Genomic DNA, 72,089 nt, shown 5'->3' with positions numbered 1-72,089 from the left:
CTAATGCTATAGAAGAGAGATCTTTTTTGTGAGGCAATTGGGGTTAAGTGACTTGCCCAGAGTCACACAGCTAGTGAGTGTTATGTGTCTGAGGCTGGTTTTGAATTCATGTCCTCCTGACTCCAGCGGAGTGCTCTATCCACTGTGCTACCTAGATGCCCTGAAGGGAGATTCTTCAAGAATTGCTGGAAGTTTCAAGACTGGTGGCTAGGGGAATAGTGGTGCCACTAAGAGAAATGGAGACATCAGATGGAGGAGGAACAGGATTTCCATATAATATGACTTCACTTTTAAATATGTTGAGTTTCAAGGGCTGGAAGAGTGAATTTCCATAAAGAGGTTTGGAATGGAAATATGCACTTAAGAATTATTATTATTGAAGCTGTTAAAGTGGGTGAAGAAAAGGAGGAAAGGGTCAGTGAAAGAGAGAAAGGAGAGACAGAAATAGAGAACACAAAGACAAGAGGGCCAAGGACACAACCTTGCTAAACATATAACTTTAGAGAGGTGGAAAAGAACAAAGAATCAGTTCAGGAGATAGAGAAGATGAGTCAGGGAGGCAGGAAAATAATTTAGTGTCATAGTAGCCAAAGGAGGAGAATTTTAGAAAGGAAGATTATCAAATTATGAAAGAGGTCAAGGAGGGTGAGGAGGGGGAAAAAAGGATACTGTATTATCTACAGAGGCCCAGGTAAAGTACACGTATATTTTTTGGGGAAGTGGGAAAATATTATACTTGGACTTGAATAAGATCCAGGTTTAACAATAACAACAACAACAACAACACAACAAAGTTAAATTTTATTTTACCTTCTAAATTTACAAAGTATTTTACACACAAATACGTATACATGAGAAATAGGCTTAAAACTACACTAAGACTTTTAAGACACTGTATTGTATACATACATACACATATATAGGTACACAAATGTATTAGATCCTCAAAACAATACTGTGTGTTAGGTATTGCATGTATTAATATCTTCATTTTACAGATGATGAAATCGAGTAGTTAATAATAATTACTAGTGTGAATGTTAGATGTGATAAAACCCAGGTCTTTGATGACTCCAAGTCCACAACTTTTTACACTGTGCTATGCTTCCTTCTAACACCTAGATATTAAATGGATCTACTGACAAAAATCAGTTGATACAGGAAGGTCCAAGTTCTAGGCTCCAGGATGAAGTCTGGGAGATAATGAGTCATAAATAATAGTTGATATCTATGTAGTCTAAAAGTAGGCACAGAAAGTTTCCTGGAAGGTGGATAAATTCTAGATAATCATGTGGGAATCCTGGTTGATCTCTTCATCAAAATCCAAGTGGTGGATGTGCTCTTTATCACCTTGTCCTAGTGCCTCCTCAGCTACAAAACCACCACTTATATATGGGTTTTTTTTGTATATACGTCATTGTTTTTTTTTCTAACAAAGACCTTCAATTTATGTCCCTTTTCTAAAGAACCCATTTAGTATACCCACATTAGCAAATCAGTAGACTACTGTTTTTTTTTTTAACAAATTGACACATGAAGAGAATAAGCTCAACATCATAGCATACTAACAGGTTTACTGGTTTCCTATCTTGCCATAAATGAGGTAGCAATGCACCTCATCTATAGAAAAAAATGGAAAGAAAGAAAGAAATCTATGGAAAGAAATCTATGGACTATTGGGATGTGTTTCAGTAAGGGTATAAAAAAATAAGGACTTCTGGACAAAACCATGATTTTGGTACAAATAAAATTAAGGGTTTCAGTTATGAGGCTAAGAGATGATGAGCCATGGTTGTGAGCCAGGTCAGAGATAGGATTAACATGTACGTTGGGATGAAGATTCTTTGAGGAGCTAATATCTGGGCTTCTATAGCAGATAAGGAAGACTGAGAGGCAGTACCAAGGATAGCTCCTATGTAGCCATCCTTGATAGGAGTTTACAACTGTTGTCCTTTCATCCTGAACAATTCAAGTCTCTTCCAGACTGCTTTATCTCAGAGCCATTCATTTATATTTATCATTTGAACATTTTTTCATCATTTAACATTCAATGAACATTTATTGTGTCTTCTATGTGCAAATCTCTATGCTTTCTGTGTGACTTCCTCCAAGGTCCTGAGAATCTATAAAGATGAAGAAGAAATAGAAAGGATTAAGAGCCAGGTCTTCTGTCAGTCATTCAATAAAATAAGCATTTGTTTAGAGCCTACACTGTTCCAGGCACTATGCTAAATAACGAGAATACAAGGAACAGTAAAAGACAGTCTCCTGCTCTCAAGGAGCTCACAATACAATAATAAGATGAACACATAAACATGTAAAAACAAGTGCTCTCTCTCTCTCCCTCTCTGTATATGTGTGTGTATATATATATATATATATATGTATGTATGTATGTGTGTGTGTACATACATACTTCTAAAATATACTATAAAAGATTACATATATATACATATACAGAGAGATAAAAAGAAAATAGGGAAAAATTAACAGAGAAAAGTAACTGGAGATAAGAAGGATTAGCAAAAGCTTCCTATAGAAGGTGGGGTTTTGACTTGAGTTTAAAGAAAGCCAGAGAATACAGGACTGAGAGATTAGGAGGGAGAACATTCCAGGCATGAGGAACAGGCTGTGAAATACCCAGTCAGAAATGGAGTGTCTTGTTTGAGTAACAGAAAGGAGGCAATTATCACTAGATTAAAGAGCGTAAGGTGCTGTGTAAGTTGTAAAAGACTGAAAAAATAGGGCTGGAGCTAGATTTTGAAAGGTTTTAAACAGTAAATAGGGGATATTTTATTTAATCCTGGAATTGATAAGGAGCCAGTGGAGTTTATTGAATAGAAGGATGATGTGGTTAGACCTGTACATTAGGAAAAACACTTTGGCAGTTGAATGGTGGATGGATGAGAATGGAGAGACTAGTGACAGGGAGACAAAGCAGAAGGCTATGACAATAGTTCAAATGTGAGGGCCTGTACCAGCATGGCAGTTATATCATAGGAAAGAAGGACATATACATGAGAGATATCACAAAGGTTAAATTGGCAGACCTTGGTAAAGACATAGGGGGTGAGAAATAGTGAGGAGTTGAGAACCTAGATTGTGAACCTAGGAAATTGGGGTGATGGTGGTGCCCTCAACAATAACAAAGAAGTTTAGGAGTGGGAAGGGTCTTGTGGAGAAAAATAATGAATTCTTCTGCCCCAAATACAGTCCTCTTTCATTTCCAGAGGTGTTAAATCTGCCTCCTTTGGGAGATGGTATGGAAGAAGGTAGGGTTTTGACTTGAGTTTAAAGAAAGTCGGAGAATACAGGATTAAGAGATTAGGAGGGAGAACATTCCAGGCATGAGGAACAGGCTGTGAAATACCCAGTCATGGCATGGTAAACTCAGAAATGCTATCACCAGATAATTGGGAAATGTGTAACAAAATAAGTAAAAGTACAATACAATAGAACACAGATAATGTTATTTTATCATTTTCTAACTATTCTGAAGTGATATTTTAAAAGGTTTCAAAAGATGAGAGAATTTGAATAGGTAGATTTGGGTGGAGCTCAGATTTTAATCATGCAAAAGCCTTAGCAAAGCACAGAGGAGAGACACGGATTTTTTTTATGAAATTACATATTAAACTATTTCATATGTTGTGAAGTACTATAAAATAAATCTTCACTTAAAGACTAGAGCTAGATTGTAGAGGGTTTCCAAAACCTGGTCAAGGATTTTGGACTTATACCCTATAATTGATAGGAAACTCTAAAAGTATTTTGTACAGAGAAGTGATATGATTAGATCCATGCATTAGAACTATTAATCTGTCAATGTTTAGAAGAATGAACTAAAGGGAGAAACACTGAAGATAAATAAACTGATTGGAAGACAACTATAATAGTGCAGGTAATAAGGACTTGGACAAAAATGGGAATGGAAATTTGTGCATTGATGCTAGATATTATATGGAAATAGAATCCACAGACCTTGGGAATCAATTACACAGAAAGTATGGGAGGAAAAGATTTACTGAGGATTTGAGACTGGACTATTGGGAGAAGGTTAATACCCTTACTACAAATAGAGACATCAGATAAGAAAGGAAAATTATGAGTTTGTGTTTGGTGCTAGCAGCAAATACAAAAGACATTCAGTTGACCATTGGAAATTTGACTATCCAGTTGAACACATATTTAATAAGCATGGGGTCTGACTCTTAAAAAAGTAGCCAGGGCCATAGATATAAATATGTAAGTCATCTTTATCATAGACACTTGATCCCCAATGAAAAGCTTGTATCTTTATTTAGCCAAGTATCCCTATTGTCCATGTCACATTATAGAGCTATAGCCTTTGAGAACATATGGGTCTTATCTAGAAGGTTTGGGTTTTCTATGAGTGGGATACAGGCTGCTTTTCCAAGGTCCTCAGGATCTTCTTCATGGAGATATCTTTCTTGTGTAACCTAGTCTACATCCTCCCTGGGGATAAACACTGACCTTGATGAATAAATATGTGACAGTATTCTGTTCCCTTTCATGAAATATATTTATCATGTCTGTATCCATCAATTGCAATGTAAGCTCCTTGAAATAGGGATTATTTTATTCTTTGTGGTTGTATCCTCATTGTGGAACTCAGTGCCCAGACCTTCTCAGTGTATTATGGAGGGGAGGAATATACCATGAAAACATATAAAAAATTAAATTTACTAATATGATCTTTTTTGAATGTTGTCTATTATCCTAAGCATGGTACAAATAATGGGAGTAATTGACTAAGTGCAGTGCATTTTCATTATTGGATATGGAATATAACGTGCAGATGAGACTGTGGATTTACTGCTTATTAATCTTGGACAATCCTGGGAAAGAAGACAGCTGCCCAAAGAGTAGAATTAATAAATGTGATCCCAATTTTTAAGAGGGAGAAAAACTGAATTTGGGGATGCTTGGCAAAAATCTTGTGAGTGGTTTATTAAACAGATGGATTAATAAACAACTCATTGGAAAATGATCAAACAAAGAAACTCTGGTTTGATGAAAGTAAAGTACATTGGTAGCTTATTTAACAACTCAAACTAAAGAATGATTGGTCACTGAGGTTTCCATTTTAGGAATCATAGGAGTTATCTTAGATTCTTGACTTTTCCTTAACTGTACATATCTTATCAGTTACCAGGTATTGGGAATTCTAGTACAACAACTCCTCTTAAATTAATCCCGTTTTCATCAATCATATTAAAATCTTCTTGATCCAAGTATTTATCAATTCTTGCCTGGATAATTACAAGAGTTTTCTAATTGATTTACCTGCACACAGCCTCCTTTCTTTCTAGTTCATCCACCCATAAAATCACCAAATTGCTTAGAACATGTTGCTTCCCTGTTTCAGTGGCTCCCTATTGCCTCTAAAATAAAGTATGATCTCTTTTGTCTTGCATTTGAAGCCCTCCACAATCTGGTTCCAGCCTATCTTTCCAGGTTGATTGTACTTTATTCTTCCACATGCAATCTATATTTTAGCCAATATGACCTCCTATCTGCCTCCCACACTCCAACTCCTCCACCACACCTTTGTATAGGCTAACCTTCATATTGGAATGGCTCTCACTTCTCATTACTGTCTGTTGAAAGAAAACTTTAGCCTTCTTCAATGCTCAGTTCACCTACAGCTCCTTCAAAATACTTTTTTCTTGTTCTTCCCATTGCCCATGTACCCATTCTCAATCACTTTTTATTTAATATGTTAATATTTTGGTTTTAGCTGTTTGTGGATGTGTCACATTCACTCTATAGAATATAAGCTCCTTTAGAACACAGACAAATTCATTTTTATATATGGGCCCACAGTATAGCATAGTGCCTGACATATAGGCACTTAATAAGTGCTTATGGGATTGAAAAAAATCTATGTATTGATGTCAACCTGAAGGTAGATGACCAGTGGTATGCTCTAAGGTTCTGACATCCCTGTTCTGTTCAATATTTGGATCAATGACTTATGAAGACACAAAGGGCATTTAAAAATGCAAATTATACCAATCACAGATGGATAACTAATATGCTGGAAAGCTGAATCAGGATTTGAAAGAGTCCCAAAAGGCTGAAACAATGAATGCAAATGAAGAAGAAGAAATTTTGAAGAGATAAATTCAAAGTCCTATACTTGGGTTAAAAACAAATTCTTTGTGTGTGTGTGTATATATATATATAGGTGAGATCTTTGAAATACAAGCACAAGAGTCCAGGAAACAGGAAAGTAATTTATTTGAACAATTACAAAGGGCTCTAGGTGACAGAAGTCTAATTCTAATGAAAGAGAAGAAACAAGTGTCCTTACAGAATCCTAAAATCTTCAAACTGCACTGAGGTTATAAACAATAAATACAAAGGTTCTGAATGTAGACTGGGTCTATTCTGAGGGTTACAAGGGTGGTCTAGGGGAAATAAAAGAGATAGGTTAAAAGAGAAATAATAGATTGGTGCTTGCTATTTAATCTATCTAAAGTATGTAAATAGAATTCCTTCATAAAGTAATGGAATGAACATGGTGGAGTGACATCAGCCTTTTGCCAAACTCTCTCAACATGTGCCTCTAAAAATATGTCAAACAAAATTCTGAGTGGAAAAGAAAAGAAAATGTCATTGTGAGTATTTTTTCCAGACCAGCGCAGTTTAAGATGAAGAAGTCTAGTGACATTGGGGTGGGGACTAGCCAAGAATAGGGTGTGGTATACAGAAGTGATGATAGCCATAGGCTGTAGGGTGACAGCAGCAGCAGCAACCAAGCACCTGGAGTTGGTAAGGGTATTGAATGCCTGATCAGAAAGATATACCAAGGGATATCTGTACTAACACTGTTCATAGGATTGGTTGCCATTTGGCAGCTAGGTTGCCCATTATTTAGTTCTGGGTCAAAATTTGAGGGAGGAAAGAAGTAGTTGCAGTTAAAAGGGAGGAGGCACATTAACTGTGAAAGGACCAAAAAGAGTAGTGACTGGACCTCTCCCCATATCACATCTGAAAATGAACAGGCATCCAATGGTATTTAAAAGTTGTAGAAGCTAATAAAAGACAGAAGCTCATGTCAAACATCCCCCAAGCTCCAGAAATGAGCAGAGCCCAATCGTCACATAAAATCCAAAATCAAGAGATAGGCTGGAAAAAATAAACTAACAGCCAAAATAGAAACTCACCATAAAAATCTACTATGGGAAAAGACAAGATCAAGACACAAACTCAGAAGGAAACAAAATTTGAAAACATCTACAAGCAAATACTCAAGGAAAATGCAGGTTGGACATGAACCTAAAGAGAATTGCTAGAAGAGCTAAAGAAAGATTTTTTTAACAGCAAAAAAAAGTCTTTTAAAAATCATAACAAAGAGGGGGAAATGGGAAAATAAATGTGTGATGCAAGAAAATATTGATAAAAGAATTAACAGTTTCATAAGAGAAGCATAAAAACATTTAAAAAAATAACCTCTCAAAAAGTAGAATTGTCCAAATGGTGAAAGAGGTACAAAATCTTGCCAAAGAAAATAACTCCTAAAATTAGAATTTGTCAAGTTAAAGCTAAGATGCTGTGAGACATCAAGAAATAATAGAACAAACATAGAAGAAAATGTGAAATATCTCATAAAAAAGACAACTAAACTGGAAAATAGATTGAGGAGAGATAATTTAAAAACAATTTGAACAACCTGAAAGCCATGATAAAAAAAGAGCCTATTCATCATATTTAAAGATATTATAAAGGAAAATTGCCCAGATTTTTTAGAACCAGAGAGCAAAACAGAAATTGAAGAAATCAAGCAATCACTTCCTGATAGAGATCTCAAAATGAAAACTCGCAAGAATATTATAGGGAAATTCCAGAGCTTTCAGGTCAAGGAAAAATACTGCAAGCATCCAGACAAAAGTAATTCCAATATTGTGGAACTACAGTCAGGATCATGCAAAATTTAGGAGTATAATCCTACAGAGGATAAAATAGACACTTAATGGAACAGTGGATTTTCAACTATTCATAATAAAAAGAGCAGAGATGAATAAAAGTGACATTCAAACACAAGACTCAAGAGAACCATAAAAAGGTAAATGTGAAAGAGAAATCATATGGGACCTAAGGTTATACTGTTTACATTCCTATATGGGAAGATGATTTTTGTAATACCTTAGAACTTTATCATCATTAGTGTAGTTACAATGAGTTTATTAGATAGATGGTTTTGTGTGAATTTATTATGTTGAGATGATCTTAAAATAAGAATGGAATGGTGAGAAAGAGGAATGCATTGGGAGAAGAGGGAAGGAAGAGGAACAGCAGGGCAAAGTTCCTCACATGAAAGAGGTATATAGGAAAGAGTTTATAAGATAGAGGGGAGAAATGGGTATAGAAAATGGGCAATGCTTAAACTTCACTCTTATAATAACTGGTTTAAGGAGGGAAGACTTTTTGAGAAGGCAGGAGAGAAAAAAAGAGAAGGATAAATAGAAAAGTATAAGATGGTGGAGAATATACAATTAACATCAAAACTGAATGTAAATAAGATGAACTCACTCATACAATGGAATAGGATAGCAAAGAGACTTGTTTACAACAAAGAGACACAGAGTTAAAATAAAATCCCAGGGCAAAATCTATTATGCTTCAACTGATGTAGAAAAAAAAAGCAGGGGTAGCAATCATTAATTTAGAAAAACACAAAAGAAATATAGCCCCAATTAAGATGCAAGCATGGAAACTACATTTTCCTAAAAAGATGCAATAGATAATAAATTAATATCATACTGTATATACATATATAAACACAATACACACACACACATACACACCAAGTGGAATAGTATCCAAATTCATGAAGGAAAAGGAAAAGTTAAATGAATTGAAGGAAGCAAAACTCTACAAGTGAGGGATGTCAATTTACTCCTCTCAGACCTATATACATATAACTAGAAAACAAGCAAATGAAATTTAAGGAGATACATAGAATTTTAGGAAAGGTGATAGACCACTAGAGAATATTCAATGGAAGTAGAAAGGAGTAGACATTTTTCTTAGCTCACAATTGAGCATATGTTACAGAATAAAAACATCACAAACAAATACAGGAAAAGCAGAAATATTAAATGTACATTTTCAGATCATAATGCAATAAAATTACATTAAAGTGCCTTTGAAACATAGATTAAAAATTAATTGGAAACTGAATAATCTAATCCTAAATGATAAGTGTGCTAAAGAACAAATCATAGAAAGAATTAATAATTTCATTAAAGATAATGGCAAAAAGGATACAATATATTAAAATATGGAGAATGCACATAAAACAGCACATAGGGCAAATTCTATATCTTTAAATACTTACATAAATAAAAGAGACAAGGTCAGCTAGGTGGTACAGTGGATAGAACACCAGCCCTGGAGTCAGGAGAACCTGAGGCCAAATCTGGTCTCAGACCAGACACTTAACACTTAGTAGGTGACCCTGGGCAAGTCACTTAACCCCAATTGTCTTGCAAAAAAAAAAGACAAAAAAATAGTATTTTTTAAAAATTGGGCTTACAACAAAAAAAATACTTAAAAAATTAAAAATTCTTAATTAAAAAAACAATAAAAACCCTCAAAATCAAAGGACATATTTATAAAATCAAAAATTTTTTAAACTGATTAACTAAAAATGGAGTCAATTTTATGAAAAAAATAAAATAGATAAAACAAAGGTTAATTTTATTTATGAAAGAAAGAAGAAATTCAAATGACCAGCATCAAAAATGAAACAAATGAAGCCATAACCAATGAAGATGAAATTAAAGAACTTATAAGGAGCTATTTTGACAGATTATATGCCAATAAAACTGGCAGTCTAAGTGAAAAGGATAAATATTTCAAAAATACAAATTGCTCAGATTAACAAAAAATGAATTCGAATACTTTCAATCAAATTAGAATACTTTCAAATCAAATACTCCCCTTTATTGGGGGGGAGAGAATTTAACAGGCCATAAATGAGCTCCCTAAGGGAAAAAATAGAAATAGGAACATATGGATTTTTAAACAAATTCAACAAAACATTTAAAGAGTTATTAATTTTAATACTATATAAATTTTTTGAAAAATAAAGTCCTACCATACCTTCTATTACACACTTATTATTTGAATACCTAAATGAAGAGAAGAAAAAAAACAAGAAAGAAGTTTTGCTAATCAATATTAATGCAAAACTTTTAAATAAAATAATATCAAAGAGATTACAGTAATATATCACAAATACCATCCACTATGACCAGGTGAGATTTGTATCAGCAATGTAGGGCTGCTTCAGTATTAGGCAAATGAAGTATGACTGACCATTTCAATAGCAAAAATGACAAAATTCATATGGTTACATCAGTAGATGCATAAAAAGCTTTCAACAAAAAACAACATCCATTTCTATTAAAAACATTAGAAAACTCAGGGATGAATGGAGTTTTTCTCAAAATAACAAGTAATATTTGTCTAAAATGAAGAGTAAACATTATATCTAATGGAGATAAGCTAGACACCTTCTCAATAAAATGAGAGGTGAAGTAATGTCCATAATCATCATTATTTTTCAATACTGTACTTGAAATACTAGCTACAGCAATAAGGCAAGAAAACAAAATTGAAGGAACAAGCATAGGCAATGAGGAAACAAAACTAACAATTTTGCAGGTGATCTGATAGTATCGTTAGAGAACCCTAGAGAATCAACTAAAAAACTAGCCAAAACAATGAACAACTTTGGCAAAGTTGCAGGATGCAAAATAAACTAGAACAGATCATCAGAATTGCTGTATATTAGAAACCAATCCCAGCAGGAGGAGATAGAAAAAGAAATTCCATTGAAAATAACTACAGTCAGTATAAAATACTTTGGAGTTAACTTGCCAACACATATATAAGTATTATATGAATACAAAATTACAAAATATTCTTCCCACAAATATATATTTAAATAATTGGAGAAATACTAACTTTTCGTGGGTAAGCAGAGTCAAATAATAAAAAAAATTATATAAATGAATTTATTTATTTAATGATATACCAATCAAAATATCAAAGAATTACTTTATGAAGCTAGGAAATAACAATAACAAAATTCATCTGGAAGAAAAAAATCAAGAATATCAAGAGAATCAATGATAAATAATGTGAAGGAATGCAGTCTATCATTATCAGATTTCAAACTGTATTATAAAGTGGTAATCATGAATAAAATTGGGTACTTGCTAAGGAATAGGATGGCATATCAATGGAATAGATTAAATACACAATATACAGCAGTAAAAGAGCATAATAATATAATGTTTGGTAAACTCAAAGATCTAAGCTTTTGAGGCAAGAACTATCTGTTAAAAAAATAAAAACTGCTAGGAAAACTGGAAAGCAGTCTGCCAGAAATTAGGCATAGAAGACTATCTCATGCTATATACCAAGTTAAGTTCAAAATGGATACGTGATTTAGACATAAGGGTGTATTTTAAGTAAATTAGGGGAGCATGGAATAAATCACTTTCAGATCCATGGATAGTGGATGAGTTCATGACCAAGTGAGAGATAAAGAGGTTCAAAGGAAGTAAACTGGATAATTTTGATTACAAAAATTTAAAAGTTTTCGGACAAAAAAAAATCAGTGCAGCCAAAATTACAAGAAAAATAGGAAAGTGAAAAAAAATTGGAAAAGGAGACATTTCCCAATTACTATATGGTCAAAGGATATAAAAAGGAAGTTTTCAGAGGAAGAAATCAAAACTGTCAATAGTCATGTGAAAAAAAAAGTTCTAAATCATAATTAGAAAAAAAAAACAAATTGAAACAGCTCCAAGTTACCTCCTTGGCTAAGATTGGTTAAGATGACAAAAATATAAAATAAAAAATACTAGTAGAGTAAGCTAGGTACTCTAATCCATTGTTGGTGGAAATGTTAATTAGTCTACCCATTTTTGGTGAACATTTTAGAAGTACATCTAAACAGCTATAAAACTGTACATACCCTTTGACCGAGAAATACGGCTACTAGGTTTCTAACCCAAGGTCAATAAACAAAAGGGAAAGTATACCATATGCATGTATGTGTGTGTGTGTGTGTGTGTGTGTGTGTGTGTGTGTGTAGAAAGAGAGAAAGAAAGAGAGAGAGAGGGGAAGAGAGAGAGAGAGAGATGGAGAGAAGCCCTTTTGTGACAAAAATTGGAGTGGAAACTGGGGAGATGTCTATCAATGGGGAATGACTGAACAAGTCATGATATGTGAATGTGATGGAATACTATTGTACTGATTAAGAGGGTTTTAGAAAAAAAAAACCTTTGGAAGTTTTAAATGAAATGATGCAAAGTGAACAGAGCAGAACTAAGACAATCTACCTAGTAACTGCAATATTCTATAGATAATCAACAATAAGAGATGTTTATTCTCATCCACGCAATGATCCACTACAACTCCAAAGCAATAGTGTTATAATGTTATCCACCTCATGAGAAAGAACTGATGGATTCAGAGTAAGATTGAGGCAGTTTTTTTCCTTTGTTTTTCTTGTCATTTTTTAACATGGCTAATGTGGAAATATGTTTTGCATGACTTCATATATATATGTATATATATATATATATATATATGATTATAATATTTCTTTCTTTGCCAATGAATGAGGGAGGGCTGGAAGGAAAGAAACAATTTGCAACTAGAAGTAGAAATACATTTTTAAAAATAATCATGGAATTCAGAAGCTCTTCTCTGTGGAGATTTTAACAAGCATTTTAAATAAACTTTGGGGTACAAATAAAACTATTCAAGCAAAATTTAGATGTCCAACTATCAGAAATGCTGAATTGTGTGGTAGGTTAGGATGTTTGATTTTTTTAGGCTCCTTACATGTATTTATTGGTGCTTTAGGCAATACTGAAACTGCATTTTCAGTCATCTTTCCTGCACTTGCATTACCAATTCAGAATTGTGTAACCAGTGTCTTCATGCTACTTCGAGTCCTATGTAAAAAAAAAAAAAAAGAAATGGTATGAGAAAGTCACTCATAGTAACTTGTTAGGGCCTTAATATATGACCTTTCTCAAAAATTTTGAGTGACTCTTATTTCTGAAGTATATGTAGCAAGCTCTTCCTTCACAATCCATTTCAGGTTAACTGACACTGGGCAACATTTTTGAAAATTTGCAAGTTAAACCTAAAGGAAAATGCTAGTAGAGAGCAGTATTAAACCAAAAGCAGTGAGTTTCTAATGGGTAAATACAGGGTCAGTGTAAAGGTGGAGGAAAGGATCTTTTGAAATAGGAAGTGGCTTATCAGCAGCCTTAAAAATCACCCATTCTGTCTGTATCAACAAAAATATGAAATGGGATGCATAGTGGGCTAGAGAAGGTTGACTTTAGAGTTAAAAAGACTTTGACGTTAAGTCCTGTCTTTGATACATACCAGTTGTATGGGTATGGACTAGTTATTTAATCTCCCAGTGCCTTTGGCAATTCTCTAAGACTATAAGATGTACATAATTTATAGGTCTTCATTAGTAGATGGTATTTACACATCAAGAGTTTTTCTGGAGAGAAGACATCACAGGTTAAGATGAAATAATAAAATTGTTTATGTCACTGTCATGTGATGTCATTGATAATAATAACTCTCTCCCATGGTGTCAATTATAACCCATCCATGTCTTTTCCTATTCCAATGTAATTATTCTCCATAAACTTCTTTAGGACATCTGCCCAATAGACTGAAAACCTTCCTCAGGCTCTTTTAATCACAATGTTATTTTCTCACCTCTTTTTTCAATCATATTTCACCTTAATGATGTCTTTCATTCCATTTCACAGATGGAAGTAACCTTCAGGGCATAACAAATAGGATGTTGGGCATAGAATCACACCACAGACAGTAGCTGTGTGAACCCAGGCAAGGTACTTAACATACATGTACCTCATCTGTAAAATTAAGCAATTATATTTTAAGACAGAAGTAGTGGCAGTAGTGATGGTAATAGTAGTCATTATCATCATTGTAGTAGTACTAATTGTAGTTGTAGTAATAATAATAATAATAACTAACATTTACATAGGGTATCCCAAAAGGTTTAATACAGTTTTAAACTATTAAAATGTAAAGCTTAAAATGATATTAAGACTTTGAGACTTTTGGAATACCAGGCTAAATAGGCCTTTCAAGGTTTTCAAAACATTTTACATGTTATCTTTCATTTAATCCTCAAAACAGCCCTGTGAAGTAGGAGCTATTATAAATTACCTCAATTTTACAGAGTGATCCTTTCTACCCCTAAATCTATGATGCCGTGATTATGTCACTTAACTGCCATTCATCTTTCTGTTGTCCTATGAGGTACCTACAATATCCCCATTTTTATTATTTTAAAGGACTCCTTCAGGAGTGACCTTAGATATAACAGAAATCCACTTTAGCAAACTACTATTATTGTCATTGTTACTATTATGAGCAACAGTACTTCAAAACTTTATTAAATATTAAATATTAAAATAATGATAATATGATCATATCATAGTAGATTTGGAGTGAAAGTATACTCTAGAGGTAATCTACTCTAATGCTCTCATTTTACAAATAAGTAACTTGGGATTACATAAAGATTAAGTGAATTTCCCAAGGTCATAATATATAGCAAAGCTGGGCCTGGAACCCAATTCCTCTGATCCCAAACCCAGTATTATTTCTGCTGAAATATACCGAGCATGAGATTTTGGACCTGGCAGTAAACAAAAGTGGTTCATCCCCCAAAAGAGTTGCAGCATAAGTAGCCTATGATTGATGTGTGAATAAGGCAGTTCCTTCAGTTTTGTTGCAACCTAACTGTTACTCAAAGGGAAATGTCTTTATCCCTGGTCCCAAAGCATCCACCTGTCCTTTTGACAGAGTCTCTACTGGTATTCACATGTGCATTAGCAAATAGTTGAATGATCTATGTGAAAAAATAAAACTCATTTCCATTTCTTATCTCATGGAGAAAACTTTGGGAATGTGACACCCAAGATAATTTGTACCTTGTTTGAATCACAATTTACAAAGAGCAGCTTTGGGGCCACTATTGTTTAGTGCATAGTGTTGATACCTGCTTGACAGCTCCAAGATAGGTCATTCCTTTAAATTAAAATGGATTTTTGAAAACAACATTCACTGAATACCTCTCTAATTCTCTTCAGACACTCATATCACCTGGACTCTGGACCATACCCTCTCTAACATTTGATAATGATTTCTTTTCATTGTTGATATATGTGCCTGATCTTTCCATCTTGACTACAGGTTCCTCAAGAACAGTGGTTATGTAGTCTTATTGTGTGTCATTCACAGGGCTCAGCTTATTTTCAGCACCTAATAAATATTTGTTGATTGATAATTTAAAGAGGGAAACAAAAGCCTGCCCATCATTTCATTTCCCTCCCCCCTTTGCCAACTCCCACATAACACTAGGTATCCAAGGACCTAAACAAATAGAATTGGATATCATTAACAGAGCAACACTTTAGGAGGGAATTTGTTTTTAATTTTTAGAGTCATGCTCTGTATATATGTATGTCATTATCTACATGTAAGATTTAACCTCAGTCATAACCAAACCTCATTGCTATTCAAAAATATAATCTCACTAATTTTCTACACAAACTGTTTTATTTTTACCTTGGCCCACCTGGGACCCCCAGGCTAGTGTCTCTTCTCTAATATACAATTTCACTTCTCCTAATACCTAGATTCAAGATTTGTTCATATTCTGCATTTGAATTCTCCCTCATTGGGAGTATAATCCCTACATTACTCCCTCATTATTAATCTAAATCTACTTCCATTTCAAGGTCCAAAATTCATCCCAAATTTCCTCATGAGGCCTCCCTAACCTTAATCCTGCAATGATTTCTCCCTTTCATAAACTCCTGTAGCGTTATTTTTATGTACTATTCACTCTAACACCTAAATATATAAAATCTGGTAGTGTTACTTCACTGTTTCTGTGTATTTGATTTGCCTTCTCTCTGACTAAACAGTAGCTCCTTGATTAAAGTTGTCATGTTGTTATCAATTAATCAACCAACAAGCCTGTATTTAGAACTTACCCTTTTTCTGGACTGTGTTAGGCACTGAGGTACAATACCTGAAATAGTCCTTGTCCCCAAGGAGCTTACATTCTACAAGGGAACATAGCATATACAGGTACGAGCAGATACAGAATATATCTAAAGTAAATACAAAATTGGGGGGCAGAAAAGGAGGTTGTAGGAAGCAACCTTGGAGCTTATTAAATGAGTCCAAAAGAGACAATATAGCTGAGAACCATGGTTTTAGTTTAAGAAGAGTGCTGGACTTGAAATCAGGGGCTAAGCGTTTGCACTGATTATTTCCCATACCTGAAATGTTCTCCTTTTTGCCACTGCATTTTAGATCTCTAGTTTGCTTGAATACTCAAGTTAAGTTCTACCTTTTTCAGGAAGCCTTTTCTGAGTCTCCCAGTTTCTAATACCTTCCCATCCAAGGTTACTTTTTAAAGTATATGATGATGTGGAAAGAGGCTGGTGTCATACAACTGGTGTCTAATGTAAGATTAAAATTCAGGTCTTCCTGATTCCAGATTAGAAACTCTATCCATTGTACCACCTACCTACCTAAGTCTCCTTTCTTTCATTCATAGGGGATGCTTAGGAACACACACAATAAAAATATCTGCTTTTGGATGTGAACAAACATGAAGGCTAGGAGTAGAAGAGACAAAGATACCAAACTGCACATGCACTGCATGCATCCCCTTCAGGGAACTGCATTGCTTTGGAAGGTGTTGCCAGAATGAGACTGAATATTTGACACAGGTAGAGAGGGGGCACATCACAGGCACCCGGCTGCAGCTGCAGACTAGACAGAAAGGGGATGGCCTACAGACTACTGAATGAAAGGCTTGAGAGTGGTAAGGCAGAAAAAGAACTGTCTCTAGAGAGAGAGAGAGACAGAGAGACAAAGAGTAGAGGAGAGAGGAGGAAGGAGGGGAGCACAAGGAAACCAGAACAACATGGAACTTCACAGTCACTGAGGAACAGCAAAATCCAGAGCTGTGATGTTAAAATGCATTGTAAATCTGTAACTTACCTTCCATTGGTGTTGTGAATCTTGTGGATTTTGAAATGGTGGAGTTGAAGCTAAACTCTAATAACTATTAATCTTTCTCTGTGGAAAATATAGTCCCCTACCCAAGGAAAGGGATTGATTGACTTCTTAAGAATCCTAAGCCACATTAAGTATTGTAAAATGGAAGAAGTATGTAGGTACCTTCGGGAAAGTGGGGAGTTTTATTTTTTTAATGTAGGCTAGGGTTTGGATTTTGAAATACTAAATAAAGCCTAACCTATATTGATGAGGGTAAGTGAGTAGATTGGTTCAGATATAAAATTTTAGACTTTTTCCAATTCAAAGTTTTATAATCCTACCACTTGAAGATGGGGAGGTAAGGGCAAAATCCCATATTATCTGGGAAAAGGCCAGGGAATATTCCAAACAAGCTAAGCAGGCACTCAAAACCATGTGAGTAAAGTCCAATGAGGCAGATAGAGGGAACCAACAAGACAGACAAATAGCAATTCTTAGGACAGATCAGTGATTGACTTAGAAGGAAATCAATACCAAAAAAGGAAAAGATGGGTATTCAAGTGGCCAATGACAAAATCAGATGAGGCAAATTAGAGAATAGGTTAAAAATATATGGAGCTATATATACATATATATGTATATATATACATATATATGTATAGATGGAGAAATATATAGGAATATCACAGTGGTCCAAAACTGTGTGTATCAGTTCTGAGCCACTATTCTTAAAGGGGAAACTGAACAAGATGCTGTGTTTTATGCTTGTTTGTCTCTGTTTAAATGTCTACCAGTGTAAGATTATACACAAAATATGCCTTCAATAAATATTTGTGAAATAATTGAGTGAATGAATGGATGGAGATGAATAGATGAATGACATGGGGATTAATTGTTCAGAAATAGGAAGATCCTTTAAAAGAGGGATTTCTGAACAATTAGATCATATTCCAACATTTCTACAGTACTTTATGTATATTGTACATTATATATATGCCATATATTTGTATGTATATATATATGTATATATGCAAATGCACTCAAAAAAATGTCTTTTTCATCTATTGAGTAAAACATCTGTTGTTGATTCCTAGGAAAGGACAAATATGTTAGGAAATATTTCCCCAGCTGGAGGAAGCGTTTGTGTAAATGTTTGGTCAATGGAGACAACACACACATTTTTAAGAAAACACATGTTAAGTAAAAACTAAGAGTTTCAGTGCAACCATAGTTTTGCAAGTATTTCTGTGGTCTCCCCATATTCCACTGATCCTTGTGAACAATAAGTTCACAAGGCCTAGAGTTGTGCTAGGTGACATAAGGGACAGAGGAGAAACAAGTGTTTATTGAGTTCCTATTGAGAATGAACAAATAATTTTAAGTGATTATTGTGCATAAGGCAGTGTGTTCAGTACTAGGGACACAACTACACAAACAAAAGAGGAGTGCCTGTCCCCAAGAAACTTATTTTAAATAGTAAAAGGGGAAGGAAGGAGCACCATGTTCACAGATAAATATATGCAAAATAAATACAAAATAAATGCAAAGTGATTTGATAAGGCATTATCAACTGAAGTAATCAGAAAAAAGGTCTCTTAAAAGAGATAGCATTTTAGTTGAGTTATGAGGGGAGCTAGGGGTTGTAAGATTCAGAAATGAGAAGGAGCAGCATTCTAGGCATTGGCAAAGTCATGAGAGTGGAAGGTGAAATGGCATATACTGGGGACATTAGGTAGGCCAATTTGACTGGAATGTAGAGTGCTTGAGAGAAAGTAATGTGTAAACATTACAGAAAGATAGATTAGAGCCAGGCTATGAAGTGTTCTGAGCTCCAAACAGAAGAGTTTGCATTTTATACTGATTTAATAGGAAGCCAGTGAAGCTTCTAGAGCAGGAGTGTGGCATAGTCAGACCTATGCTTTAGAAATAACAATGCAGCTTGTGTGGAAGATGATAAGAGGAATAAGAGTGGATAAGAGAAAGGTTGGAATCAGGAAGATCAATTAGGAAGTAATTGTAATAATCTGAGCAAGAGGTGATGAAAGCCTAAATTTGGATGGTTGTGGTATGAATGGAAATAACATAATATGAGATGTTGAGCAGCTTTTAAAATCAGCAAGAGTTGGCAACTGGTGAGAATTGAGAAAACTTCATCCAAAGATATAAAGATTGTGGTAGCCCTCAGAAGAAAAGAGACTGGTAACTCTTGGAAGGGATGAATTTCCTGATCTGCTTAGTTATCCTAATCATTAACATCATCAGCACTATCATCACAATCCTCCTAATTACCATGAACATCAGCATCATTATCATCATTGCTATCATTCTCACCACTGAAAACATCTGAATGAGTATTGCTATGTGCAAAGTAGCTTAAACAGGGATGATCTCTGACTATAACCTAAGGCACAGAATAATGCTGCAGAAACCAATATTCAGAGCATATGTTAACCTAAAGTATCAATTAAATAAGGTAAGTCTTTAAACTAGGATGGGTGCCAAGAGACATATTGTGGTTTGTGGTCCAAATTAAAGATGCTATTTTAGCTTTTGTTGACTCCTCATGCTTAAAAAAATGCACCACAGTGCTTCTTATCTACCTGAAACCTCCCCACCTACTGTATGTGCTTCGCAAATCTAGCCTAGATATTCACATCTTTAGTATAAGAAACCTATCTTTGCTGTTATTGTAATACTTATTTTTTTTTAAATCAAACTCTTATGAGAATTATTTTTGCTTGATAATAGGATGCAAAATATATGTGAAAATGTCAAAGGAATCAGGATTTAATGCTTGGCACTTAATAATGCAATGTTGTGACATGGAAAGGACATTGAACTGGGTAATCAGAAGACTAGCATTCTAATCTAGACAGTGGTGCTAAAAGATTTGTTGACTTTTTCCTTGACTAGAACCCCAAATCAATATTTCAGTTGTAATAATGGAAAGAAATGGGCTATGATCCTTGTTCCTGAGACCTCAAACATTTGGATTCCCCAATGGGTTTCTGCATCTGTCTGTAAAATAAACCCATGCCAAAGGATATAGACAGGGAGTGACAGTGAGAGCCCTTTAAATCTATAGGACATGGCTAAGCAGGTAGTCCTAAATTGCTTCAGCTTAAAAGATAGTAGAACTAATATGGTAATATTGTAGCTGGAGTTAGGAAGACCTGAATTCAAATCTGGCCTCAGATACTTACTAGCTGTATGACCCTGGGCAGTTCACTTAACCATTTTTGCCTCATTTCCTCATCTGTAAAATGAGTTGGAGAAGGAAAGGACAAACTTCTCCAGTATCTTCGCCAATAAAACCCCAAAAGGGGTCACAAAGAGTTAGACACAACTGAAAATCACTGAGCAACAAAAAGTATTATAGTAAATAGTTCCAAGGACCTTTCTTGGCTTTTCCATCTACTCATAGGCCTCATAGAGGACCTGTTGCATTAAGCAACTTATCCCAAAGCACTGTTATAGCCGCCTCAGATACCACTTCCACCTTTTCTTCAACCTTGCCCTCCTACCTAGCTTTTCCATGGCCAACTGTACTAGCTTAATGATGCCAGCTAGTTCACTTGTGATTTCATCTATCTAGTCGTAAATTTCCTCATTTATAAAATGACAAGGTTGGTTTAGAAATAACTATGGTTACATTCATCTCTAAAAAATTCAATGTGAAAACTTCCTAGAAGTATTAATTTTTTGCATGTATATTAATCACAAGCAAGTTGCACTCGTAGCTTTCTATCTTCTGTCTCTGTCTCCATATCTCTCTCTCTCTCCCTCTCCCTGTCGTTCTCTGTGTCTGTCTGTCTCTCTCTCTCTCTCTCTACACACACACACACACACACACACACACACACACACACACACACACATAATCAGATAGATATCCCACAGAGCAGACAATATAAAATAGAGGGAAATGGGCATTTAAAATAATTATTTACTAATTTTTAGGATTCCTTTTTGAATTTTTTTTGAGTTCTGAATTTTTTCCCTCCTTGCCACCACTCTTCCACCAATTGAGAAGGCAAGAAATGTGATATCAATTATACATATGAAATCATGCAAAACTTATTTCCATATTAGCCATGTTACAAAAATAAGAAGTTAAACAGGGTGAAAAAATATGCCTTAATTTGCATTCAGACTCCATCACTTCATTTTCTAGAGATGGATAACATTTTACATCTTGAATCTTCCAGAATTATCTTAAATTATTGTATTTATCAGAATAGCTAAGTCATTCACAGTTGATCATCGTTATAATGTCACTGTTAGTGTGATTGACATTCTCTTTGTTCTGCTAACTTCACTTTGTATAAGTTCATATATGTTTTTCCCAGGTTTTTCTGAAACCATCCTGTTCATCATTTCTTATAGCATAATAGTATTCCATCACAATCATATACCACACCTCATTTAGTCATTCCCCAATTAATGGGAACCCCCTAAATATCCAATTCTTTGCCACCATAAAAAGAGCTGCTATAAATATTTTTGTACACATAAGTCTTTTTTTTTTTTCTTTTATCTCCCCTTGGGACAAAGACCTAATATTGACATTGCTGAGTGGAACAGTAGGCACATATTGATACACCTTTGGACATTGTTCCAAATTGTTTTATAGAATGGATGAATCAATTTACAACTCCACAAACACTGCATTAGTATCTGAATTTTTCCACATCCCCTCAAACATTTGTCATTTTGCAATTTTGTCATGTTAGCCAACCTGATAGGTATGAGGTGATACCTCCGACTTGTTTTAATTGGCATTTCTCTAATCAAAAGTCATCTAGAGCACTTTATGTGACTATATATAGTTTTGATTCCTTCTTCTGAAAACTGCCTGTTCATATCCTTTGAATACGTATCAATTGGGGGATAGCTTATATTCTTATAAATTTGAATCAATTTTCTATATATTGAAAAAATGAGGCCTTTATCAGAGAAATTTTTAATCCTCCCCATTTCCTTTTTCCTCTTAATCTTGGCTGCATTGGTTTTGTTTGTGCAAAATTTTTTAATTTAATGTAATCAAAATTATCCATTTTATTTCCCATCATTCCCCCTATCTTTTATTTGGTCATAAATTCTTCCCTTACCCATACAGCTGACAGTTATATTTTTCCATGCCCCACTGATATATTTATATCATCCTTTATACCTAAACCAGGTACCAATCTTGACCTTATCTTGTTGTATGGAGTGAGATATAGTCTCTGTCAAACTGATTTCCAATTCTCCCAGCAAATTTTTGTCAAATAGTGAGTTCTTGTCCCCAAAGCTTGGATTTTTGCATTTATCAAACATTAGATTACTATGGTCATTTTCTACTGTGTATTGTATAGCCTAATGTATTCCACTGATGCACCACTGTATTCCTTAACCAAGTATTATGTCATTATCATGATTATTTCTTTATAATACTGTTTGAGTTCTGATATGGATAGGTCACTTTCCTTCACACTTTTTTTTGGTTGATTCCCTTTTGATATTCTTGACTTTTTGTTCTTCCAAATGAATTTTGATATTATTTTTTCCAACTCTATGAAATAATTTGGTAGTTTGATAGTTTGTTATCCCTGAATAAGTAAATTAATTTGGTAGAATTGTCATTTTTAGGCTCAGATTCTTAAAATCTAGCCAAAGGCTTAGATTCTTAAAATCTAGCTAAAGGCTCAGATTCTTAAAATCTAGCCACTGCTCAGGTTCTTAAAACCTGGCCTGCTTGCATTAGTAATACAAATGCTTAGATCCCTTAAGAGTCTGCCCAATATGATGGATGTTCAGATAAACCTTGTCTTTGGCTGAAAGAAGGCTTGGGTCAAATTCTTTTGGGCAGGACCCATGTGTTGTGATTTCAGGTTCCCAACACCCCTAAACCTCTAACATCTAAACCTCAATATTTTGGTGGCCTGTATGAGGAAAACTACCTAATCCCAAGTTCTTCTCCAGCCAAGACTGGAAGGTATGTAAGCTTCCCCTCTCTCTCTCTTGCTCTGCAGTTGAGGTCACTTTCCAAGCACCTAGGAAGGCTTGGAAGTTCTTTTCAAGTAGACAGTTATGAGGCTGTCTCACACTCAGCCTGATGCTCTCAGGCTCTTGGTCCACTAGTTCCATTTCAGGCCATGGACCTGGGTACACCTTCCACAAGATAGAGGACAAGGATGTATGCCCTATCCAGAAGTGTATGCCCAATTCTGTCAATTCTCTCAGTGCTAGGAAATTGGGAAAACTGCAGGAGATTCTTGGTTCCCTGAGGCTTATTTACTTCCTCTACACCCCTGAATCCTCCTTCATAGGTTACAGGGAAAAGTTAGAACAGGTAAAAACATCTTAGCAGATTGTAGAGGTTTTGTGATCTATCATTAAAAAGTTTTGAAACACTTGTTTACAACCCTGGACACTCCCTTCTCCCACTCCTTTCCCTTCAGTCAAGAGGGTATCTGTTAATCCTTTTCATAGGAGAAGAGAGTTTCACCTTCCTCTCTCCCCTCACCTCTGAATTTGCCCTCTACAGCATGGGACCCACTAGAAATGGCCTTGAGCCCTGGGGCAACATTTGCCTGGAAGCATCACCCAGGTTCAGTACATCTTGCTCAAGATAGAGAAGCTAGCCTCTGAACTTGGGTAAACATGCTTTTTTAAAGTTGCAGTTTTAACTGTTAATGATGAGACATTGATTCTCTGTGTAAAGTAATCCGGAAATGCATTTAACAAAATTGAAGTCATCTGATTGGTAATGGGTTTGTTTCAAGTTTCAAATTGGTGAACTTTTTCTATCACTTATAGTAAGCAACTTTTCATAATTTGGTTACTGCTAAAACAATCTGGCTATTGTTGGTTATTGTTTTAATGTGTAAAGTTGCCAAAAAACTTGTTTGGGTTTTGTCTTGCTGAGAATTTGCAAGTATATAGAAGTAATCTCTAACAATTGGCTTTTTACACCAGGTCAAATTTAAAATTAAGATATAAATCCTGGAAAAGTTTTTCCTAAGCTGTGATTAGTGAAACTTGCTGTTTGAGGTAATAGGATTTTATTTTGAGTTGTCTGATGGATCATAACAATTCATTGATAATTGATAATCCACCATCTAAGAGAAATGCCACAAACTACTCAGAAAGAATGTGACAGTGGTGAGAAGTCAGCAATTGGGAAAAGCTGAGAGGACAATTTTAGCCTCAGTCTAAGATGGGATCCTCCTGGCTCATTTTCCCCATTATGCTCCTTTGAAAGGGAATGTTACCCACCTGGTTATTCCTGAGTCTGGCTATGAGGTAGAATTGATACTGCATGGTTGGAAAACTGAATTATCTGAATCCAAAAAGAGTTTAGGATGTTTTATCCTTTCATATTTAGGCCTTAAATCTAGTCCCTGCTTTATCCTTTCATAGCAAATTTTTATAATCAGAGCAAGTGGTCAGTAAAAGATCAATGCAAGTGTGTGAGATCTTGCTGTTTTGACCTGAATGTGTAGTCATTCAATACCCCCAAACAACTGAAATTAAATCAGAAACATCTTCAGTTTGGTTTGGGGAAGAGGATTTCAGTGATAATTGAAGTGAAAGTCAGTCTCTGGAAAATTCATTTGTGTAACTATTGATCCCAGGGGTGGATCACTTCTGCCTGAAAAAGTGTTACTTAAATTTTTGAAAAAGTAACAAGATCAGATAATTCTACAGATCAAATGTTAATTATTTTAATGGGGCTCTTACATTTTTACTTCTCCCTATAACTGGGCCCTACAGTCTTTTCTGTCAGATTTGTGTCTTACAAACCTCAGGCCATTCACCAACAGTTGCTAGCAAACAGCAGGTACCAGCCAATGTTTCCCCATCATCCCCTAAAAGCAGCCTGTGCTTTATTCCAGTCAACATCCTTTTTGGGATCCCCTTGAGGCAGTGACAGTCCTATGCCCCTTGCCAGCAGGAAGCCAAGACATTCGCCCCTTACCCCAAAAGAATTTGAGTCCCATTTCTTTGAGGGGGGAATGATCGGGATGAGATCTAAACCCCTAAAAGGAAAAGACCATATCTTTGGGATCTGGACCCCAAAAAAGGAAAATCACTGGACTTTCCCACATGGCCAAATGGTGTTTGCCTGAGGCCATAATCCACTCAGCTAGCCTTTCATTGTAGCTACACCCAATCTCCCAATTCTGTTCTATTGCCTCCTGATTGTCCCTGGTCCCTTCCCACCCTTAATCCTATCCAGACTCCATTCTCCCTTGGCCAAGTGGTCCAGGTGGGGTACAGGTCCAGTTCTGTTCACCCCAGCTTACTGGCCACTCCCATCCAGATCCTCCTTAGGTCCCTCCTCCAGTCACCCCAAACTACTTGGCCACTCCTAGGTCCCTCCCACAGTCTTTCTGTATATAAGGTCTATCTTGTCTTTATTAAGGTGCTCAGATTCTTATAATATAGTCAAGGGCTCAGATTCTTAAAATGTAGCCACTGCTCAGGTTTTTAAAATCTGACTTGCTTGCATTAGTGGTACAAATACTTAGATTCCTTAAGATTCTGCCTAATATGACCGATGTTCTAATAAACCTTCTCTTTGGCTGAAAAAAAAAAGAGAATTGTCATTTTGATCATATTGGTTCAAACTGCACATGAACAATTAAAATTTCTCCAATTTTTTAAATACATCTTTATTGGTGTGAAATGCATTTTTAATTTTGTTCCTGAGTTTGTCATGGCAGACAGACTCCCAAATATTTTGTATCATTTAGTTATTTTAAACAGAAAGTCTTGTTTTATCTCTTGCTGCTGGACTTGGTTGATAATATACAGAAATGCTAATGATTTTTGTGCATTTATTCTACATTCTACAACTTCACTAAAGTTGTTAATCATTTCAAGTAGCTTTTTAGTTAATTCTCTAAGATTCTCTAAGTATACCTTCATGTCATATGCAAAGATTAATAGTTTTTTTTCCCCTCCTGGACTATTCTAATTCCTTCTATTTCTTTTTCTTACCTTGAAAATATTGAATAATATTGGCAATAATTGGCATCCTTGCTTTACCCTTCTATCTTATTCCCATTACAGATGGTTACTGATGGTTTTAGATAGATATCATTTATCATTTTAAGAAATAAAAAATATTTATTCCTGTTTTTAGAGCTTTTAGTAAGAAAGAGTGTTGTATTTTGTCAAAAGCTTTTTCCACATATATTGAGAAAATCATATCATTTTTGTTGTTTTTACTATTGATGTAGTCAATTATGATTAGGGTTTTCCTAATATTAAAGTGGTCCTGCATCCCTGGTATGAATTCCACCTTATCATTGGGATTATTTGTTCCTTAAATAGTTGCTAGAATTAACTTGTGGATCCATCTGGTCCTAGCAGTTTTTTTTGTTTTTTTTTTGTTCCCTGCCCTCTTAGGGAGCTCATTGATGGCTTCTTCAATTTATTTTTTTAACAAATATTTGTTTAAGTATTCTATTTCCTAGTCTGTTAATTTAGGCTATTTATATTGTTGCAAATATTCATCCATTTCACTTAGATTGTTGGTTTTGCTGGTATATCATTGGGCAAAATAATTCCTAATAACTACTTTAATTTTTTCTTCCTTGCTGGTGCATTCACCTTTTTCATTCTTGATACAGGTATGATTTTTCTTTAACATTTACCTTTTTATGTAATTCTTGAGTATTGTATTTGAAAGACAAATGTTATTTTCAGTTCTTGTCCTCAGGATTACTTGAAAGTCCTCTATTTCATTAAATATCCATTTTCCCCACTGAATGATTATACCTGGTTTGGTTGGTTGTAATCCTGGCTCCTTTGCCTCCCAGAATATCTTGTTCTAAGCCCTCTGCTTCTTTGATGTAGAAGCAGTTAAATCCTGCCTAGGGCTCCACGATATTTGAACTATTTGCTTCCAGCTGTTTGTGATTTTTTTTCTTCCTTGACCTGGGAGTACTAGAATTTGGCTATAATATTTCTGGGAATTTTCATTTTGGGAACTCTTCCAGGTGATGATCAGTGGATTTTTTCAATTTCTATTTTTTTCTATGGTTCTAGGATATCAGGGAAGTTTTCCCTGATAATTTCTTGAAATGGACATCAACATTCTTTTTTGCTCATGGCTTTGAGGTAGTCCATGGGCAGGTAGGTGGCACAGTGTATAGAACTCCAGGCCTGAAGTCAGGAAGACCTGAGTTCAAATCTGGTTTCCAACACTTGTGTGACACTGGGCAAGTCACTTAATCTTGTTTGCTTCAATTTCCTCATCTGTAAAAATGAACTGGAAAAGGAAATGGTAAACCACTCCAGTATATTTGCCAAGAAAACTCCAATGGGGTCATGAAGAGTTGGACATAACTGAAATAAATGAACAACAACAACAATAAATTCAGGTAATCTAATAATTCTCAAATTATCTCTCCTAAATCTATTTTTAGGTCAGTTATTTTTCTGATGAGATTTCACATTTTCTTCTATTTTTTTCATTTTTTTGACTTTGATTTATTGCTTCTTTATGTCTCATGGAGTCACTAGCTTCCAGTTGCCTAATTCTAATTTTTAAGAAATTATTTTTCTCTTTTTAAGTTTTTATTTAATATTTTATTTTCCCCAGTTATATGCAAAAACAATTTTTAACATTCATTTTTAAAACCTTGAGTTCCAAATTCTCTCCTTTCCTTCCTTCTCATCCTACTCCCATTGAGAAAGCAAGCAATTTGATATAGGTTATACATAAGTAGTCATGAAAAACATATCCGTAATAGTCATGTTGTGAAAGAAAACACTGTCAGAAAAACTCAAGAAAAATAAAAAAAGTAAAAAAAGGTATGCTTCAATCTGGATTCAGGCACCATCAGTTCCTTCTCTGTGGATCAATAGCATTTTTTCATCATAAGTCCTTCAGAGTTGTTTTGGATCATTGTATTGTTGAGAATGACTAAGTCTTTCACAGCTGATCATCCTACAATATTACTGTTACTTTGTACATAACACATTTCACTTTGCATGAGACCATACAAGTCTTTCCACATTTGTCTGATAGCATCCTGCTCATCATTTCTTATAGTACAATCATATTCCATCATAATCACATACCACAACTTGTTCAGCCATTCCCCAGTTGATGGGCTTCACCTCAGATTCTAATTCTTTACCTCCATAAAAGAGCTACTATAAATATTTTTGTACATATAGGTCCTTCTTTTTGATTTTTATCTCTTTTGAGATATAGACCTAGTAGTGGTATTGCTAGGTCAAAGGGTATGAATGGTTTTATCATCCTTTGGGCATAGTTCCAAATTGCTCTACAGAATGATTGAATTCATTCACAACTCAACCACCAGTTCATTAAAGTCTCATTTTCCTCACATCCTCTCCAACATTTGTCATTTTCCTTTGTTGTCCTATTAGCCAATCTAATAGGTATGAGGTCGTACTTCAGAATTATTTTAATTTACATTTCTCCAATCAACAATGAGTTAGAATATTTTTATATGGCTGTAGATAGCCATAGATGATTACTTCATCTGAAAACTGATCATACCTTTTGATCATCTATCAATTGAGTATGGCTTTTATTGTTAAATATTTGACTCAGTTCTCTATATGTTTGAGAAATGAGGCTTTTATTAGAGAAACTTGCTTCAAAAATTTTTCCCAGTTACTATTGCTAATTGTATCACCTCCATCCTATTCCCCCTACCTGTTTATTCTATTCTCTCTCTCCTTTCATCTGTCCCTCCTCAAAAGTGTTTTGCTTTTGACTACCCCCTCCCCCAATCTGCCTTCCCTATTTTCCCGTGGGGTAAGATAGATTTCTATACCCAATTGAGGGTATATGCCATTCCCACTTTGAGTCAATTCTGATGAGAGCAAGGTTCACTCACTCCCCTTTACCTCCACCCTCTTCCCCTCCACTATTAAAGCACATCCTTGTCTCTCTTATGTGAGATCATTTACCCAATTCTACATCTCCCTTTCTCTTTCTCCAAGTTTATCCTTCTCCAACCTCTTAATTTTATTTTTTTTGGATATCCCTTTATATTCAACTCACACCTGAGTATTCTGTCTATATATACTCCTTGTGACTGTCCTAATAATAATAATAATAAAGATCTTATGAGTTACAAATATCATCTTCCCATGTAGAAACATAAACAGTTTAAGCTTATTAAGTCCCTTATGATTTCTTTTTCCAGTTTATCTTTTTTATGCTTCTCTTGAATCTTGCATTTGAAAGTAAAATTTTCTATCTAGCTCTGGTCTTTTCATCAAGAATGCTTGAAAGTCCTCTATCTGAATGAATATGCATTTTTCCTCTGAAGGATTATACTCAGTTTTGCTGGGTAGGTGATTCTTGGTTGTAATCCTAGCTCCTTTGACCTCCAGAATATTATATTTCAAGTCCTCCAATTCCTTAATGAAGAAGGTGCTAAATCTTGTGTTATCCTGACTGTGGCTCCACAATACTTGAATTTTTGTTTGTTTGTTTTTTTCTGGCTGCTTGCAATATTTTCTCTTTTACCTGGGAACTCTGGAAATTGGTGATAATATTCCTGAGAGTTTTCATTTTGGGATCTCATTCAGGAGATGATCAGTGGATTCTTTCAATTTCTGTTTCACCCTCTGGTTCTAGAATATCAGGGCAGTTTTCCTTGATAATTTTTTGAAAGATGACATCTAGGTTCTTTTTTTGATCATAGCTTTCAGGTAGTCCAATAATTTTTAAATTATCTCTCCTGGATCTATTTTCCAGGTCAGTTGTTTTTCCAATGAGACATTTCACATTGTCTTCTATTTTTTTATTCTTTTGGTTTTATTTTATTGTATCTTGATTTCTCATGAAGTCATTAGCTTCCATTTGCTCCATCCTAATTTTTAAGGAATTATTTTCTTTCTTATGGATCTCCTTTTCCATTTGACCAATTCTGCTTTTTAAGACATTCTGCTCCTTGTTGGCTTTTTGGACCTCTTTCACCATTTGGCCTCATCTGTTTTTTAAGGTATTATTTTCTTCAGTATTTTTTTGCATCTCTTTTGCCAAGCTACTGACTCACTTTTCATGATTTTCTTGCATCACTATCATTTCTCTTCCCAGTTTTCCAGTTATCCTGATCCATATCTGGACACTAGATCCAGATGGCTCTGGAGGAGAAAGTGAGGCTGGGGACTTTGCACATTCTTCCCTCACTTAAATCCAATTCATTTGAATGACATGATATCACCTCCCTGATGTCATAGTCCTCTTGGAGAATGAAGGACAAACAGCAGGAACAGCAGCAAGTCTGTTTTTTAAGGTGTTATTTTCTTTAGTACTTTTTATCTCCTTTATGAAGCTGTTGACTCATTTTTCATGATTTTCTTACATCACTCTCATTTCTCTTCCCAATTTTTCCTCTATTTCTCTTACTTGCTTTTCAAAATCCTTTTTGAGCCCTTCTATGACCTGAGAACAATTCATATTTTTCTTGGAGGCTTTGGATGTAGGAACTTTGACTTTGTTATCTTCTTTTGAATATGTGTTTTGATCTTCCTTGTTACCATAGTAACTTTATATAGTCACAGTTTTTTTTCCTGTTATTTGCTCTTTTCTCCAGTCTATTACTTGACTTTTTAAATTTTTGTAGGTAGGGCTTGCAGGGCAGAGGGCTCACTGTCCCAAACTTCAGGGATTTTGTGCAGTTGTTTTCAGAGATACTTCTAGGGACCTGTAAGTTTTCTGTTTTTTTAAGGTGGTATGGTCTAAGGAGGGGTATTTACTCCTCTCCTGGCCTGTGTTCTGGTCTGTGAGCAACCACAAGCACTCTTTTCTGCTATGGAACTATGAAGAGGGATCCCCTCCACTGTGGCCTCAAATTCTACTATGCTACTACTCCTTCTCACCCTGGGACTGCCACCTAGTACTGTGATCCAGATGTGAGAATGGGTTAAGCAACAGAGTCCTCCCTCACTGCTAGCAAAAAGACCCCTGTAATCTCCTTTGACCAGTTGTTTGACCATCTTACCATCTGTAAGCTGAGGACTGTGGAAGCTGCTGCTGCCACTATTGATTCAGTCACTCCCAAAGCCTGCTCTTGGTTTGCTGCAGCTGGGGCTGTGCTGGGCCAGCCTGTGCTGGGCCAGCCTGTGCTGGACTATGCTCCACTCTCACCCAGGTGCAACAAACCTTTCCTGTTGACCTTCTAAGTTGTCTCTGGAAACGGTGGGCTAAGAGGTCTGGAAATCACCACTGCTGCCAGCAATTCAGTTGCCCTGAGGCCTGCTCCATGTTTGCTGGGGCACGGTCTGAGCTAGTGTGGCCTGTGCTAGACTTTGTTCCTCTCTCACTGTGGTGCAACAGACCTTTCCCTGTTGACCTTCCAAGTTGTCTTGGGCTACAAATTTGTTTCACTCTGTCTTTGTTGGAAATTTGTATGGTTCTGCCTTCACTCTTGAATTTGTTTAGAGTCATTTTTAAAGGTATTTGGAAAGGTTTGGGGGACAGCTCTGGTGAGCAGGAATTATTTTCTTAAGTGAGCTTTTGTACTTCTATTTCACTTTGGCCAATTTTGTTTTTGGTGGAGGTCTTTTCTTCAGTGACTTTTTTGTTCCCCCCACCAATTGGGCCACTAAGGTATTTTTTTCTTAGTATGTGTACCTCTTTTAATAAGTTGTTGACTCTCTTTTCATAATTTACTTGCATCACTTTCATTTCTCTTCTCAATTTTCCTTTTAACTCTCTTATTTGATTTTTAAAATATTTTTTGAGCTCTTCCAGTAATTCTTATTGGGCAATTTTTTCCAATTCACATTTATCTTTGAGGTTTTGCTCGTACCTTTTTTGACATTGATGCTTTGCCATTATGATGAATGTGTGTCTTCATCTTCCCTGTAATCATAGTAGCTTTTTATAGTCAAGGGTTTTTTTTTTGTTATTTACTCTATTTTCTAGTCCATTTCTTGACTTTTAATTTGATGTTAAACTCCCTGGGTGGAGGGAGCACTGTCAGAAGCTTTAGGTTTTTTGTACTTCTATTTTCAGATGTAGTTTTGGGGGTCTATGTTTTTGGTGCTTCCAAGGTAGGTTGATGTAAGGAGAGTTGTGGTCACTGCTCTTCTAGCCTATGTTCATGTTTTTACCCAGGAAGGGACCTAGCTTCTCTGAAACCACAAGTACTGTGTCTCCTCTTGGCCCTTGAACTTTGACCATACACCCTATTCCCTTGTAAGTGGCCACAAACACTCTTCTTTGCCTTGGAAGTGTGGCCAGGGCCCCTGTTCCTCTGGGACCAAAAATACTAATGCTTTTTGCCCTGAAATTGTGACCTGGAACTCTGGATAGGCACTACTATAGGATCCTGAAGCCAGTGCAAGCAAAGTGTACCCTGTAATCTCTTCATGAGCAGTTGTTTGACCTTCTAACCATTTCTGGGCTTAGAGCTCATGAGATTGTTGCTGCCACTCTTGAAGCTGCCTGCAAGGTCTGCTGCTGGTGTTGCTCCAGCCTTCACTGCACTGTGGGCTGACTATCACCCCAGTGCCACTGACTTTTCCTGCTGACTTCCTATATTGTTCTGGGATGGAAAAAAAAAGTCTCACCTTTACTTTTTGTTGTCTCTGCCACTCTAGAATTTGATTTGATACATTATTTTAAAGTTATTTGGAGGGGGATATTTGGTAAAGTTCAGTTGAGTTGCTTCTTGTACTCTGCCATCATGGCTCTGTACCCCTAGAACAGGGCCTTAGATGTCATCTTTCCTACCACTTCATTTTTATAGATGAGGAAATAGAGTCTGAGATAGGTTAAGTGAATTGATCAAATTTATGTAGGTAGTAAAACAGGTATTATGAGGTTCTCTGACTCCAAATTCACTAGACTTTGCACTGAACCACATTATCTAGGGCTATACTTATTGGTTTCCTAATTTCTATGCTCATTTTGACTTAACATTATCTAATTAATCCTTTTTAATAATTCCCAAAACTCAACCCCTTAGTTGTCCAACACACAGTATCTTCCAGGCCCCTCCTGCCTAATTGAACTCCTTGTCCCACCTAATCTTGCCTTCTTCCCACATATAACCCAGCATGACAACACATTCTCTAGTCCTGGAGGAGCTAGAGTGCCTTCTCTGTCCTCTCACCTTTTTCATGACTTCCATCCTCCATTTACTTACCTAACAGGGATCAAGAGTATAATAGTGACACAACCTACCGATTATGACTGACTTAGAATACCAGGGACCTTATTGTGGTAATTGCAAAGCTGTCTCATTTCTTGGCTGGCACTGTTCTATAGGCGGGTACTGAACTATAATTTGGAAGGATATTATGCTTCTTTTGTCCCAGAGTATTTCATGTAAAAGCCATGTTCAGACTGTGGGGAATTTTAGACTGGAAAACCTCTGTGAAGAAAATGATTGTGTAAATGATATAATTTGGCTGCTTAATACATTCTTGTGTACTCTGGCTGCACTGGCTTTGAAATTTCAGTACTGTACCTTAGAGGAAAACTAGTTTTGATAATGGATTTGAATAATGGATAGAGGGGGAAATTAATTCTGTGTCAGCTAAGTGGTAGAGAGAGAGATCTCCTCCCCCCACCTGCTAATCCCCACACTAACATGAATCTGGATTCTCAGAGAGCATTTAAACTTAAAACACATAAAAGAAAGAAGCATTTCCATCCATTTCAGAGACACTAAAAGTAGTTAACCCAGACAATAGGATTTTTGCTACTTCAGATACTACTTTCAATCACAAAGATGTATTCATTTTCAGCATATTCAGAGCCAGAATTTCAGTCAGATATATGTTTAGTAAGGAGCAATTATGGCCTCCATAGGTCTGGAAGTTAACTCCCAAGGTAATTAAGATCAGAGATGTCAAACACATCACCTGAGGGTCAATGTGGCAGCAACACTCCCACATGAACACAACTAAATTAAAATGTGATTGGTAAATATTTACCAAAATAAATAAAGATACAATAAAACATAATGTTAATTTATATTATTGAAGTCAATGTATGACCCAAAGGAATCATTATGTATGCTTTAGTGGCCCCGTTTTCTATCTGAATCTGACATTACTGACGTAGTTTAGATGTAAATCATTGAATCACCTTAAGAAGAGTAACCCCTGACCTATGCACAGCAAACAGTTGTCTGAACTCAGCACAGTGGCTAGAACATAGTAAATGCTTAAGTGCTTACTGACGATACAAGGAGATTACATTGCTTTTTTCAATGTAGCACTTCCCTAGGCCTTCCTCCCCAGCATGATCTCCATGCTACAGCTACATAGGAGTCTATCAGTAAAACTGGTCCTTGATTATCTCTGGGCAAATGATTATATATATACAGACACACATACATACATATGTATACACACACACACACATATATATATATATATACCTACATATACATACATACAAAAACTCACACACACATACACAGAGGAACATTTTTGCATCATTTCACTAGACACTGTCCCTTCTCTTTTCATCTCTCTACTCTAACATCCTTGATATTTCCCCAAGCAGGAGATAATATATGCACAGGGAATATAAACTCATGCGAATTAATCCTTGGGGTTAGTATGCATTATTTAGCGTCTCACAAAAATTTACTATAAAGGAGGCACCACGGTATAGCAAAATGGGTGCTGGTCAGACAGCCTAGGTTTGAGTTCCATCATCGCCCCTTAGTATCTAGATGATATTGAACAAGTCACTTACCTTCTTGGGCCTTCAGTTTCCTCACTGATGAAATTAAAAAGAACAACTACATGATCACAACTACATGATTTAGTGAAAGAAATATTCCTGTATTTCTTTGTATCTCAAACAATAGTTACTTGGCATAAGACAGGTAGATACAGAGTAACTCTTGCTTGAAAAGCAAGGAATTCCACTTTATATTACATATTCAAAATGTGAAAATATGAAAAAATGTGAAAAAAATCCAGGTAGGAAGTATACCGAGTAGCAGTTTGTAAAGTTTGTAAAACTTCCCAGAACTCAACCTCTATGGAAAGAGGAATCATAAGGCAGATAGGTACTGAGGAACTTGCACAAAAGCAACTTAATGTAGTAAAAAAAAATCAATAAATAGATATAGTGAGAAAACATGAACCCAGGCAATTATCCAAAGAGTGGGGAGAAGTGTCTAGTTCTTGGTTTCTCCCAATAGTCTATGCTGACCAAGTTCACCAGATCCTAGGGAACTCTCATATAATACTTGTGTCTGAGGATAGAACAAGCATATTTCTTATAGTTCAAATGTGCTATATTAGGCACTTACTATCAAAATGTATTACATTTCAGGTCATTCATTTTTTCAATAAATATTTATCGAATGCTTATTATACATAAGGTGCTGTGACATTACCTGACCTGTGACAAATCTGAACTGTATACAGTAATAATGAGGCTTGTTACTATTGATGTTGTTATAATTGTTCAGCTCTTGCTTTCACTTTGATTGTGCAGCTGCAAGCTTAATTCTAGATAATGTGGGAAGGGGGCAAATAAATGGGTATGTCTTTGAAAGTCCATTTCCTTTGTTAAACCATCCCTGACCATGCCAGAACACAGTGATTTCTCCCTCTACTAAACTACAACATTCACATCTGCAACTTTCATTTAGCATTTAATATAGACTACCTTAGATTGTTAGTTATCTTTTATCCTATGTGTCTTGTTTCCCCAACTGGATTATTGAAAGAAATATTCCTGTATTGCTTTGTATCTCAAACAACAGTTACTTGGCATAAGACAGGTAGATGCAGAGTAACTCTTGCTTGAAAAGCAGTTTGATACAAGAAAGAAAAAAAGAAAGAAAGAAAGAAAGAAAGAAAGAAAGAAAGAAAGAAAGAAAGAAAGAAGGAAAGAAAGAAAGAAGGAAGGAAGGAAGGAAGAAAAGCACTAAATAGACAGAATCAGACAACTTGAACTCAAATTCTGGCTCAGCTATTCAAAACCTCTATAATTTTAGAGGTCTTTAAAGAGAAATACTAGCTTATAAGACATTGGGGTCTGGGAAGCATCTTATACTACTTATCTCATTTGATCCTCATGATAACCCTTTGAGGAAGGTGATAGAGTTGTTTCCAGATGAAGAAATTGAGTTTCAGAGTCTGTGACTTGCCCAGAGTTACACAGAAATTGTGTGTTTGAAGCAGGATTCAAAATCAGGTCTTTCTGACTCTAAGGCATTAACCTATACACTGTGACACTATGGTGATTCTATTTAATCTTTCTGAATTTCAGTTTTCCCTATCTGTAAAATGAAGGGATAGAACTAGGTGATCTCTATGTCCTTTAGAATTCTAAAATCTATAGTGCAATTCTATGAAAAGATAGAATATTCATTTTCTCTGGTCCTTTCACTTGTTAGAATTTGATGTGATTGAAGTCAAGATCATGGTTTGATCCTAAATTAGTTATGTCAGTTAGTTTATCTCTATTTGGTGAAAAAGAAAAAAATGGAATTCCACTTTATATTACATATTCAAAATGTGAAAATATGAAAAAATGTGAAAAAATCCAGGTAGGAAGTATACTGAGTAGCAGGGGATCAGAGATCAATGAAGGCAGAATCAGGGAAAAATATTGTCATAGGAATCTGAAATACTACTTGGATAGACAAAAAAAAACTAATGAAGATCTTGGGGAAAAGATGCAAAAAGTAAAAATTTACTCTGGGTCACGTTAATGGAGAATCACTGGTTGACAGGGCAGAAATGATGGGAACTTTTGGGAAAAGTAACCACTTTGGATCAGTGGAATAGGTTAAATATGCAAGACACAGTAGTCAATGACTATAGTAATCTATTATTTGATAAATCCAAAGACCCCAGCTTCTGGGATAAGAACCCCAAACAAACTGCTGGGAAAACTGGAAAAGAGTATGGCAGAAACTAGGCATAAACCAAAATCTCAAACCATATACAAAAATAAAGTCAAAATGGGTTCATGATTTAGATATAAAGTCTCATACTATAAGCAAACTGGGAGAGCAAGGAATAGTTTACCTATCAGATCTATGGAAAACAGAAAAATCCATGACCAAACAGGAGATAGAGAACATTACAAAAAGCAAAATGGATAACTTTGATTACATTAGATTGAAAAGTTTTTGCACAAACAAAGCCAATGCAACTAAGATTAGAAGGAAGGTAGAAAATTGGGAAAGAATTTTTATAACCAGTCTCTCTGATAAGGGCCTCATTTCTAAAATATATAGAGAATTAAGTCAAATTTATAAGAATACAAGCCATTCCCCAATTGATAAATGGTCAAAGGATATGAACAGGCAGTTCTCAGATGAAGAAATTAAAGCCATCTATAGTCATATGAAAAAATGCTCTAAATCACTATTGATTGGAGAAATCAAAACAACTCTGAGGTACCACACCACACCTATCAGATTGGCCAATATGACAAAACAGGAAAATGATCAATATTGGAGAAGATGTGGGAAAGTTGGAACACTAATGCATTGTTGGTGGAGTTGTGAAATGATCCAACCATTTTGGAGAGCAATTTGGAACTATGCCCAAAGGGCTACAAAAATGTGCATACCCTTTGACCCAGCAATAGTGTTTCTAGGGCTATATCCCAAAGAGATCACATAAATGGGAAAAGGATCTACATGTATAAAAATATTCATAGCAGCTCTTTTTGTGGTGGCAAAGAATTGGAAATTGAGAGGATGCCCATCAATTGGGGAATGGCTGAGCAAGTTGTGGTATATGAATGTGATGGAATACTACTGTGCTATAGGAAATGATGAACAAGCTGACTTCAGAAAAATTGGGAAAGACTTGTATGGTTTGATGCTGAGTGAAATGAGCAGAACCAAGAGATCATTGTACACAATAACAGCCACATTGTGTGATGACTAATATTGATAAACTTAAACCTTTCTGGCAATACAAGGATCTAAGGCCTTATGATGGAAAATGTTATCCATATCCAAAGAAAGAACTATGGAAGTTTAATTGCTATTTTTTTCCCCTTCTGTTGAGTTTTGTTTCCTTTTTCTGATGGTTCCTCCTACTTGTTTTAATTTTTACTTACTACATCACTAATATGAAAATATGTTTAATCTGAATGTAAATGTATAGCATATATCAGATTGTGCGGTGTCTTGGTGAGGGTGGTGGGGAGGAAAGGGGGAGAAAAATTTTAAACTCAAAAGCATATGGAAGTGATTATTGATAAATCAAAATAAATTAATAAAAAAATACAATTAAAAAAAGAAAAGGCAAGCAACTCAATATAGATTACATATGTGCAGTAATGCAAAGCACTTCCATAGTAGACATGCTGTGAAAAACTAACTCTATTTCCCTTAATCCTATCCTGCCCCCCCATTTATTCTATTCTTTCTTTTGACTTTGTCCCTCCTCAGAAGTATTTGCTTCTGATTACCCCCTTTCCCAATCTGTCCTCCTTTCTGTCATCCCCCTACTCTCTTTTCCCCTCCCCCCCATTTTCCTGTAGGGTAAGACAGATTTCCATACTCAATTGAGTGTGTATGTTATTCCCTCCTTAAATCAAATCCTATGAGAATAAGATTTAGTCATTCCCTCTCACCTTCTCCCATTTCGCCTCCACTGTAAGAGCCTTTTCTTTTCTGTTTTTTTTTGTGAGATAATTTACCCCATTCTACCTCTCCCTTTCTCCTTCTCCTAGCATAATCCTCTCTCACCCCTTAATATTATTCTCCAGATATGAACCCTCCATCTTCAACTCACCCTGTGTCCTCCATCTATCTATTTATCTATCTAACTATATCTGTGTATATATACATACATACATATATATATATATGTGCATACATACATACATGTAATGTTTCCCTCCAACTACCCTAATACTGACAATGGTCTCATGAGTTACAAATATCATCTTTCCATGCAGGAATGTAAACAGTTCAACCTTAATAAGTCTCTTATGATTTCTCTTTCCTGTTTACCTCTTCATATTCCACTTGAGTCTTGTATTTGAAAGTCAAATTTTCTATTCAACTCTGGTCTTTTCATCAAGAATGCTTGAAAGTCCTCCACTTCACTGAATGGGCATTTTTCCCCTGAAGGATTATACTCAGTTTTGCTGGGTAGGTGATTCTTGGTTGTAATCCTATCTCCTTTGCCCTCTGGAATATTATATTTCATGCCTTGCGGTCCCTTAACGTAGAAGCTGCTACATCTTGTGTTATCCTGATTGTGTTTCCACAATACTTGAATTGTTTCTTTCTGGCTACAATATTTTTTTCTTGACCAGGGGAACACTGGAATTTGGCTACAATATTCGTAGGAGTTTTCCTTTGGGGATCTCTTTCAGGAGGAGATCATGGATTCTTTCAATTTCTATTTTGCCCTCTGATTATAAAATATCAGGGCATTTTTCCTTGATGATTTCTTGAAAGATGATGTCTAGGCTCTTTTTTTGATCATGGCTTTCAGATAGTCCAATACTTTTAAAATTCTCTCTCCTGGATCTATTTTCCAGGTCAATTGTTTTTCCAATGTGATATTTCACATTGTTTTCTAATTTTTCATTCTTTTGGATTTGTTTTACAGTGTCTTGATTTCTCATAAAGTCACTAGTTTCCAAATGCTCTATTCTAATTTTTAAGGAAGTATTTTCTTCAGTAAGTTTTGGACTTCCTTTTCCATGTGGCCAATTTTGCTTTTTAGAGCATTCTTCTCCTCATTGGCTTTTTGGACCTCTTTTATCATTTGGGTTAGGCTATTTTTTAAGGTGTTATTTTCTTCAGTATTTTTTTGGGTCTCCTTTAGCAAGCTGTTGACTTGTTTTTCATGATTTTCTTGCATCACTCTCATTTCTCTTCCTAGTTTTTCCTCTACTTCTCCTATTTGCTCCTCAAAATTGAGCTCTTCCAAGGCCTGGGACTAATTCATATTTTTCTTAGAGGCTTTGGATGTAGAAGTTTTGACTTTGTTGTCATCTTCTAGTTGTATATTTTGATCTTCTTTGTCACCAAAATAAGATAATATAGTCTGATTCTTTTTGCACTGCTTTACTCATGATCCTGGCCAATTACTTGAGTTTTAAACTCTTTGTTAAGGTAAGAGTCTGCTTGCAATGTGGAGAATGTACTGTCCCAAGTTTCAGGGCTTTGTACAGCTGTTTTCAGAAGTACTTCTAGAGACCTGTAAATTTTCAGTTCTTCCAAGGTGGTATGATAAGGGGAGGGGTGTTTCCTCTCCATCACCACAACAAGCTCCACCACACCAGTACTCCTCCTTGCCCCAGGAACACCCCTCAAAACTGTGACCCAGATCCAAGCACGGGCAAAGCAAGAGATTCCTGCCTCAGCACTGGGAAAGAGATCCCTGAAATCCACCTCTGATCTGCCACTCGATTCCCCTCAGTCTGTGGGTCAGGAGCTCAGGAGGCAGCTGCTGCCCCAGAGGCCATGCTTGGGCCTTGTAGCTGAGACCTAGCTCCTCTCTCACCACAGTCACAGGCTTTTCCCACTGACCTTCTAAATTGTCTTTGGCATTCATGGATTGAGAAGTCTGGAAACTCCCACAGCTGCCTGCAATTCAATCCTCTGAGGCCTGCTCCAGGGTCACTGTGGCCTGCTTGCCCACACCAAACTGCCCTCCTCTCCCTGCCCGGTGCAATATACCTTTCCGATCAACCATTCAGGCTGTCTTTGGCTGGAAATTTGTTTCACTCTGTCTTTTTGTGGATTCTGCTGCTTTAGAATTTGTTCAGAGCCATTTTTTTATAGGTATTTGGATGGGTTTGGGGGAGAGCTCAAGCAAGTCACTGCTTTCACTCCACCATCTTGGCTCTGCCTCTGGAATATACTTATTTCTTATAGGAATACATGAGAGAAGATATAAGGAAATAAAAGTAATTCACACACAAAAGGTGTTCAAAAAACTGAAGTATGCTATACTCTATAGGGAGATGAATGAAGGAGTAGTGATTTTTTTTTTCTTTTATCATTTTAATTCAAAATTTTGAGTTCCACATTCCATCCCTTCCTCTCTCCCCTCTACCCTCTCTGAGATGGTAAGCAATCAAATATAAGTTATACACATGCAATCATGTAAAACATTTCCATATCAGCCACTCAGCAGGATGATTTCAGAGAAACCTGAAATGACTTGCATGAAGTGGTAGAGATTTTTAAAAAGAAAAAAAAAATAAAAATAAAATCTATCAAGAAATTTTCAGACAGAAATACAAATCAAATGAAATATTTGGGAATTAATTGGCTCAGTGCCTGGCACATAGCAGGTGCTTAATACATGTTTGTTTGTTTGTTTGTCTGTTTGTTTGTTTGTTTTCCCTACCCCCTGCATGCACAAAGGAACAATTTTGTTACCACCTTGTTAAATTTAAAATGCTATTTAAAAACAAGCTTTACAAAACAGACATCCATGGCTTTTGTTCAAGCATGTTTATTTCTTAAAACTGTGTATTTATTAGTGATTACTAAATTCACAATAAAAAGAATTTTTTTGAAAAATTAAATACTGTTTTTTTTCTGGTAAGAAAAATCATCTTTGGACTATAAAGGACATACTAATAGTGGCTGAGAGGAAGTTAATGGCCAAGACAAATCAGATGATTGAGCACCTAGATAGATAGAGCACCTAGAAGATAGAGCATCAACTTTGATGGCTAAAAATCACTGGACAAGACCTTCAGCAGCCAAGCCTCCATCTGCTTCAGTGTAGCCCCAGGCAAACAGGGAGCTGCCAACCCTATGGGTGCTTAAGCAAACAGGAAGCTGCCAGCTCCAGGGTCCTGCCACATGCTTCAGTATATCACTGGGGAAACACAGAAATGCACCACTAGCCTCAGTACATGCCAGACGATAGTACTAGGACCCAACTCAGCATCAGTAAACTGCCAGACCCCTACAGCCTCCAGCAGTGCCAGCCACACCCTACCCTCTCAGCACAGCACCAGATACAAAAGTCTCTGATGGGTGTTAGGGCAACATCAGCACAGCACCAGGTAAACAGCCAGGGCCTACGCAAGTCCCTTACGCAAGAAGCCTGAGACAGTGCTCCTTTCACCCCAGGTGCAGAACTCAAATTTAAGAGAAAGGGAAAAGGTCAAAAAAGATGAGTAAAAAACAACAACAATAACAGCAAAAAAGAATCTGACCATAGAAATGAATATGGTGACAGGGAAGATCAAGACACAAACTCAGAAAAGGACAACAATGTCAAAACACCTATGGGCAAAAACCCAAAGAAAACGATACACAAGTTATTGAGTTATTGATTAATTTAATTTAAAAAAAAACAAAGAAGAAAACCAAATATCCAGTATCAACAATGAAAAGGGTGAAATCACCACCAATGAAAAGGAAATTAAAGTAGTCATTAGGAAATATTTTGTACACTTACATAACAATAAATCTGACAGTATGAGCTAAATGAATTAATATTATAAAAAAGTAAATTACCAAAATTAATGGATCAGAAAATAGAATGCCCAAACAACCCCATCATAGAAAAAGAAATTAAACAATCCATTAATGATCCCTGAGAAAAAATCCTGAGGGCCGGATTCACAAGTGAATTCTACCAAATGTTCAAAGAAAAATTAATTCCAATATAATATAAACTATTTGGAAAAATAGGTAAAGTAGTCCTACCAAACCCTTTTGATGATGCAAATATGATACTGATACCCAAACCAGGAAGAGCTAAAACAAAGAAAGAAAATTATTGACCAATTTCCCTAATGAATATTGATGCATACATAATACTAGTAAGGTGATTACAGCAATATATCACAAGGATTATACAATGTGACCATGTGGTATTTACATCAGGAATGCAGGGGTGGTTCAATATTAGGAAAACTATCAATATAATTGACCTTAACAAAACCAGAGAAATCATATGATTATCTCACTAGATGCAAAAAAAAAATCTTTTGATAAAATATAGCACTCATTCCTATTAAAAACAATAGAGTGCATAGGAATAAAGGGAGAATTCCTTAAAATGATAAGGAATATTGATCTAAAACCATCAGCAAGCATTATACATAAAGGGGATGAGCTAGAAGCATTCCCAGTAAGATCAGGGGTGAAGCAAGGATGTACATTATCACCACTATTATTCAATACAGTATTAGAAATATTAGTTATAACCATAAGAGAAGAAAAAGAAATTGAAGGAATTAGGATAGGCAATGAAAAAACAAAACTATCATTCTGCATACTATATGATGGTAGACTTAGAGAACTCTAGAGTATCAACTAAAAAAAACTACTTGAAATAATTGACAACTTTAGCAAAGTTGCAGGATATAAGATAAACCAACATAAGTCATTGGCAATTCTTTATATGAGCAACAAAGCCCAGCAGCAAGAGCTAGAAATAGAAATTCCATTTAAAATAGCTGTAAACAAATAGAACAGAAGCTAACATTTATGTGATATTTCATTTACAATGACCCTGTGATGTAGGTAGTATGATTATTATCATACTCATTTGGGAGAGGAGGAAATTAAAGCTGAAGAACAGCTAACTAAAAGCCATACAGGAAGTGGATAGTTAGAAAGGGGTAGAGTTGAAAGTGAAACATATATCTATATATATATCTATATATATAGATAGATAGATATATCCTATATGACATAAATAATCATATATAAACCCATATAACAAGTACCTACTATAGCAGGTGACTCTCAAAAAATCATATAGTAAAAACCAGAATCCTACAATATGTTGTTTGCAAGAAATATATTTATACCAGAGAGATACACAGAGGATGAAGGTAAAAGGTTGGAGCAGAATATATTATGCTTTAGCTAAAGTTAAAAAAAAGGGGGGGGTAGCAATCCTCATCTCAGACAAAGCAGAAGTAAAAATAGATGTAATTAAATCAGATAAGGAAGGAAAATCCATCCTGCTAAAAGGTACCATAGATAATGAAGTAACAAGCAAGTGGTATAGCATCCAAATTCTTGAAAGAGAAGTTAATTGAGTTATGAAGAAATAGACAATGCTATACTAGTGGGGGACCTCAACTTCCCCCTCTCAGAACTGGGTAAATCAAACACCAAAATAAAGAAGAAAGAAGGTAAGGAGGTGAATAGAATTTAAGAAAAGTTAAATATGATCGACTTCCGGAAAAAAATGAATGGGAATAGAAAGAAATATGCCATATTGCACCTACACAAAAATTAACCATGTATGAGGGCATAAAAACCTCAGAATCAAATGATGAAAGGGAGAAATATTAAATGCATACTTTTCAGATCATGATGAAAAAGAAATTATGTGTAATAAAGGGCCATGGAAAGATAGGATAAACACTAACTGGAAACTAAATAATCTAATCCTAAAGAATGAGTGGGTCAAACAACAAATCACAGAAACAATAAATAATTTCATCAAACAGAATGATAATAATGAGACAACATGCTAAAACTTAAGGGATTCAGCCAAACCAGTTCTTAGGGGAACTTTTATTTCTCTAAATGATTATATAAATAAAATAGAGAAACAGGAGATCAATGAATTGGGCATGCAACTAAAAAAGCTAGAAAAAGAACAAATTAAAAATCCCCATGAAATACCAAATTAGAAATTCTGAAAATCAAAGGAGAGATTAATTAAATTAAAAGTAAGGAAACTATTGAACTAATAAATAAAACCAAGAGCTGGTTTTATAAAAACAAAACCAATCAAATAAATGAGCCATTGGTTAATTTAATTAAAAAAAAGAAAGAAGAAAACCAAATTACCAGTATCAAAAAGGAAAATGGTAAATTTACAACCAATGAAGAGGAAATTAAAGCAATAATTAGGAGCTACTTTTCCCAACTATATACCAATGAATACGACAATCTAAATGAAATAGATGAATATTTACAAAATATAAATTGCTCAGATTAACAGAAGAGGATATAAATATGTAAATAATTCCATCTTAGAAAAAGAAATTGAACCCACTATCAAGGAACTACCTAAGAAAAAATTTCCATTGCCAGATTGATTTATGAGTGAATTCATTTATTCCAATACTATATGAACTATTTGGAAAAATAGATAGAGTCCCACCAAATTCATTTTATGACATAAATATAGAATATGGTGCTGATACCTTAACCAGGAAGAGCCAAAATAGAGAAAGAAAATTATGGACCAATTTACCTAATATATATTGATGCAAAGAAATTGAATAAAATATTACCAAAGAGATTACAGAAATTTATCACCAGGATAATACACTATGAACAGGTCAGACTTCTATTGGAATGCAGATCTGTTTCAATTTTAGGAAAACTATCAACATAATTGACCATTTCAAGAACAAAACTGGCAGAAATCATATGATTACCTCATTAAATACAGAAAAAAAGCTTTTGACAAAATACAGCACCCTTTACTATTAAAAACACTAGAAAACATAGGAATAAATTGAGTTTTCCTTGAAATGATAAGAACTACCAATCTAAAACCATCAGCAAGCATTATATGTAATGGAGATAAACTTGAAGCATTCACAATAAGATCAGGGGTGAAGCAAGGATGCCCATTATCACCACTATTATTCAATATTGTATTAGAAATACCAGCTTTAGTAATAAGCGAAGACAAAGAAATTGAAGAAATTAAGAAAGACAACAAGGAAACAAAACTATCACTCTTTGCAGATGATATGATTGTATACTTAAAGAATCCTAGAGAATCAACTAAAAATCTACTTGAAATAATTAACAACTTCAGCAAAATTTCAGGGTATAAAATAAATCCATATAAGTAATAAGTATTTCTTTAAATGACAAAAAAATCCCAGCAATGAGATAGAAAGAGAAATTCCATTTAAAATAACTCTAGACAATATAAAATACGTGGGAGTCTAACTATAAAGACAAACCCAGGAGCTATATGAACACAATTACAAAACATTTTTCACACAAATAAAATCAGATCTAAACAAAGGGAAAAATATCAATTGCTCATGGGCAGACTGAGCCAATATGATAGAATGACAATTCTACCTAAATTAATTTACTTACTCAGTGCCATACCAATCACACTACAGAAAATTATTTTGTGGAGGTAGAAAAAAATAATAAATTCATCTGGAAGAACAAAAGGTCAAAAATAACAAGGGAATTAATGAAAAATATTGCAAAGGAATATGGCCTAGCTATACCAAATTTAAAACTATATTATGAAGTGGCAATCATCAAAAATACTTGGTACTGGCTAAGAAAGAGTGGTGGATTAATGGAATAGATTAGGTACACAAGACACAGTAGTAAATGACGATAGTAATCTACTGTTTGATAAACCTAAAGACTCCAGCTTATGCATAAGAACTCACTATTTGAAAAAAAAAACTGCTGCAAAAATTAGAAAATAGTATGTCAAAAACTAGTCATAGATCAACATGTTACACCATATACCAAGATAAGGTCAAAATGGGTACAGGATTTAGACATAAAGGGTGATACCATAAGCAAATTAGGAGAGCAATGAATAGTTTACCTGTCAGATCTATGGAGAAGGGAAGAATTTATAACCAAACAAGAGATAGAGAACATTATGAAATGCAAAATGGATAATTTTATTACATTAAATTTAAAAAGTTTTGCACAAACAAAACCAATGCAACCAAGATTAGAAGAAAAGCAGAAAGATGGCAAACAATTTTTACAGCCAGTGTTTATGATAAAGGCCTTATTTCTAAAATATATAGAGAACTGAGTCAAATGCATAAGTATACAAGTTATTCCCCAATTGATAAATGGTCAAAGAATATGAAGAGGCAATTTTCAAGGGAAGAAATTAAAACTATAGTCATATGAAAAGATGCTGTAAATCACCATTGATTAGAGAAAATATAATTGAAACAACTCTGAGATACTACCTCACAACTATCAAATTGGCTAATATGACAGAAAAACTGATAAATGTTGGAGTAGATACGGGAAAAATTGAAACACTAATGCATTGTTAGTGGAGTTGTGAACTGATCCAACCATTCTGGAGAGCAATTTGGAACTATACCTAAAGGGTAACCAAACTCCATACCCTTTGATCTAGCAATACCCCTACTAGGTCTATGTCCCAAAGTGCTCATAAAAAAGGGAAAAAGACTCACATGTACAAAAATATTTATAGCAGCTCTTTTGTGGTAGCAAAGAATTGGAAATTGAGGGTGTGCCCATCAATTGGGGAATGGTTGGACAAGTTGTGGCATGTGAATGTGATGGGATGGTATTGTTTTATAAGAAATGATGAGCAGATGGATTTCAGAAAAACCTAGAAAGACTTCCATGAAGTGATGCTGATTGAAATGAGCAGAACCAGGAGAACATCGTATACTGTAACAACATTTTGCGATGCTCAACTCTAATAAACTTAGCTCTTCTCAGTAGTACAATGATCCAAGACAATTCCAAAAGGTTCATGATAGAAAATGCTAACTACATCCAGAGAAAGAACTATGGAGTCTGAATGTAGATCAAAGCATCCTACTTTCAGGGTTTTTTTTTTTGTTTTATTTTGTTTTGTTTTTTCTTTCTCATGGTTTTCTCCTTTTGTTCTGATTCTTCTTTCACAACATGACTACTGTGGATATATGTTTAATGTGATTATATATGTATAACCTATATCATATATATATATATTCATGCTGTCTTGGAGAGGGAGGTGGAGAGAAGAAAAATTTGGAACTCAATATCTTACAAAAATGAATATTGAAAATTATCTTTACATGTAATTAAAAAAATAAAATACAATTAAATATTTAAAAATATTACATACTTCTTTATTAATTCCTAAAAGTAAAACATAGATGTGTGATTATTTGTAATATTCTCTGGGGGATAGAACTTATTTGTGATTTGATTAGAATAGGAATCTCGATATAAGGAACTTCTCTTTACCAATTCAGACCAGTGCTTGCTCTGCAACATTTAACTTTGGAAAGTTGCCTGGAGCATAAAGAGGTTAAATTACTTGCCCAATGTCTGACAGCCAGTATGTGCCAAAGGCACAATTTGAACCCATGTTTTCTTGTCCCTGAGGCCAGCTATCGAGTATGAATAATTTTTCTCATATATTTATGTCCTTGTGAAATTTTATTCCTTTCCACATCCCAATCTGTGCTTGGAGGCTTCAGTCATAACGTAAATTACTTTTGTAACCTACTGGAGAAAATGTTGAAATCTGAGTGAGTGAAAAAGAAAGGGACAGGATAAGATAGGGAAGGAGTACACTAGACTGAAAAGCAGGGCAAAAAGTTATAGAACCATAGCAGAGTGAAACTAGACAGCAACATAGACATAATATCACCCTATCCATTCATTTTACAGGTGAGGAAATTGAGAACCATGACAAGGACAAATCTTGTCTACTGCAAATAGTGTCACTTTGCAAAAAAGCTAACTAACTATAGTTATGTATGCAGACAACCAGTTGTCTGAAACATTGAAAAACTAGATATAAATCCAGTCAAACACATTTTGAAAGTGCCAACCTCCTTAAAAATTATCAGAAGGACTTGGAAGAAAATGGATAATTTTGGATGTATAAATGGAACCTAAAAACTGGAAGATGCCATCAGGAAATATATGAATTCACAAAATCATCACAGTCTCAAAATGTTCTAATGATAAGATCATTTCTGGGATTTTCCAAGGTTTTATTTGAACAAATATGACAAATAGTGTCTGAAATATATTAAGCTGCTTAATTTAAATAATTCACTATAGGTACATGTATTTTGTTATGTATCAGGAATGTGTCATTATGAATGATGGATCTGTTCTCTCTGTTTCATAAATATGATGATACCATTCCATTGAATGCAATCACAAATAGTTGTTGTTTGGTGTATTTTAATAAAAAGTATGAATGGTTTGACTACAAATTTTAAAGGGCAATTGTATTACTAGACTATAAGCAACTCAAGGACAGAAATTATGTTCTTTTTTAACCTTTTGTCCACAGGGCTTACTTAGTGAAAGATCTTTGACCTTTTAGCACTGAAAAACTGAATTAATCATAAAACCACAATATGTAGGAATTCATTAATAGAAACTCTACTTTATAGTACTTACTAATCAGGTAAATGAATTGTAAAACCAAGAATTCTAGACTATGTGATTTCCTCACCAACCAAAAAAATGACGACTAAAAAGTAATGATGCATGATACAAAGTTCAATTCATTAAATCAACAAGAACTTACTAAGTGCCTTCTATGTGCAGAACATTATGTTAGGCACTGGGGGGAATACAAAGTTTGGAATGGCCATTATGGAACTTAGAGTCTAGTGAGGGGAGAAAACACAAACATGGTTAGTCATAATGTATAAATTTCAATAAAACAAAAGCGCATTCAGTAACTGAAAATCAAAGCAGGATGTGAGATTGAGATATTATACCAAAAAGTTTTTCATAGAGAAGCTAGTAATTAAGGTGAGCATTAAAGGACTGAGCTAAACAAAACATGGCATTATGGATAGAGAGCCATACTTGAAGTCAGGAGGACCTATGTTAAAGTCTCACTTCTGACACATATTGGCTTTGTGACACTGAGCAAATCACCAAATATTTCAATGTTCCAGGCAGTTCTTGAAGATTATAAATTGTAGAAAAATTGCTGACTTGCAGTTGGTGGAGTGAGTTGTTTTACCTGGTTGTTAACAATGCCAGTGAAATCACACCTTCAGGCCTTAAAGCTTAAAAAAAAGTGATAGAAATTCAGTAAGCAAAGAAAGAGAAGGAACATATCCCAGACATAGAAAACTTCAGATTACTGGGTGGAGAGAAACAGAAATAACAAGTCCAAGTTGCATTGAAGATTGGAATGGAGGCAGATATTCCAGTTTAGGCTGGAGTACAGAATGAATAGAAGTGACATAAGGCTGAAAAGTTAGGATGGCATTATACTGTTGAAGACACTGAATGCCAAACAGCTATGTCTGATTTTTTATAATAGAGAATGGGAAATTACTATAAATTATAGAGCAAAGGAATAGAATGACTAAGTGAATGAATAAATAATATTTATTTAACACTCAGTATGTGCCAACATGTGTTAAATACTGGAGATACAAAAACAAAGGAAAAATAGTTCCAAGTCTCAAGGAGCTTACATTCTAATGGGAGTAACAACACATATGGTAGAATGGTAGTTAGGGAAAGGAGCTCAAAAAAGATTGTATATCAGGAAAATCTTGCAGCCATATGAGGGATGAATTGGTGGGAGACAGAAAGGCAGCAAGTCAGGAAAAGTCAACAAGCATATAATAAGAGCTTATTGGGTACCAGAAAGTGCTCTAAGCACAAAGAATACAAATACAAGCAAAAAGGAAAATAGTCTTTACTGTCAACGGGCTTACAAGCTAATAAAGACAACACACCAAAAGAGGCTAAAAAGGCAGTGGGTAGGAAAGTGAGAAGAGAAGCTACTAGTGGGGGCCATAGAAAAGAAAGTAGTTGGTTGAGTCAGGAATGGACCCTGTAGAGTAATAAAGGAATGAACTTACCTAGGTGGTCTCTTTTGTTTAAATTTTATTTTTATCATTCATTCTTTTAAAATTTTAAGTTCAAAATTCTCTCCCTCTCTCCAATACCTACCTCATATCTTGAAAAGAAAAGTAGATATCAATTATATCTGTGAAGTCATGCAAAATATAGTTCCATACTAGTTATGTTGTCAAAAAAATAATAAACGGCAAGAAACATCAAGAAAGTTAAAAAACAAAAAGCATGCTTCCATCAGTACTAAGAATTCATCAAAATTCTTTATGGAAGTAGATAGCATTTTGCATCATAGATCCTTTGGAATTGTGTTGGATCATTGTCTTGATTAGAGTAGCTAAGTCTTTCACAGTTGATCATCTTTATAATATTGTTCTGTACAATGTAAAAGCTAAGAATAAAGAGAAAGAAGAATGGAAGTCCAAGTTCAGACTCTTAGGGAACACTTATATTAAAAGAGTCAGGAAGGAAAAGGACAGGCATCAGAACAAAGAAGCACTTGATCAGTTGATTCGCCTCTGGGAGTGATATTACCCTTTCTACCATCTTCTTCTTTCCTGCTGCCTCCCCTTCCCACTTAACCAAATGGAAAGATCTTTATTTGAAAAGAAAAAAGGACAGATCTGTACTCTTGGCTTGGGTAGGACAACTGAGCTATAACCCAAATAGATCCTGACTACAAATTGTTTAGCCATTCCCAATTGACATCAAACTGAGAAGTCATGGGAATTGAATCACTTTTTTGAATGGCTAAAAGTTGATCTTGTGGTTGTTAATAATATTCTTATTAATTACCAGACTTATGACACCTATGATTTCATTAGTATAGGAAAATACCTCTACTAATGCAGTTCTATATCTGTTGTGCAGCTTATAATTTCAGAGAGCTGCCTAGTTCTAATATTCACCTGCTGAATGTGTTTGACCTCAGTCCTCTCCTTGAAGGGAAAGGGTTGCAGGAAACAGCAGACTAATGTTCTCTTATGTTCTATTCAAGCCTTACACCAGCAAATCCATAACTATTCTCCCCTGCCATTAAAGGCTTCATATAGCAACTGTGCTTTATAATTAAAAATACTCATTAACTCAAAAAAAAAGCAAGTAAGCCATTAACAGCTTTGCCATTATACTTATTGTTTAATTAGCATTTTATGAAGATTGTTTGTTAAGAAGAAGAAACCAATCTCCAGCTTGTTTGAAAGAACTGTTTTTACTTTTGATTTCACATAGGGGTTGGTGTGTGAGAATGAAAATTTAAACTAACCCATTACTATCAGATTTCAAATCATTGGTAGAGAAAAACTGCAAATTGAGGGAACCCTGAAAAAAACTGTGGGTAATTAAAATTTTTATAAATCAAAAAATTGTATTAAGTGCTACATAATCTATTCAAAAAGAAATCAGAAGTGAGTAATTTTGTAAAGTTATAAGTAATGGGTTGCAGTAATCTTCATACCCCAGTTTATCTTCTTGGAAAGGCTTTGTTTCTGTGGGTGTGTCCTGGGCCCTCTTTTATTCTCCCTCTATACTATTTTACTTTGTGATCTCATTAGCTCCCAAGGATTTAATATCATCTTTATCTTGATGATTCTAAAATCTACCTATTCTACCTCAAAAATCTCCAACTGCCTTTTAGCCATCTTAAACTGGATGTCCAGTAGACATCTTTCCTGCTAAACCTTCCCCACCTCCTACCTTCTATAATAACATAGGGAGCAACACAATACCCCATGTCCAACCTATTTCCAAGGCTTATCAATGTAACCTTTGCAACATCAATCAAATATACCCCCTTCTTTGCTCTAACCCTGTCACCACTCTAGTGTAGGCCTTTATCACCACAGCCTGGACTATTGTAATAGCCTGTTGATAGGTCATCTGCCTGCCACAAGTCTCTTCCCACTCCCATCCATTTTCATAACATAGTATAATAAAAAGATAATTTCACATGAAACTGAAAATCTATTCTATAGAACTAGCTGTTTCTTTTAAATATATAATAAAATGATGTGAATTTTTTTTTCTTCCCTGCCCACCCTAGAGATGGCTGGTTACCATTGAACACAAATATGTATATGTATATGTATATGTATATGTATATGTATATGTATATGTATATGTATATGTATATGTATATGTACATGTGTATTTGTGTGTGTGTGTGTCTGTGTGTGTGTAAAATCATTCCATACATCCATTTATCAGTTCTTCTCTGGATGCAGATATCATCTTCCAATATAGATGCTTTTTTCAATATATTTGTAATTGTCAAATATAATAGTCAAAAATAGTCTAATAGTCATATTTGATCAAAGTTGTTCTTCCAACAATATTGCTGTTACTGTTTACAATGTTCTCCTGGTTCTCCTCATTTCATTCTTAATTGTTTTGTGAAAGTCTATCTATGTTTATCTAAGATCATCGAACTCATCATTTCTTATAGCACAGTAGTATTTCAGCATAATCATATACCACAACTTGTTTAGCCATTCCCAATTGACAGGCATCCCTATAATTTCCAGTTCTTTGCCACAAATAGAGAGCTACTGTAAGTATTTTACAACATATGTGCTCTTTTCCTTTTCCCTTAATTATCCTCATAGACCTAGTAGTGGCAATGCTGAGTCAAAGCATATAGGTAGTTTAATAATTTTGGGGGCAGAATTCCAGATTGCTCTCCAAAATGGTGGATCAGTTCACAATTCCACCAATAATGAATTAGTCACCCAATTTTTACACATCCCCACCAACATTTGTTGCTTTCCCTTTCAATCATTGTAGCCAATCTGATAGGTATAAAATGATATCTCAAGATGGCTTTAATTTGCATTTCTCTAATCAATAATGATTTAGAGCATTTTTCCATATGGCTAAAATTGTTTTGATATTTTTTTCTAAAAACTGCTAGTTCATGTTCTTTGACCATTTATCAATTGGAGAATGGCTGGCATTCTTATATATTTGACAAAGCTCTTTATGTATTTAAGTTATAAGACCTTTATCTGACAAACTGACTATAAAATTTTCCCAAATTTCCTGCTTTCCTTCTAACCTCAGCTACATTCATATTATTTGTACAAAAAATGTTTTAATTTAATGTAATAGAAATTATCCATTTTACCCTTCACTATGCTCTCTGTCTCTTGTTTATTCATAAATTATTTGCCTATCCATAAGTATGATAAATAATGTGTTCTGTGTTCTTCAAATTTTCTTGTAATATTTAAGTTATGTATCTATTTTGACCTTATCTTGCTATATAGTATAAGATATCAATCTATGTACATATCCCACACTGCTTTGTAATTTTCTCAACAATTTTTACCAAATAATGAATGCTTATTCCAAAATCTTAAATCTTTATATTTGTCAAATGCAAGGTTACCATATTTATTTGCTGCTGTAAACTGTATGTTTACTCTGTTCCATTGATTTATCTTTTTATTTCTTAGTACTAAATAGTTTTGATAATTACTGCCTCATTGATTAAGATGATGTATTGCTAAATCTCCTTCCTTTACATTTTTCATTAATTCCTTTCATAATCTTGACTTTTTATTCTTCTAAATGAATTTTGTTATTTTTTTCTAATTCATTAAAATATTTTTGGTAATTTAATTGGGATGGCACTGAATATATAAATTAGTTTATATAAAATTGTTGTTTTTATTATATTGGCCCTGCCTACACATGAACAATTATTATTTCTCCAATTATTTAAATCTGATTTTATTTAGGGGAAGCTAAGTCATGCAGTGGATAGAGCACTAGCCCTGGAGTCTGGAGGACCTGAGTTCAAATCTGACCTCGGACACATTACACTCACTAGCTGTGTAACTCTGCGTAAGTCACTTAACCCAAATTGGCTCACAAAAAAATCTGATTTTATTTGTATAAATTTTTTTAAAAATTTTGTTCTTTTAGTTCCTGGGTTTGTTTTGGCAGGTACACTCTCAGATCTTTTATACTGTCTAGAGTTATTTTAGATATATATCTGAAATTCTCTCTTTACTTATCTCTACCCCCTGGCTTCCCTGGCTTACTTTAAGAAACACCTATAATCCCATCTTCTACAAGAGGTCTTTCCTTACCCCTCTTAATTCTACTGCCTTTCTTCTCTAAATTATTTCCTATTTATCCTCTATGTAGATTGTTTATACATATTTGTTTACTTGTCTTCAGCATTAAATTATGAGCTTCTTGAGGACAGGCATTTTCCTTTACTTATTTTTGCCTCCCCAGCACTTAGAACAGTGTCTGTCATATTTAAGGCACTTAATAAATGTTTGTTAACTATTGTTCCATTTTCTTGCAGTACATCAAAAGATAGAAGTCAAAAGATGTAGTTCCATAAATTGTAAAATGCTACATTTAATAGGTTCATTTTTTTTTCCATCATGTGCTATTATAAGTGAAAATTGTAAACTCCCTGAGGGCTTAGCACTGGGCTTTGCAAAAGAATACATGTTTGTTGAATCACTGAGTGAACCAAAGAACAATCCAAACAAGCAGACTATTGAATATACAAATCTTATTGCCACTGAGGAAAATCTGTGTATTTTTTGTTTTGTTTTGTTTTCTTTCTTAGGAGCTACTTACTAGTGTCCTATCTGTAGAAACAGTGTAACCTAATTTTAGCTGAGGAAATATTCCTGAAGAGTTTTAAATTGAAAAATTGAATTTTGTTATTGCTGCATGAACCAAGAAACCCACAGTTAAGCAGTTCAATTCAATTCAACCAAAACATATCGAGTAATGTCTCTGTGCAAGTCACTGTGTAATAACAGCAACAATAATATGGGCAGTATCTATGATTGTGTAAGCCTAGGAAGGTCTGAGTATGGGAACTCCTTTAAGCCAGCTTACTTAATCCTCCCAACAACTCCAGACTGCACAAGTAGTAATGTTCCCTGGATCTATGGTTTATTATATGTGGATACAACCTCTACTCATAAAGAATGGAATATACTTAGTAGTCAATCATTGAACTGCTCCTGAAAAATTCATCACCCTATGGTCACCTTGTTAATGAGCCATTCAGACTGCCTTAGGTTGATCCTCAGATGAGACATCAGTTCCATAACAGGGACTTTCTCTGAGATTTTGAAACATAGTGGGAACTATTAGAGTATCTACTCTACTAGCATCTTCTTTAATATTCAGGTTTTCTCCAATAACATGATGACTTACAAGGCATCAGAGTGGCACTTTATTGCAAGTACTATGATCACTATTTTATAGATGAGAAAATTGAAAATGAGAATGTTTAAAGAACTATTGTAAGTAATGTAACTGAGAATGTACCACATCCGAGAGAGAGAGAGACAGAGAGAGACAGAGAAAGAGAGAGAGAGAGAGAGAGAGAGAGAGAGAGAGAGAGAGAGAGAGAAGCTGAGACAGAGATAGAGACAGAGACAGAGACAGATAGATAGACAGAGACAGAGAGGTGTCTGATTTTTTTTTTTGATAGGGGAACTTTTTGATTTTTTTTTTGGTGGAGTAAAATTCTGGGGCAGTGATTTTGTCAATGTAGAGGACTGGCATTGTAGAAACTATCTCTATCTTTTTAGTTAGTTGATGGTTTTATTTGTAGGAAAAGCAAAGACTTTCTGACATACCTAACAAGACATACTATCCCATTATTACCCAATTTTTAATGTAATGATTGATAATTCTAACCTTATGTGACAAAGTATTTTTTATGTGGCTAAATATATTTTGTATTTAAAAATTATTAATTAATTTTTTGAAAACTCATTTTTTAAATTGTTTCAAATTCTCTCTTCCTCCCCAACCTCTCCCAACTAACTGAGAAGACAAGCAAAAATAAATTAATTATACAAATAAAATCAATGAAAAATAGTTCAATGTTAGCTATATTGCAAAAAATAAAGCCAGAAAATTATAATTCAATTTGCATTCATCAATTCTTTTTCTAAGGTGAGGAGTATTTTTTTCTTCATGAGTCTTTTGGAATTCTCTTGGATCATTGTATTGATCAGAGTAGCCAAGTTTTTCATAGTCCCATTGCTGTTACTGTGCACAATGATTTCCCAGTTGTTCTCACTTCACTTTGCATCATTTCATATAGGTTTACCATGTTTATTTGTTTCTTTTTATGAAACCAGCCCCTTATCATTTCTTATAGAACAAGAGTACTCCATCAGAATCATATGCCACAATTTGTTATGCCATTCCTCAATTGATGAGCATATCTTAAACTTCCAATCTTTACTACCACAAAAAAAGTTATGCTATGAATGTTTTTGTATATATAGGTCCTTTTTCCTTTTTCTTTGATCTCTTTGGGTAAAGATTTAGTAGTAGTATTTCTGGGTCAAAGGGTATGCACAGTTTTATAACCCTTTTGGCATAGTTCCAAATTAATCCCCAGAATGCCTGGAGTAGTTCACACATCCAACAACAATTTACTATTTACCCAAATTCCTTCCAGCATTTGTCAGTTCTAATAGGTGTGAAGTGTTATTTTAATTTGCACTTTTCTAATAGCCAGTGATTTTTAAAACTGTTTTTAATTTATAGAATAAAACATTTCCATAACATAGCATAATAAAAAAGATGATTGTACATGAAACTGCAAATCTACTGTGCACATCTTGTTATTTCTTTCAAATATACAACAAAATTATCATGTAAATTTCTTTTTTTCTTCCTATCCACTCCTACCAGAGAAATAGTTACCACTAGAGACAAATAGGTATGTGTTGTGCACACACACACAAATATACATATATATGCAAAATTATTCTATGTATACTTTTATTTATCAGTTCTTTTTTGGATATAGATAGTGTCTTTCTTCATATGTCCTTATAATTAATTTGGGTATCTATAATAGACAAAATAACTTATTCACTTAAAGTCATTCTTAAAAACAACATTATTGTTACTGTATACAATGTTCTCTTGATTCTGCTTATTTCACTCTTCAATATTTTGTGAAAGTCTTTTCATGTTTTTCTAAAATCATTAAGCTCATCAATTCTTACAGTACAATAGTATTCCATGACAATCATATACCACAAATTGTTCAGCCATTTTTCAATTGCTGAGCGTTCCTGCAATTTCCCCAAGGAAAGCTGCTAGGTCCTTTCCCCTCTTGATGATCTCTTTGTGATACAGACCTAATAGTGGTATTGCTGGATCAAAGGGTATGTACAGTTTGAATGCACTTTAGGCATAGGTCCAAATTGCTCTCCAGAATGGTTAGATCAGTTCACAACTCCACCAACAAATATTAGATTGTTTTGATGATTCCTGTTTATATATAGTTTGAAATCTGGTATTGTTTGGCAATCTTCCTTTACATTTTTTATTGATTCTTTTGATATTCTTGACCTTTTGTTCTTCCATATGAATTCTGTTATTTTTTCCTAGCTTTATAAAATAATTATTTGGTAGGTTGATTGGCATGGCATTGAATGAGTTAATTAATTTAGTTAGAATTGTCATTTTTATTATATTAGTTCAGTCTATCCATGGACAATGAATCTATTTCTGAGAATGGAAAGTTGAGGTCATACAGTAGTATAGTTTTACTTTTCATTTTTGCTATAATTCATTTAATTTTTCCTTTAAGAATATGGATAGGGGTAAGGTAAGTAAAGACAGGTTCTCAACTGAGTTCTCCCAAATTCCCCTGCAAACAACTTTCAAATAACACCTTAAATTGAATTATGGAACAGCAGAACCAACAAAATTTGGAATAAAACATTTTTCCTATCTAAGACAACTTGGGAAATTGACAGGAAAGGTCTGTCTCACAGGTATTGGGCAGAAAGAATGTTTTAATCTGACCTTTTGTTGTCTCTGCTACTCCAAAATTTTGAGGTGTTATTTTAAAGGTGTTTGCAGGGAAATTTGGAAGAACTCAGCTGAGTGCTTGTTTATTCTACCATCTTGGCTCTGACTCAAGAAATTATCAATTCAATTTTTAAAAATGTATACTAAGTTCCTTTTATGCACAAGTACTTTCTATCTCCTGGGTTTTCTTTCCTTTTCTTTCAATATTCTTTATGGGTTAGCTCATCAGCTCCCATGATTTCAATTATCATTGATATTCAGGTGAATTCCACATCTACAAATCCAGTTCTTACTTCTCTCCTAAGAATCTTCCATTGCCTACTAGACATGTATATAGGGATATCTCATAAGCATCTCAAATTCAGTATTCCCTAAACAGAACTCATTATCTATTCCATAACCTAATCCCTCCTCCAAAATTTCCCTATTCCTGTTGAGGGTACCACAATTCTTCTAGTCACCCAAGTTCATAACTTAGAAGTCAACCTTCAAATCTTCATTCTAACTCATGACATATACCAAATCACAGTCATTGCCAAATCTTGTTGACTTACATCTCTCACATATATTTCCTTTTTTCCCCTTTCACATGGCTAACACTCTAGTTAAGACACTTTTCAGCCCTCATCTGTATAACTGAAATAGCTTCCTAATTTTTATCATTGCCTCCAGTCTCTCCCACATCTTAACCAAAATTTTCCCAAGTCACAGATATGCCCATGCTATTCCCTCCTTCTCAAAAGATTTCATTATGATAACATACAAATTATTATCATCATTATGATAAAATACAAATTCAACTATTTGGTCTTTAAATCCCTTCATACTACGTCTCCAATTTATCTGCCTACATATCATACTTCCTCAGGAGTTCCAAGTGCCAGACAATCAGGTCCACTTGATATTTCCCAAATGTAATATTCTATTTCCCAACTCCACACATTAGCATAGTCTGTTATTCAATGCCTGGGAAGTTCTTACTCTTCACCCCTGTCTTTTAAATATTCTGACCCCTTTTAGGGCTCAATTCAAGTGCTGCCTTTTACTTGAGGGCTTTCCTGATTTTCTCAGCTGTAGTGCTCTCCAAAACATTACTTTGTATTTATCTTTTTTTATACATCATTAATCCCAGTAGAATGTAAGCTCCTTGAACTCAGGGACTTTCTATTTTTTGTGTGCCCAGCACCTAATGCATAGTAGTCATTTAACAAGTGCTTGTGGAATTGAATTGAATTGGTGACCACAATAATTCAGGTTGATTTGTTTTTCAGTGAATTCATAATATTCATTAATTTAACTACTTCTATGTCATTTAATCCTGCAATGTATCATTTTGTTATTAAATTTTTCATGTGTTTATTTCTTTTCTCTCTAACTAGGCCATAAAAATGGAATAGATAGATAGATAGATAGATATAGATATACACACATGCATATGTGTATGTCACCCTTGTCACACAGCTAGTAAGTGGAAAATCTATTTAAGGTTAGGCATAGATAGTGAAAAGAGCACCAAAAGAATACCTAACTTTGAGAAACTAAAAATTCATTAATGAGCCAGGAGAAAAGATAATAAAACTCACCTGCCTTCTTTTAGGAACAGAAGAGGAAGGACTTACTCAGAATGGAGAATGTTGTAGATAGATAGATAGATAGATAGATAGATAGATAGATAGATAGATAGATAGATAGATAGGAAGTAGTATAGATTGATCTATCTATAACCATAGATCTGTATAGCAATATATATAGCATATATACATATATACATGCAACATATATACAGTCAGATTCTATTGTTTTTACTTCAATAGTTTTTCTTTGTTGTAAGGAAGGATTCCATTCCCAAACTCAAAGAGGCATGATGTGTCCAAATTGGTGGACATAAATATGATGTAAAAGAGGCATAAAATAAAATTTATTTTTTAAATAAGATGGGGACTAAATATTAAATGTATTCCTGTGCCTTCATAGTGTCATTTACCTAGTAGATGTTTAGTATATACTTCCTGGAAAATGCCTTAAGATGCAATACCTTTAAAATCCAAAGGAATGAATCACTAATGATAAAATTTCAGTCACTATAATAAGAATTGAGCTATAAGTTGTCCTCAAATCATAATATGTGGAGTAGCCGGCTGTCAAATACATTTGTCTATAGAGTCAATCCTAAATGTAGTTAAATGAAAAGAATAACAAGGTAAATTATTATCTTAGAACTTCGTAGTCAATCAATGAAAAGTTGCATGTAAAAAAAAATGCTTCCCTGATTTTTGATATTTAGGTTGAACTCCTAGGAGACCATTTCAGTTCAACAAATATTCACTAAGTAGCCAGTATAAAAAGAGACCTATGCTAAGCACTGTAGGGGACAAAATATAAACAAAAAAATTCCCTAATGGAACTTAGTTTCTAGTAGGAGAACCGGACAAATAGCAATAAAATAATACAAGACACCTATAGAAAATCTAGTTAGTTGTTTCTAATATGCAGTTTGTGATATAGGACTGGGACTTATGTGAGAGACTTCAGCTGGAAATAGAGTTGAGATTCATCTGAATGGAGAGAGTAATTAAAGCCATGGGTGCTGAAAAGTTCACTAACTGAGAGACTCAGAAAGAAAAGAGAAGATGGCCCAAGAAAGAACCTTGAAGTATATCAATAGTTAGTTGAAAGACACGGATAAATATTTTAGTAAAAGAGACTTTTCTTTCATTTGTTTTTTTTAATGTTACTTTTGGCTTCACTCTAAATGTATCTGGGTTCTGGGCTGTTAGTGACTAAGTGTGATGGTTGCACCATCTTTGGTGAAGAAAACAGTTTATTATTATATGTCTTTCAAATAATTTCTATTTTTATTTTCCCTGTTGTCTTCCTTCCATTTCACCCTTGAATGCACCTTGGGGTGACTTTGCTTAGTTGGATATTTTGCCAACATTTCAATAAATTGGTTGTATCCTTCATTGATTCTCCCTGCTTTACTCCACATAATTAAACATTTTTCTTCATAGAACTTTAGCAATGAGTTTATAATCTAATTTGATGTTCCCTTTGCCAGCCATCTCTCAGTCTGACAAGTAAATGAGATGATGGCTAAGGTGTTTTTCTGAGCATTTGAGTCTCCTTGTTATGGCAATTAATTTACATTGGTTAAACTTATGGATAAAGTTGTTATAGTTGGTATCACTGTGATTTCTGTCATTCATTTCCCCTTTTTTTCAATTACTTGTTTAAATAATTGAGTTAAGTTTTTTCAATTGTACTCATATTTTCCTCACTATTATTCTATCCTGTTTCTAAATATTTTCATCTGTGGAAATACAATCTCTTTTATTCTTTATGGTGTTTTGGAGACTTGACATATCCAGAGGACACTAGAAATAGTAGTTTTTAGATCATCAATAAACTTGAATTTGACTGTTGGTATTTTAAATCTGATATTCTTATCCAATGGCTAACAAGTGCACAAATAGCTGGAAGAACTGAATAAAAACAAGATTGACAATGTCACTATAAATAAAACCAGAAGAAAGTAGGATCCTGAAAGTAAATGATTCCTTGGAGATATAAAAAGAAAAAATGGTGGAGCATGCTTTAACATGCGTAGAAAAACAACAGTAATCTAATTTTTCCATGAGATTTTGTCACTATATATTGCAGTATTCATAATAAATATATGCAAAAATGCCACCATGAAAATAGTACAATTTGGTTGCTGAAATTAAAGTGGTAGAGAAATTCAATGAAGAACTAGATAAGACACTCCAAAATCCACATGTACTAAGATAATTGGTGATTTCAAAGAAAAAGTAGAGAAAAGTGAGGCTGATGAAAAACTATACAGGAAAGCATGGTCTAGGAAAAAAGTAATGAGGGAAGTCAAAGGTATATAGATAACAAAACACCCCATGCATATATGTACATGTGCATGTGCACACACATGCACACGCACACACACACATACACCTCTATTTATGCATGTATAAATATAAGTATAAATATACACATATATAGAATCACATATACACATGTGTATGCATATATGTATATAAATACAAATATGTATGTGTTTATACATAGATATGTATGCACAATCAATATTTAAGATCATAGATTTAGAGATAGAATAAAAAACCTTACAGGTCATCTAGTCCAAATACCTAACTTTACAAACAAGGGAACTAATATTCAGAGAGAGGTAGTGACTTACAAAAACCCTCAAAAATATTAAATGACAGAGCTAGGGTGTAGACTCAGGTTCTCTGACTCCATATCTGGCACTCATTCCATGGTTCCTTGCAGCCTTGAATTGGACAGAATTCCATGGTTTGCATGGATCAGACTGCTGAGCTGCAGAAAATTGCCATGCTAAGAGCTCGTATTTTAGCTTCATCAGCAAGGACTTCTAAACTGGACATATTTATAACTCAGCTACAGTGTGAAAATCACAACAGGGAAATATCAAATCAGCTTCCTGAATAATTAGCTGATCCAAAATAGAAATATTGTAAGGAAAGTATCATTCCTAGTGGATCTCTAAAGAATAGTTTCCCTCCCAGGAAGTGTGGTGTATCACCTTCCTATGAACGGCACCAATCAGGAACCCAGTCTGCTCTGCCCAGCAGTTGGTTCCTGCTGAATGAGGAATCTTCAGCTGGCAGAAATCTGAAATGACTAAAATAATTACTTCTGGGCCTGTGATTGTCTTCCTGGCATACTAATTAGCTGCCAAGGGTCAGGCCTAGCATTTCCTTTTCTGAATCTAGCCCTCCCCAAAGTCCCTAGCACAATGTACAGAGGGGACTCTTTATGTTATTATTCTGATTTGAACTGAACAGCAAGGTGCAAGACAAAGTCCCTAGCCTTGCAAAAAAGAACATGTGGATATCTGTTCCTTAGGCCACCCATATGGGCAAATAAGACAAACATCTCTCTAGATCTGACTTGAAACACCCAAAGGTATAGATTCATTCAACCTGTGACATTCTTGTTAGGTCTTCAGAGGTTAAGGGAAATGACCCACAAAGGAAATGGTATAGAAAAAAAAATCACACACACACAAAAATGGCTGCATCATGTGTCAGGAAGAATACTGGGCTAGACTTTAAAAACATAAGTTCTGCCAGCAAGTAGCTGTGTGACCTTAAACTTGTGTCTTATCTTTCTGCAGCCTATTACATGAAAAGGTTAAGCTATATAAATTCTGAGGTCCTTTGTAATAATCTTTTAAAGAGAAATCAGATGGGCAGCTAGGTGGTGCAATGGAGAGAGCACCGGCCCTGGATTCAGGAGGACCTGAGTTCAAATCCGGCCTCAGACACATACCACTTACTAGCTGTGTGGCCCTGGGCAAGTCACTTAACCCCATTGCCTAGCTAAAAAAAAAAAAAGAAAGAAATCAGGTGCATGATCCTATTGCTTTATGAACCAATGACACATTTGATAATGTATGACATTATACTAAGTAATGCAAAATAATATTGTATATTTCACTATAGACCCCTGAATAAAGGAGCAGAAGGTGTACAGTGTTTTAGGAAGATTAATTTGGCAAATGTATATGCTGGATGGATTAAAGTAGTGAGAAAAGAGAGAAGGCTGTTGCACAAATCCTGGCATAAGCTGGTGATAGACTGACAGTTACAATAGAAGTGAAGAAGAATATAAAATAGCTTCTTTGGACCATAGGATTTAGAAGTGGAAGGGACCTTAGAGGTAATCTAGGGCACTGCTTGCTAAGGAACATCTGTGTAGGTGTTTGAAAATGGAGGCCTCACTGACCTTTTCTTTTCTGGTGTGCTTCTTCCTACTCTTTCCCCAACTGGTACTGAACCAGATTGTCTCTGTGGGTGCCTTGCAACTGAATGAATCTACAATTCATTTCAGTAGGTGACCTCTAATACTCTTCCAACTTGAAATTCTATTATTGTATAAATTGCCCCAGGTGGATAAGAAGGAGAAAAGCAGCTGGAAGCTGGTGTAAAAATATGGTCCATTAAACAGTGAAAAAAGGGGAGGAGGAGAGAAATTTAAGAAGGAAGGTATGGCAGGGAAGAGAATATTCACAAACAAAAAACCTTTCAACTATAGAGAGTGAATTGTAAAATGGGCATTATAAGGTGAGAAGGAAAGTATTTGAAATAATGATTCTGTGTTACATGAGGAGATAAGAGACAGAGGAGGTCAGAACTCTTTAATTTTAGATTATTAGTGTTGATCAGATTTCTTTTTTTAATCACTTCTTTGCAAAGAGATAAGTAGAGGATAGAGGGGAAAATATACAATAGAATATGATGGCAGGTAAAACAAAATTAATCATAATTGTTATTCATATTGTTAATGGTTAATTATTGTTACTCAATTATTAGTCATAATCATAAATATTAATAGGATAAACTTATTCATAAAATGGAAGAAGTTAGAGAAATGGATAAGTAGTATTCAATGGCATAGAGTTTAAATGGAATATACTAAAAATAAAAAAAATCAATAAATTAAAATTATTTGTTGAAGTACAATTTATTTTACATTGTCACTTAACTTCTCTGGATGCAGCTCCCCTTGTCATCACGTGGAAATGTGTTTGTTCATCAGGGCAGGACCTACTAAAGGGTATGGTGACTAACTTGGTCTTCAGAAATCCACTCAGTCTGAAATGTGCTAACTATAGATGGATGGAAATTTTTATGCCCATAAGTGACCAGGACCTTTATCAGGGAAACTGTAACCAGCCAGGTTTCAAGACTGCTTTATCTCCTTTTAGGGAAAATTAATCCTGGAACAGACAGGAGGAAAGGAGGAGATGAAGGCTTAACCCATATTCTGGGGGAACACTGGTAGATATTAGCTATATTATAGTTGACAATCATGATCTCAGACAAAGCAACAGTAAATTATACATGATTAAAAGAAATAAAGAAAATATAAACTGTGTAAAAGTGACATAGATAATGGAATGCTATCAATACTTTATATAAACAGACACACACACACAAACACACACTGAATGGCATCACTTTTCAATACTTAAAGAAAAATATAATATCATTACAGGAAGAAGTAGAAAAATGTTTATAGTTGGTTACCTCAATGTGCTCCCTTTCAAACATAGAGAAATCTAATAAACAACAAAGATACTAAAGATCTGAATATTATTTTAGAATTGTTACATGAAATAGATTAGCATTTCTATTATGTTATAACTAAAATGGGAACAGAAAGGAGTATAAATATTTCTAAGCTATATATGGAACACTTACAAAAGTTAATCATATACTAGGACATAAATTTATCATAAACAAAGACAAAATAGTAGTATTAATGACAACAAAATGATAAAAAATTATAATTAGTAAAAGTTACTCAAAAAAGTGATTCAAATTTAAATGATGATTAAATAATTCAGTCCTAAAGAACATGTGGATCAAAGAATAAATCATAGGAAAAATACATAATTTCATCAAACAGAATGAGAAAAATGAAATAATATATGGTATATTCTGGAGTCAACTTGAAATGGCTCTTGGGAGTCTAATTGTTAAATATTTAATGTGAATATTTATATCTCAAAAATCAGTAAACAATAAAAATCAGGGCTTGATTTATTATTTTGTTGATTGTCCAGACTTTAAGGTGATAGAGAAGATGTTAATAATAAAGATTATATATAGAATTGTATTGTGTATAATCCCCCCCCTTCTGAAAGCTGATAGTCAAGTGTTTGTCAGTACACCATTAATAACGTACCAAAATTTTTGAGATGCAGCCAAAGTAGTCATAAGGGGTAATTTTATGTCTCTGCCATCTTTAAATAACAAAACAAGACCAAAAAAATGGTCAATGTATTTGTTATTCAATAACAAAAAAGAGAAACTACAAAAAAATTAAACCAGTTGAACTATAAATAGAAATTTGAAAAATCAGCTAGAGATAAACAAAACAAAAATAACTGGCAAAACTAAGATCTTTAAAAACCTTCTTAAAATAGAAAAAAATAGCTGATTTTATTTAATAAGACATATAAACTAAAAGGAGAATTCACAACAAGAACAAAGGAAACTATTAGAAATGATTTCACTAAATTTTGTAATAACAAAGTTGACAAATGAAATTAATGGAAATTTTCAAAAAATGTAAATTACCCAGATGAACAAACTAAGAAATACAGAAATTAAATTTCTCAGATTCAGAAAAGAGAAATTGAACAAAGAACTACAAAAGGGGGTGGGGGGAAATCCAGTATTAAATGTACTTACAAGTGAATTCTATCAAATGTTCAAGAACAATTAATTCCAAAATTCCAAAAATTAGTTTTGAGAATAGAGAAAGAAGACATCCTATCAAATATCTTCAAAGACATGTATTTGGTTCTATTACCTAAATCAGCAAGTAATAAAACAAAAAAAGAAAACTAGTTCAATAGTGTACACACACACACACACACACATACACAGATATTACATTTATTTATTTATTCCTTTATTCATTCATTCATTAATTTGTGTATGTATGTATGCATTATGCATGTATGTATATATTTATTTATTTATACACTATGACCAAATTGTATTAATGCAAGATTGAAAAATAATAACCATAAATGATCACACACCAATAACAAAAATAAGAAACACAACACTTTTACTAATAGATGAAGAAAAAAATATTTTAAAACTGCAAAAAATATTTATATTAAAAATAAAAATCACTGAAAAAAATAATTCTTTGGTAAAGTAACCATATTTACATAAAACTAAAAACTAGCATTATCATGCTAAGAACATATTATCATATATAGTATCATACTATGGACTGGTAATAGAGAAATAGTAAAGAACTTTCCATTAACATCATGGGTAAAGACAGAGTGTGTATTCTTACTACTAGATATTTTCTTTAGAAGAAAAAGTAATGGAGGGCAATAAGCATAGGCAATGATGAAAGAAAATTATTGTCCTTTGTATATGATATAATAGTTTGTTTAAATAACACTGGAAAAAGGTAAAATTAATTATAATAATTAGTAATTTAAGCAAAGGAGCATGTTAGCAAATAAAATTTATAAAATACATCAGTCTAAGAAAATCCAGTAGGAAAATAGAGAAAAAGAAATTCCATTTAAACTACAGAATAAATTAATTATCTGGGAATCCACTTACTAAGTTATAAACAGGAATTACATGAATATCATCATAAAGCATTCTTTATAAAATAAACATGACAAGTAATTAAAAAGATACTAATTACTCATGGTCAGGCAATGCTACTGTAATAAATATTACAATATTACCTTTTTATTTAATGAGTTTGTTGCCAAAGCATTGAAAGTAGCAAACATTTCTTTAGAGAACTAGAAACAAATAAAGAAATTCATATGAAGAAACAAAAGGGACAAGATTCTCAAGAGTTTTATGAAAAAGAATAAAGGGTACTTTAAACACTAGATTTTCAATCTACAGTGTAAAGCAGCATAAAAACAAAATGATTTTATGCTAGTTAAATTGTAGGAATGTTGATTAATGGAAAAGATTAGGGACACAAGATCTGGAAGCTATGAATATAATAGGATAGTCTTCTACAATCCTAAAGACAATAAGTGCAAGAAGAACTCACTATTAATAGGGGGAAAAAAGCTTCTGGGAAAACTGGAAACTAGTCTAGGTGATCATCTCAAACCATATACCACAAGATACAAATGGATTCATGACCTAGATATTAAAGTTCTTATCATAAACAAGTTAGAGGACAAGGGAAAGAAATACCTTTAAAAAGAATGATAGGAGGAGAATGCTTGGCCAAATAAAGAACAGAGATGATCAAAAATGAAAAATAGTTTTGATTACATAGAATTTAACAAAAAAGTACACAAAACCAAGACATAATTAGAAAGGAAGTAGTTAACTTGAGAAAATTGTTGTAGCAAATTTCTTTAATAAAGGTCTGATATCCAAGATATATAGGGATTTTTTTTTTACTTATTTAATTTACTTAGTAATTTATAAGTACAAGAGCCATTCCAGTAGGTAAGTTTTCAAAGGCTATTTATAGGCAGTTCTGAATAGAAGAAAGAGGAACAATTATCAGTAATATGAAAATATGCTCTAAAACATAAATAAGAAAAATGCCACATAGGCAATTTTAAGGTTCTATCTCACAACTATATGATTGGCAAAGAGAATCAAAAAGGAAAAGGGGGGCAGAGCCAAGATGGCAGAGTAAAAGCAGTGACTTGTTTGAACTCTCCCCTAAACCCTTCCAAATACCTGTAAAAATGACTCTAAACAAATTCTAGAACAGCTGAACCCAAAAAAAGACAGAATGAAACAAATTTCCAGCCCAAGACAACCTAGATGGTTGATTGGAAAGATCTATTGCACCAGGCTGGGAGAGGAAATGGAAAGAATCCACCAATCACCTCCTGAAAGAGATCCCTAAAGGAAAAATTCTAGCAATATTATAGCCAAATTCCAGAGCTCCCAGGTCAAGGAGAAAACACTGCAAACAACCAGAAAGAAACAATTCGAGTATTGTGGGTACAAAATCTGGATAACACAAGATTTAGCAGCTTCTATATTAAGGAACCAGAGGGCTTGGAATATAATATTCTGGAGGTCAAAGGAGAGAGGGTTACAGCTAAGAATCACCTCCCCAGAAAAACTGAGTATAATCCTTCAGGGAAAAAAATGGATATTCAGTGAAATAGAGGACTTCAGAGCATTCTTGGTGAAAAGACCAGAACTGAATAGAAAATTTGACTTTCAAATACAAGACTCAAAAGAAGCATGAAAAGGTAAACAGGAAAGAAAAATCATAAGGGACTTATGAAGGTTGAACTGTTAACATTCCTACATGGAAAGATAATATTTGTAACTCATGAGACTTTAGTCAGTATTAGGGTAGTTGGAGAAAAAAATTATATGTAGATAGATATATAGATATAGGGAACAGGGTGAGTTGAAGATGAAGGAGTGATATCTGGAGAATAAAATTAAGGGTTGAGAGAGGATTATACTGGAAGAAGGAGAAAGGGAGAGGTAGAATGGAGCAAATTATGTCACATCAAATGAGAAAAAGCTTTTACAGTGGAGGGGAAGTGGGAGAAGTTGAGAGGGAATGAGTGAATCTTATTCTCATCAGATTTAGCTTAAGGAGGGAATAACATACACATGCAATTGGATATGGAAATTTATCTTACCCTATAGGATAATAGGGGGAAGGGGATAGAAGGGAGGGCAGTTTGAGGGAGGGGGTAATCAGAAGCAAACACTTCTGAGGAAGGATAGGGTTAAAAGAGAGAATAAAATAAACTGGGGGATGGGATAGGATGAAGGGAAATATAGTTAATTTTTTGCATCATGACTACTATGGAAGTGTTTTGCATGACTGCACATGTATAAGCTATATTGAATTGCTTGCCTTCTCAATGATAGTGGGTGTGGAAGAAAGAAGGGAAGAAATTTGGAGCCCAAAGTTTTAAAAACATTTGTTAAAAATTGTTTTCACATGCAGCTGGGAAATAAGATATACAAGCAATGGGGTATAGAAATCTATCCTGCCCTACAGGAAAATAGAAGGGGAAGGATATAAGAGAAGAGGGGGAAGATAGAAAGGAGGGCAGATTAGGGGAAGTGGTATTCATAATGCAAGCTGCTTGGGGTGGGGGAAGGAGGGAGATGGGGAGAAAATTTGGAACTCAAAATCTTGTGGAAGTGAATATTGAAAACTAAAAATAAATAAATGTATAAATGTTTTATATAAAAATGAATAAATAAAAAGAAAAAAGAAAAAAGACTTTTCTTGGAAGAGCTGTGGGAGGATAAGCACACTAATTAATTGCTGGTAGAGCTAAAAGTCATTAAACTATGGATACCCTTTGATGCAGCAATATCACTTACAAGTATATGCCCCCCCCAACAGGACAAAGAGAGAGAGAAAGATTCAATATAGGCAAATTTACATATGGCAGAAGTAGCAAAGAATTGGAAAGAAAGATGGGGGCTCATAGATTGTGAGATGGCTAAACAAATTATGATATATAAACATAATGAGATATTTTGGGGCTGTAGAAAATGACAAAAGGGATGTATTCATAGAAACCTAGGAAGACTTGGCTGAACTAGCACAGAGCAAAGTAATCAGAACCAAGAGAATATTTTATACAACCACAACAACGTAAATGAAACAATAAACTGAAGAACTCTGATCAATGAAATCATCATTAATTATACCAGGAACATGATGAGAAATCATGCTTCTCACTTTATCTGGGGAGATATTAGGAATTGGAAGTGCTGAATGAAAAAAAATCATTTTCAGATAGGGCTAGTGTTTCAATATATTTTACTTGACCATGCATATTTGTTATAAGGAAAAGTGTTCATTTTGGCAAGAGGAATTGGAGAATATTAAGAAGTAGCACTAGTGATGAAAAAAAGAAAGAAGAGAAGCAATGAAATATTAAAATATTCAAAAGAGAGTAGAAGGAGGTTCAGAAAAGGACACAAATAAGCATGGAAGTGGTGATACTATCATGTTCAATTTAATTCACACTTTATAAGTAACTAAGCCATATGTAATAGATTTTAAGTTTTATGTATAATCCACCTTTTCAGTTCTTTTTGCACATGGCAATGTTTGTTTTGTTATTAATTTCACAATAAAAAATGGGAAATTTATCCCCCAAAACCTCATTTTTTCTTCCAAATCTTACTCTTATGTAATATTATACCAATGAAATCCAAGTTCTGGAAGGTTCTACCGTGCTAGAAAGGTTTCAAGTATGGGCCTACTGATGTACTATATGTCCATTGTCCAAGGACAAGCCTAGCCAATTTCAGAAATATTAGTAGCCACAGAGTTGGTAACTAGATGATTTTAACTTGTAAGATTATGAAACCCTACTTTTTAATTTTAATTTTATTTTCAGTTCCAAATATTTCCCCTCTTCTCTTCCACACTCATTGAAATGGGAAGAAATATAATGCTGATTATTCATATGAAATCATGCAAAACATTTCTGCATTAGCCATGATTAAAAAAAAATCTCTTCTGTTTGTCCTCTTTTTATTTTTTTTTACTCTGGGCATCTAGATGGCACAGTGGATAAAGGACCAGGCCTGGAGTCAAGAATACTCATCTTTCTGAGTTCAAATCAGACCTCAGATTCTTACTACTTGTGTGACTCTGGGCAAATCAGTTAACCCTGTTTGCCTCATTTTCCTCATCTGTAAAATGAGCTGAAGAAGGAAACAGTAAACCACTCCAGTATCTTTTCCAAAACAAATCCCAAATGAGGTCACAAAGAGTCAGACAGGACTGAAAAAAATGGCCCAACTTTTTTTACCCTGTCCCATCCTCAAAAGTCTGTTTTGGCTCTGACCACTCCCTCCCTTAATTTCTCCTGCCTTTTATCACTATCACCACTACTACCTACTTTCTTGTTCCCCTCTTACTTACCTCTTGCATAAGATGAATTTCTATACCCATCTGTGTGTGTGTGCATGCACAAACACACACACAAATATATATATGTATGTATGTATGTATGTATGTATGTATGTATGTATATGGTCACTCATGCCCTCTGTCTAAGTAGACTCCTGACTACCATAATGATAATGAAGTTCATAGAGGATA

The sequence above is a fragment of the Vombatus ursinus genome, unplaced genomic scaffold, assembly GCF_900497805.2.
Source record: "Vombatus ursinus unplaced genomic scaffold, bare-nosed wombat genome assembly UNPS02010548.1, whole genome shotgun sequence".
NCBI classification, from domain to species: domain Eukaryota; kingdom Metazoa; phylum Chordata; class Mammalia; order Diprotodontia; family Vombatidae; genus Vombatus; species Vombatus ursinus.
Note: the sequence above shows the minus strand (reverse complement) of the source record.